Source organism: Cnephaeus nilssonii, assembly GCF_951640355.1.
Source record: "Cnephaeus nilssonii genome assembly, chromosome: 20".
Classification (NCBI taxonomy): Eukaryota; Metazoa; Chordata; class Mammalia; order Chiroptera; family Vespertilionidae; genus Cnephaeus; species Cnephaeus nilssonii.
The window spans coordinates 2,649,726-2,710,094 of record NC_137091.1 but is presented as its reverse complement, the minus strand read 5'-3'; the positions used below and the strand labels follow the sequence as shown (position 1 = coordinate 2,710,094).

Genomic DNA, 60,369 nt, shown 5'->3' with positions numbered 1-60,369 from the left:
ACAACAACCTAAAGAGACATGGCCAGTTTTTATTGATGCAGAAACTGAGGCCCAGAGAAAAGTGATTTGCCCAGGGTCCCATAGCTATTGGGTGACAACCCAAGTCAAGGCCAAAGATGACCTAGAGGAGGAGTAATAGCCCTCAGCCCAGAGCCTACAGCAGCAGCATTACCCTCTCCCTTTCCTCAAAAGCCACCCTAAGTACACAGCCAGGGAAGAAATGCCGCTTGCCTTCTACACACAGCTTCTCTTACTGGGTCAGCTCCTGGGGGCTCCTCCAGGGAGGGTGTGATGGCACTGGGGCTCCTGTCCTGACAGGTGTAGCTCTTCAAGCCTCATAAGAACTCTGAGGTGATTCTGAATTTTCTGAGGAGACAAGCCTGCAGAGGGGCACCATCTGCCCAGGGTCCCAGAGCCACTTAGTTGGGGCTCAAGGTCTGGGCCACTTTCCTAGTTCCCTGGCCCAGGCCTCCATGTGGGTGGTTCTGCCACAGGTGGCCAGACTCAGAGGGACCCTTGGGACCTGTGAGCCCCCATAACATCCCTGGAGGGGAGGGCTCTTCAGTTGGGCAGTATGCTGAGACTAGGGGTCGGCCCTTTGGGAGTTTCATGGGGGGCAGTCTGTACCACAGTGGTCCCGGGGGGGCGGCCTGGAGGAGGCCTTGGGACAAAACTCCTCAGTGATACCACTACCCCAGCAATACACTCTTCTCAGCCCCTGCTCTCGGGGTGGGCTCAGTGTGGTTTTTCTCCTCAGTGAAACTGACATGACCTGGAACCCCTTCATGGTCTTGGGCTGGGGTCACGCTGGGCCACCTTCGGATTTCATCACCTCAGCCCACATGTACCGAATGCCTGGGATGCGGAGAGCTCTGGGCTCAGCATGCGCTTGTAGCCCAGTCCCATACTTGACCTACTGCCTGATTTCTCTTAGGCCAAAGCTGTGGGCTGATTTCAACCCTGTGGGGTAGAACGTTATCTTTTCCATCCCTAGAGGAGAAGAGAAGCTCAGAGAGGTTAAGCGAGTAGCTGAAGGCCACCTTTCTCTCTATCTGGTGGGGTTGAACGATTCCGGGATCTCCAGGGAGTAGGGGAGCAGGAGCAGCTGCCCAGGGCGTGGACTCAGGCTCTCCTCATGCCTACAGTCAGCTGTGAGCCGTTGATCAGCAAGGATAAGTCATCCACCATCTTCATCTGACTCTCAGCCACTCGGGGCTTGACCAACTGGTCTCAGGTTTGGGTAAACCTTCTCTCCCTCTCCCCACAACTGAACATTTCGGTCCAGACAGGCCCTTGAACTTCCGCAGGGTGAAATGGAGCCACAGGCCAAGTCATTTCCCTTTTGGGGACCAGGTTCCTCATTTAGTGTGGAGGGCCATAGTTTTTTTGTTTTGTTTTGTTTTTACTTTCCTCTAATAATAGTAGCTCACAATTTCCCACCATCAGTCCCTGTTTTCAGTGGAACAGATTCCATTCCTGGTATCAATTTCTATTAGTCAAGACTCTGTTCTAACTGGGAAACATCCAGCGCCAACAGGTTTAAACAAAAGCAAAACGCACAGCAGAAGTCCAGCCCATAAAACCCACCCTGGATGTAGTCACTCACTTTACGGAAGCAACCCAGGCTCACCCTCCAATGGCTGGAAGCAGGGTCTGTGGATCCAAGTCCTGTTGATCCCCATTTACAGAGGGGGCAGCAGGTCACGGAGACAGGGGTTTGGCCAACATCACAGAGCCAGTAAAGCGATGGGAAGTCCAGGTCTGCCGACCCTACAGCAGAGAACTCAGGGGGTGCGTTGTTCCTAAGGGGACGCACACACTCGCAGGGGGCAGAGGCATCAGCCAGGAGGAACGTCCCCAGCCACATACCTAAGCGGGTGGGCGGGGCCCGTGACGGGGCGGGGCCAGGGCCCCGGGGGCGGGGCGACACCGGCCGCGTTAGGTAACTGGCGCCTGCGCAGATGCCGCAGCTGGGAGCCGGGCTGGACTCCAGTGCGGCTCTGGTCCTCCGTGCCGGCGACGCGGGCTCCCGCGCTCCGCTCCGCGCGAGTCTCTTCCGTCGGGTCCGAGGCCCCGCTCCGCCATGAGCCGGTGCGCCGAGGCGGCGGCCGTGGCGGCCACGGTGCCGGGCGCGGGCGTGGGGAACGCGGGGATGCGGCCGCAGATGGTGCCCCGCCAGGCGTCCTTCTTCCCACCGCCCGTGCCCAACCCCTTCGTGCAGCACACGCGCATGGGCGCGGCGAGGCGCATCCAGGTGAGTGTGTGCGTCGGAGAGGGGAGGCGGCCGGGCGGGGGGCGTGGGCCAGAGAGAAGGTGCATCAGGGGAGGGGCGTGGGCCAGAGAGAAGGTGCATCAGGGGAGGGGCGTGGGTCAATGGGCCAGAGAGAAGGTGCATCAGGGGAGGGGCGTGGGCCAGAGAGAAGGTGCATCAGGCGAGGGGCGTGGGTCAATGGGCCAGAGAGAAGGTGCATCAGGGGAGGGGCGTGGGCCAGAGAGAAGGTGCATCAGGGGAGGGGCATGGGTCAATGGGTCAGAGAGAAGGTGCATCAGGGGAGGGGCGTGGGTCAATGGGTCAGAGAGGGGAGGCAGGCCAGGTGAGGGGCGAGGATCTGAGATGAGAGGGTCTGAGGGTGCCATAGGTGTGACAGGGGAGGCATCTGAGGGGGCGTGAGTGTGGGAAGCAAAGGCTCCGAGGGAGAAAGAGCCGTAGATCTGAGAGGAGAGGCTGGTCCAGGGGCCGTGAGTCTGCAAGGGGCGCAGATGTGGGTCCGAGGATGGAGGGACCTGGGGGATGGTCTGGGGGCGGGAGGGGGTGTGAGAAGAGAAGGTGCAGAGCACCTGTGGGTCTGAGAGGAGGTCCTGGCCAGGAGGAGGCAGAGCAGGCCAGTGGCCGAGGACACATTCGTTCATGCTGAGAAGGGGGAATGGATCCTGAGAACTTCCATTGGAGTTGGTGAGAATGTAGCTGGAGGCCAGCCCACACAGCAGAGGGTTTGGGGAAGTTGTTTGTTTGTTTGTTTGTTTGTTTGTTTGTTTGTTTAGGGAAGGAGCGGAGTGAGTCTGGGATGGGAAGAGTGAGTGAGAACGCGGAGAGCCCAGGTCTGGAGTCGGAACAATAAGTAAGACTGAGAAGGTGCAGAGGCATCAAGGGTAGGAAATGGGAATCTAGGAAAAGGGATGATGAGGGTCAGCTTAGGGTGTTTCTTTTTGGTCCCGGATCAGTCTTCTCCCAAACACTTCTCCTGGGTTCGAGGGTGAGGGGTAGCTGGACGTTCTTCCCCTGTCAAAAATGGCCGCCCGCAGAAAGGAAGGGCCTTTCCTGTCCTTTTCTTGTAAAGCGCTGCCTTTCCCACGAACAGTAGCCCTCACTCTGTGGACTTCCTCTTTGGTGAAGTTAGCGATCAGAGAACAAGACAGACTGTGCAAGCTACGTTTGTCCTGTGTGGTCTGTATGGGGGGCGGGGGGGGCGTGAAATGTCTTTGATGTTTTCTTGTCCACATCACATTTCTTTCCTTTGGGTTTGAAGTAGTGTGATTAATGCACGAAGACCATCGTCCTGGGCAGGGGAGGCAGGTTGAGAGCTGGGCTGAGCAGCGTGGGTGGTGGTGAAAGCGATGATAGATGGGTGTCTGGTGAAAGAAGGGTGTGAGAGAGGAAGAGGAAGACCATGTAGTAACACCCTTTGTAAAGAAACGAGACGTTTAACACTTTGATCTTCATGTCTGTCAGTGGGTAGAGGTTCCCACTGTGCCTTAAACATTTAGAAACACTTCTGAGGACAGTGACTGTCACACAAGATTAATTGTAGTCAAATCGGTCCTACTTGAATGAAAGTCTGTCCATCTATTTGGCATCATATTTTTGAAAGAGGATCAGAGTGGCAGACTATAAGGATTTATATTGCACCTGGAGTAAATTATTGTTTTTTTGATAGTGTGGCCTGTTACGGTTGAGGGACTTCCAAATACTAACTACAAGAGCTGAAGTACAATGGACAGATCACTGGTCTTGGTCAGAGAACATCTCAGGCCCTGCCCTCTGTTCGCTCTATGACTCCGGCCAAGTCACTTAACTGCTCTGAACGGCACTTGCCTCATCTATTAAATTGGAATAAAATACATCAGAAGAGGAATAAAATTAAGTGAAGTAATGTGTGAAGAAATCTGGTATTGTTTGCTGATCTTAATATGGATAATTTTGCCATTGGTTGTCTACATTTTTAACGTAGTACTTAAAATGTGCTATTTGTATGGAAAGGAATTGAATATAGTCTGGGTATTTATTTTGAAAACTAAAAGTCCATGTAGATCAGAGATACAAAATAAGTGTCAATGGCTTGAATGGTATGGGTAAAGGTAGATATAATTGAAAAACAATGTTGGCTATATTACCCAGTTTAAAAGATGGATATACTTTCGTTTAAGTATGACTTGATATGACTAATTCAGGCTAAATTTCACTTGAATTCAACTTTAATCTTGAATGAGGATCAGTGTCTTGCTCAAGGACTGTTATCACTTTTGCATCTCATGTCAGGGCTTAGCTTGGCCCCTGGCCTTCTCTTTTTTTACTATTTAAGGATCTGCTACTTAGTGGCATGGAAAAAAGAAGCCTGGCTGTCATTTCTTCCATAGAATATGGGGTGGAAATGAGCATTTAGTAGTAACTGTGGTCATTTACCATATAAAAATATTTGTTAAATGCCGACTATGTGCCAGGCACAATACAATTCTCTGGAGATACAGCAGTGGAAAGAGAAATAAGGACCCTGCCTATCTAACGCTTATATTTCACAGAAAAAAGACTAAACAAGTACAAAAGCATATAACTTCATGTTTTTGTAAGCACAGAGAAGAAGATAACCCTGATAGAGTGTTGAAAGAATGTCTCCCTACAGAGATGAGATATTACCAAATAGAAATATGATGGAGAATCCTCCTAATTTTTTTCAGAATTACTCAAAATTGCTTTACTGTTAAGTACTATTATTTGTTGCAAACATGGAAGAGGCACAGAAAAAAAAAAAGGTTGCTCACTATTTGACAACGTACTCAATTAAAATCCATGTTACCTGCTCATTTTGAATGTTGGTGAATCTTCTAGGAATATTCTGAAACCTCATTACAACTTTTCCTTCAGGGTCTGTGCTATGGGCCTTTCTCCCATTCAGGATTATGTCTTGGTCATTTGCCAGGCTGTCTTTATTTGACCTGCCTTGGAGCCAACCCACTGCTGTCTTTTCTCATCAGAATTACAGTTCTCATTAAAAGGTGCCCTTAAGAGATTGAAAAGGCAAACCATGGGATGGCAGAAAAGATTTTCAATACATATGTCGATCAACAAAAGACTATTCTAAAGAATATATAAAGAACGCCTACAAATGGATATGAATAAGACTAACCACCCAATAAAAATGGCCCAAAGACTTGAACAGGCACTTATTTTAAGAAGTTAAAGGAATGACCAACCAACACCTGAAAAACAGGCTCAGTCTATCAAGGAAGTGTGAGTTAAAACCTCAGTGAGAGCGCATTCTCCACCTGCCAGCATGGCTGCAAGGACTGACAACACCAAGTATTGGTGAGGATGTGAGGCAACAGGAACTTGCATACTTGTTAGTAGACATGCAGAATGGTACAACCACTTGGGAAACCAGTTTGGCAGTTTCTTATAGAGTGAAGCATGCCCTGACCCAGCAGTTTCACTCCCTATGATATGAACATATATGTTCACACAGGGACGTGAACATCAATCCTCATAGTTAAAAACTTATAATACGGCCAAGTGTCCTTGAACAGATGAGTGGATAAATGAACTGTGATCTGTTCACACAATGGAATCATACTCTGCAATTAAAAAGACCGTACTACTTACGCATAGGGATGCATGGTGGATTCTCAAAAATACGAAGTGAATGAAACCAGACATAAAAGTCCATACTGTGTGGACTTGATATCATTTTGATACCATTTATGTGAAAATCTAGGACAGGCAAGACTATACTGAAAGAAAGTCTCAGTAGTTGCCAAGGGCTGGGGAGAGCGTATTAACTGCAACGAGGCACAAGGGACCTTTTTGGGTGACCGGAATGTTCTATATCTTGATCGTGGTGGTGTTTGCATAGCAATATACATTTGAAAAACGCATAATCTATACACTTCAACTAGGTGCATTTTATTTTATGTAAATGATGTCTTAATAAAGTTGATGTTTTAAAGACACTAACAACACCAGATGTTGGCCAGTATGTACAGTGGCTGAAAGGGACATTTTAAAAAGGATACAGCCACTTATTTTTTTTTATCAACTTTGACTTTCAGACTTTCTTCCTTGGAATTGTCCTGCTTCCGGTTCGTGCCTTACTGCTTGGCTTAGTTATATTACTGGCATGGCCATTTGCTGCGATTTCAACAGTGTGCTGTCCTGATAAGCTGACCCATCCAATAACTGGTTGGAGGAGGTAAGAAATAGTTACGTCTAAATATTAAGTAAGTCACCATACAGATGTTCAGTTAGTGATCAATAGTTTTATCTAACTGCTACCTACTCAATTTTCATTACTCGTTTTTGTTCCTCAGATGAGACTGTTCTTAATTGATCATATGCAGGAATTACTGCCCAAGAACAGATGATCTTTTGTTGAAGTTGTTACTTCCTAATATTAAAATATTTTGTTTTCTGAATTATTGCCAAAGAGTGATAGATGCCTGGTTCTCAAAGACCCGGTTAGTGTACCTGACACCATTCGGTGGAAAAATACCCGGCTTCTTTTGTTGTTGTTCTTCCTGAGTTTCCACATGTGCTTTTGTCTCTCTATAATAACTACATACTTCAGCAAGTGATGTAATTAAGTGGGTAAATTATAGTATATTAACTCATTACTTTAGTGATCATTATTATTATTTTAATCCTCACCCGAGGATATTTTCCCTTTGATTTTTAGGGAGAGTGGAAGAGAGAGGGAAAGACAGAGAGAAATATCAATGTGAGAGAGACACACCTCGATGGGTTGCCTCCTGCCCTGGCCAGGGCCTAGGCCGGGGAGGAGCCTGCATCTGAGGTATGTGCCCTTGACTGAAATTGAACCTGGGACCCTTTGGTCTGCAGGCTGATGCTCTATCCACTGAGCCAAACCAGCTAAGGCTTTAGTGATTATTATTAACAACAATTTAATTATTAATCAGTATAGCCAAGTTTTATTAAACATTAGCATTGAGGCCACTGGAACTGCTTTTCAAGCAGTATGTAATTAGCCTGGTGCTAGAGAATAGACTAATGATAAACTGAAGTTACTAGGAAAAGTCCATTCCCATGGGGCAGAACCCACTTGTTGCCATACGTACGTATGTTCTGAAAGCGAAGGCCCTTCACGTGAACTCCTGGGATTTCATAGAAATCCATAGGTGAGCTTTAGGGCACTCTTCAACTTTCTGAAATTGTGCACATTTTTTTGTACACAAAGGTCCATTCCTTTTATCTCAACCTCAAATGAGAATATGTACCCCCAAATTTTGAGAAACACTGTTTTAGAAGCTTTTTAGGAAATATGCAATTTGCTGTTCAATTCATGTCCGAGTGAACAAATGTCAACATGAAACACATGGAAGCTGGTTTGAACTGGAACTAAATCCACGGCCCGCAATGCCCCGGGGAGAAATTATACCACCTCCATCCTTGCCAATCAGACTCCTTTGTTTTATAACTCAAGGTTGTCTGTCCCTAAAAACATACTGTAAGTGACATTTTTCATCACCCACTGATTCCTTTCACTTATTTCCTTGGTTGCTATGATTAGTGGCTTGTAGAAACCTATGATAAGGAAAAGAACAGTCTAAAAGGTCAGGAAACAGATAAAATAATGGTTGGAAAAGGAAGTCCTATTTTCTTCAATGAAACCTCCTGTCAAACAGGTAACATTGGAATTATTATGCAACACTAGACTTTTAGCCATTAAAAAAATATCTTACCTAGAAGTCTTTCGTGACTTTGAATATGGGGTACTTTGGAATGTGGTTGTCAGAAGCTGTATCACTATAAATCGGAAATAGGACTTGTGGGAACCCCGTGAAAGAGGGCGCTTTTTATCACTACATCAATAGAGATCTTAACTCGCAACGAAAGGGCAAGCAGGAGAGAGACGGTCATTTCTCCGTGCCTCTGGGAAAGTACTCTGGCTTTCTGTGTCTCACTTCTCCTTGCTGTGAAGTCAAAGTCAGACCAACTTCCGCAGTAGCTAGTTGCTTCAGAGTTCCTCTCTATCACATTAAGATTGTTGAGAAAATTAGGTAGGAAGCCCACTTTCTAAAACGCTCATCCGTTGTCTTATGGGAGGATATACGTAGTATTGTATTTTCGTGCAAAGCTCTATGTGTGTTTACAGACCGAGATGTCCGTCCGTGTTTCCATTTCTAGGGGTTTATGTTTTGGTTTCTCGACTCATTTGAGTCTATCAAGGACAGGGGCTGGGCCTTCCTTGTCTTGTGTGTCCAGCACAGTTCCTGGCACAATTGGATGATTTGTTAATCTTGAATGACCCATCCTTTGGAAAACGTTAGCAATTAGAATTCCAGAATTGTCTAAGTGAGTGACAATGAGGTGGTGAATTTTCTTAAGATTCTTGATGATGTCTTAGAAGGCTGACTTTTTAAAAAGTATTCCTAAAATAACGCTGAGGACAGTTTCAGCATGAGAATTCTAAAAGTGTTTGGGGAGATAGTGGCGTCTTTGTTACTCACGTGGAGATTCCCAGGGTGCTTGCCTGGAAGGGCAATACTGATTTGAATTTCTCAGAGGGATGTGTGTTGAAAACTCACTCTATTCACTTTAGAGTCACAATAAAGAATAGAGCCACTTACTAGCCATATGTCCTTGGGGAAAAATTACTTCTCTGCACCTCAGTTTTCCCATCTGTAAAATGGGGATAATAATAAGTGACATCGGGCCCTAACCGGTTTGGCTCAGTGGATAGAGCGTCAGCCTGCGGACTGAAGGGTCCCGGATTCGATTCCAGTCAAGGGCATGTACCCTGGTTGCGGGCACATCCCCAGTAGGGAGTGTGCAGGAGGCAGATGTTTCTCTCTCATCGATGTTTCTGGCTCTCTATCCCTCTCCCTTCCTCTCTGTAAAAAATCAATAAAATATATTTTAAAAAAATAATAAGTGACACCGGTTGTATAAAATCGGGCCGAGGATTAAAGGAATTAATATAGGTAGAGGATTTCGAATAGTTCCTGGCAGAAAGCCTTGTTCCAGGGAAGTGTTAGTTATTCTTCTTAACTTGTATTTTAAAATGAAGTGTTCCGATCTGTTTGGGGTTCCACGTGGTGTTTTGGAGTAAAAGCCCAGCGTTAGCTGCAGTGAGCAAAGCTAATCCTGTCTTTTCCGTGTGTGTTTTCACAGGAAGGTTACTCAGCCAGTGCTGAGGTTTCTGGGCCGGGCCATGTTCTTTTCCATGGGCTTCTCAGTGACCGTGAAAGGGAAGATCGCAAGCCCCGTGGACGCCCCGATTTTTGTGGTGGCCCCTCACTCCACGTTCTTCGATGGGATTGCCTGCGTCGCCGCTGGCTTACCTTCCATGGTTTCTCGAAATGAGAATGTGCAGGTGCCTCTGATTGGCAGTAAGTACTTGTAAGGTAACATGGATCAAATGTTTTCACGTTCGTGCATTGTAAAAATCGTATTTAGTTTACTGGCAGGTTTTTAAGACACTTGAAAACGATGAAATATCTCAAACATATTTCCTTCCTTTTAATGAGGTGCTATATCGAAAGAATGACTTTATGAAAAAAGATTAGACTTCCCTATATACGAACCCTTATAATTCTTTTAAAATCTTACTTTTAGCACTATGCCATCATCTCTTTCTGTTCTTATATATCAGAAGCCAGTTTTTCAAATACCAAACATGCTTGATTCTTTTTGAGAGAGAATTTAACCACAGAATTTGTGGAAACACCTGATGGATGCATGCTACTTCATGAATTTCTCTTCAGGAATCAGGCTGATGAACACACTAAAAGTTTTGTCCTAACTCTGCTTTTTTCATTTCCCCCAAATCTCCATGAGGGACCAATGTGTAAATCTCTGAAAATTATGATGTGGAACAATAAGTACTTCCTTCCATAAAAAGACAATGAAGCAAGTGGAATGTTTTTCCTACCAGATGCTTGGGTTCCTCCCTAGGGTAATAGTCTCCAAGTAACTGCTCCCTGTGGTCCCAAGGTCATTGCAAGCATCAAATGATGAGAGAGCGAGTGTGAAAGTTGCCCGATGTTGCCTTGGTACTGTGCAGAAATAATAGTTACCCATTCAGCTAAGAACGACACTCTTTTTCAGAGTAACTCCTTGCTTTGCGTACCGGGTATTTTCCTGAAAAATTGCATGGCAATGGATTTTTGGTAAATTGAGATTTATGTTGCATGTGGTAGGAAGGGATGCATTTAAAAGATTGTTGTGCTAAAAAAAAAAAAAAGAAAAAAGAAAAGAAAAAAAATAATATGTTGTGCTGACAATTTTAGTAAAATGAATAGTAATTGCTTTGGATTCCTGTGTACTATGAATTCACATGCTCAGTTTTCAGGATGTCCCTAAAATAAAATCAGATAATCTTGACATTTCAAAAGTTTAATGTCAACTGAGGAAGAAGACCTATAGGGAACAGATTGCATTTACTGTTTTTCATATTCCTACTGCTGATGTCTGTGAAGTCAATGAAATATTTTTAGCTAGAAATATCCACCTCTCCTTTTAGATCCGGAAGCTAAGTTCTAATAAACGTTGAATTAGAGGGTGTGTATTTGCTTTCATTTTAATTTCCATACAGTTTGTTTAATGATTTACCCAGTGTTATCACGTTGGTGGCGTTAGCCAAAAAAAAAAAGGCTTGGTTGTAAATTTTGTTTGTTTTAAAGGACTGTTACGGGCTCTGCAGCCAGTGTTGGTATCCCGCGTAGACCCAGATTCCCGAAAAAACACAATAAATGAAATCATAAGGCGAGCGACGTCAGGAGGGGAATGGCCCCAGGTAAAACACAGGAGGTGTTGACGTGAATGCATTGAGAATTGAGTGTAAGAAGTCCTCTTTCCTATGGGCTATTCATGGAATTAAATGTATCATCCTTCTTTTATTCTCCGAACTCTTTGAATCAAGTTTTACTTGGTGTTATAAAAAGTAACTCCCTACCTCTGAATTTATTTTCCTTTGCAAAGATGAGGTGCTAATGCTCTGTTGTACTCAACAGTGTGGAGGGTTTATACTAAAAATGTAATTAAGATCTTGAATCTTATCTGAAGTATTTTGGGATAGAGCTTTTCAGTTCAGGGGGGCATGTCAGAATCTCCTGTAGAAGCTTTTCACACTTGACCATCTCATCACCCCCTTCCACTGGAATGAATGCTTTTGAAGGTGAGGGAGGGGCAGCACTGATGGGATAAAGAGAGCCCCATGGGTGATGCCGGTAAGTATTTCTCTACCTTTGCCCAGGTGAAAGCAGGTGATCGTTAGCAGAACTAATGGCTCTGCAGTGATCTGGCCATCCCTTATGATGTGTAGATGTTAGAGTACCCAGAAGAGTGTGGCCCACTGGGAGGCTGTAGAAACCAAGGCATGTGAGGAATCTATATATATAAAAGCCTAAACGACTGTTATGACCGAACGACCGGTTGACTAGTCGCTATGATGCACACTGACCACCAGAGGGTAGACGCTCAGCGCAGGAGCTGCCCCCTGGTGGCCAGTGCTCTCCCACAGCCAACCTCCTGCGGCAGACCAACCTCCCATGGTCCCTCCACCCTGATCGGCTGGCCTCGCTCTCCCCAATAGGGACTGGGCAAGACGGCCCCGATTGGCCCCGATTGCTGGCCAGGCTGTGGGACCCCACCGGTGCACGAATTCATGCACTGAGCCTCTAGTGGTTTAATAAAAGTGAATGGGGAGAAGTGGCATTTGGAATAAGGGTTCCATTTTTCCTCTTTGGATCCAAAGAATAGATCTAGGACTGGTAGGTGCAAGTTAACACATAGGTAGATTTCCACTCATTTTGCTCAACTCGAGGAACTTACTGTCCAGAGGTAGAATCATCTGAAACCACGTGCGGGGGATATTATAGAAAGAGTTCAAGCATTGGAAATGCTAGTTGACTTTTAATGCCCCCTCCAGCTCTGAGACTTCGTGATTCATTGTTAACAGGGTAGCTAGAGAATGTCCGCTGAACGAATCACGGTTGCTATTGGGTCCCACTGTTATAGGAAACCAGTTTCTTTTTAAATTGGAGGATGGAATGGCACCTACTCATAATTTTAATTTTACAAATCACCTTTTATAGTGGCGATGTAGCCTAATGATGTTTCTCTCTCTAATTACTATAAAATACTCATTACTAGCTGCTGGGGGAGCAGGAATTTTCTGTGTTGTTTTATGTACTTGGCGATTTATTCCTTGCTCAATTCTAAACGCTTCAGAAAATCAGTGAATGGGAAACTGACTCTACTGTGTGTCTTTCACACGGAAAACATAAGGAAGTATGCTCACAGCTAAAATCACTTCCTCAGAAAGATACGAAGTTGTGTCAACAAATTCAAGTAAGGACAAAGCATATTGTAAACAGCTCGCTCCTCCTTTTCCCTCTGGGCCTTTTGCTGCCAGTGATATCATTTAATGGGAGAACTGAAACAAAGAAGTAGGAAGTGAGGTGGTTGAGGATGTAGAGCAGCTGCAGAAAGAATGTAATATTGCCTACATGTGCCTTTGACCACGACTTCGTCTACGTCATCTTCTAAATCTGTTCGGATCCTACGTATCATCAAGAAACATTTGCTAAGTGTATAGTCTATTCAAAGCTTTATCTATTTTCTAATTACCTTACTGGTCAGACTACCCTTCTTGTAGAGGAAAACCAAATGCCTGTCATCTGATTCTGCCTTTCATTAGAATCAAGGGTTAGCCTTGGATTTCGTCTATGTTTTGTAAGAATTGGCAGCTATCTGTGAAGTAATGAGAAAGTGAATAATGAGCTAATCGATTAATTAGACTGAAATATTAAATCTATTCCTTTTCTTCCAAGATACTAGTTTTCCCAGAAGGTACTTGTACTAATCGCTCCTGTTTGATTACTTTTAAACCAGGTGAGATCAATTAAATTATGTATTGTGACAAAGTAGTATGGACGATTTCTCAAATGATTTGATAGTAATGCACAACATAACTCGTTGGTTTGCTCTGAGCGTTGCTTCTTTTCTGACAAAAATTTCTTAATGTTATGAAGCCACAGAATGCACTTCTTTACTTTCTCTTTTGGTATCATAACCACTTCTTCCTTGGAGAGAAAGAGAGAGAGAATGTGTGCGTGTGTGTGTGTGTGTGTGTGTGTGTGTGTGTGTGTGTGTGTGTGTGTTTGAGCAGAACCTACTGGCGGATTTTCCTTTTTCTCCAAGGACTCGGTCACAGGCACCCAGGGTCCTGTGTCATCAAGTGGAAACCTATTTCGATGATCATTATCACGCCTTCTAAGTCTTGTTTAATTTTTTAATACTATCAAGCCATGAGTTTCATAGCAATGTGTAATTTTACAGCACTTGGTAATACTTTAAAATGTTTCTGTATTGGCTGCCAGAATGCTCACAGCCCAAGTTAAAACCCACTTTTGTCAACTGTGGTGGTTCTGGCTTCAAGCATTTGGTTTCATCTAGATTTTCTTATTTCCTCTTTGTCTTGATTTTTGCCATGACTTTGAAAAAGAAAATCCTGCCGAGTAATAGGTATTTGGAAAATGAAAGCCAATGGGGATGTAAGTAAGTGAATATTTTAAGTGACGGACCCAACATTTAATATTTTGCTTACATAATTCTGCATTTTCAATATCTCGCGTTCTGGTAAACACGAGGGATTTACCAGCATTTAGCAAATAGTTTCTTACGTGTGCTCTTAAAGCAGTCAGTTTCTGTGTGTCATTTCTTACTAATCCTTTTCTCTGTTGTGAAACCTGTATCACACAAAGCCCATATAATGAGATTCCATCCTGCTCATAGGCGCCTTCATCCCAGGAGTGCCCGTGCAGCCCATCCTCCTCCGATACCCCAACAAGCTGGTAAGCATCCTGTTTCCCTGTGCGGAGACTTTCAGACATCCCCAACAGCACAGATGCCCCGGGGCCCTCATCATTTGAATGAAGGTCTGGAGAGAGGAGTGGTGGGAGCAGAGGGGGAGTCTCATTCCCCCCCCCCCTTTTTTTAATGTATTTTATTGATTTTAGAGAGGAAGGGAGAGGGAGAGAGAGATAGAAACATCAATGATGAGAATCATTGATTGGCTGCCTCCTGCATACCCCCTACTGAGGATCGAGCCCACAACCCAGGCATGTGCCCTTGACCGGAATCGAACCTGGGACCCTTCAGTCCGCAGGCTGACGCTCTATCCACTGAGCCAAACCGGCTAGATCTCCCCTTGGTTTTTAAACGTTGGCCAGACAGGCCTGTATCTGCTGATGCCCGTACTGCATTCTGTTTTTGCTACGACTGAGCCACAGGAGGACACCTCCTTGGCTTCTGCTCTGTTGTCACCGTGATGGTACAGTGAGCCCGCAGGTGCAGGGTCTCCTTAGGAAACTCGCCCCCATTTGTGCTTTCCATGAAGCCGAGAAGGAAATTCTCCAGAGTCACTGGCCGTTGCTGGTGGACTGCTGGTGGACGAGGATTGAAGAGGCAGGGTAAGGGTGGGAAAGGCTTGGCGTTCAGTTACTGGCTCAGTGCTTATTGTCGGTGTGACTCCTGGCAAGTAGCTTCAATCAGAAGATATTTTAAAAGGACCTAAAATCCTCCAGAAATTCCCAGTTGGCTCAGGAAAGGGACCAGGCTTGCAAGGGAGGGCAGTTGGAGGTGATCAACCCTGCAGGAGAGGGCAGTTAGGGGTGACCAGGCCGGCAGAGGAGGGAAGTTGGGGGCAAATAGGCTGGCAGGGGAGCAGTTAAGCATCAACCAGGCTGGCAGCGGAGTGGTTAGGGGGTGATCAGGCTGGCAGGCAGAAGCGGTTAGGGGCAATCGGGCTGGCAGGCAGGCAAGCAGTTGGGAGCCAGTAGTCCTGGATTGTGAGAGGGATGTCCGACTGCCCGTTTAGGTCCGATCCCTGTGGGATCGGGCCTAAACGGGCAGTCGGACATCCCTCCAGGGGTCCCAGATTGGAGAGGGTACAGGCTGGGCTGAGGGACAACCCCCCTCCGTGCACGAATTTCATGCACCAGGCTTCTAGTATACGTACGTACGTGTGTGTATATATATATATATATATATATATATATATATATATATATATATGATTTTAGAGAGGAAGGCAGAGGGAAAGAGAGAGAGAAACATCAGTGATGACCAAGAATCATTGATTGGCTGCCTCCTGCACGCCCCCTACTGGGGATCGAGCCCACAGCCCGGGCATATGCCCTTGACCGGAATCGGACCCGGGACCCTTCAGTCCACAGGCCGACGCTCTATCCACTGAGCCACACCGGCTAGAGCACTTTGCATTTCTTTAAACTTTTCTCCCAGATTACCCTCTCGCTCTCTTTAGGAAAACTGATGTTTTTTTGGGGTTTTGTAAGCAAATTCATTGCCCAGATATGTTCCTATTCAGGAAAATAGCTAAGCATGCACGGTAGATTTTTTTAAAAGTCAGAGCAACTTCATTCCATAAAAAGGTGGTTACATAAGGGAGACGGATCTTGGCTATGTAGATATATAATCCAAGAACACATCACTCAGTCCACTGTTGTTTAACAGTAATAACGTGCTGGTTCTATTTTTCCAACTTGATGCTTTTCATTTAGAAAGCCCATGCCTACCAGTATGGAAATGAGGTTTCTGTTTCCTTTAGTATTCTCTGAACTAACAGCTTCAATACTCTTGTTATTGTAGGACACGGTGACGTGGACATGGCAAGGATATACGTTGTAAGTCGCTCATCTCTATTATTTACATACATTTCATTCTAGTGAAGAAAAAGGAAGATCTTTTTTTTTTTTAAAAAAAAAAGACTTGTTGTTGTGAAAGTAAAGATTTCTCATCAGATCCTTAAATCTTGTAGCTGACACGTCTCCGTAGAGAGCACCCCTCTCTTGCCCATTAACCCCGTGGTGGCCCGCATGTACAGAATCCCTGCCTTGTCATGTTCTAATGGGCCTTCAGGGCTTACCCACCACCTCTTGGCAACATCCCAGCGACCTAGTGTGCACCCTATGTAGCTTTAATTCTGCGGTTTCCTTTCCATTGCCGATTCAGCGCTATCTAACGTCTTTATTGTTATTTTACTATATATATTTTGGCGTAAGCAGTCCAGAGTAATGCCATCCTGTGGCCTAAAGTGTGAGTTGAGAAAAGAGCTAGCCAAGCTTGCAGTTCCGTTCTGGATGTGAGAAGCGTAGGGCTCAGCAGTTTCTAAAAACCCTTCAGAGAGGAGAGGAATGCAGTTTCACTCTTAAGCCGAAGTGAAACAGGCCTTTAAATAGGGCGGAACCTGTAGAGGCTCCATCCTCGGCCTGTTGATGTTTCGGTGAGAAACGTGTAAAACCCCTGGGTTGGAGGGCTTTGCCGGGGGTTTTCCCGGTCATGCCTCTGATACTGTTATGCACAGAATTCAAGTACCATTGTTGGTGGACAGGTGGCAACCCCTTGGAAATACTGAAAAGGAAATCATTTGCTTCCCAAGTATCCTGTGGGCTCCCCCTGTGACTGACCTTTTAGACAGTCCCAACGAATTCTCAACGTCAGATATTGCTACACCTTCTTTCTCCAATTTGTGCGTGTGAACTGCTTTGAAATAATACATTTAAGTCAGAAATTGTAACTGATGAACCAGTTGCACCTGTTCCTGTTGATCAACGTGTCAGATGGGTGTGTTCCTCTTACACTGCCGTCCTTGAAGCAAGGTCAAGGACACCCAAAATAAAGAGCGTAAATCACAAAGGGCATCTAGACATTATGTTACCGCCCGCTCTTCAGGAAATCGGTGTACTCCTTTGGCTAGAATAAAACATTCACGGCGCTGCTGGTTGTGAGTAACTGGTGTTCAGCTTTTTAACGAGGGAAACTTAGGAGGGACAATTAGTACGAGAGCATTTTAGAAAAAGACGTGCCTAAAAATTGGGTGGAGAGTGTATTTCTATTTCCCAACGTGGGTCATCCTTGGAGCCTTCACACGTTGAGTCCCTCAAGGAGCTGGTGAGTTTGGGTTCACTGTTCCGTCCATATGATTTTTTTGTGTGTGTGTCCAGGTAGATGTGAAGATCAGACAAGGGACAGCTTTTCTGGAAGGGGGACCGGGGTTAGAAAAGAGGATTTTTGGTTCATCTAGCCTTCTAACCTGGGAAGTGTATGGTACAGGGAAAACGGAAATATAGGAGAGAGAATTCAGAAAAGGAAGAGGGAAAACAGGTGGTCCGAATGAAAGATGTCTTAGGACTTAGCAGCCAACACAGAGCCTTCCAAAGGCACCCCCTGGTTCTGTCCACGTGCCACAGGGCCCTCACCAGTGGGAACGGCCATGCCCACCTCTGTCCTCTGACCTGGTTCCTGGTGTAGTCAGCTCTATGTCTGTTCCTGCTAAATCAGCTTTCTCAATCGCCCTTGCTCCATGAGTTCCTCGGGTCTCGGGTTCTAAGAAATTCTACCGCAAAGCAGATACCCGGGAGAGGACTCAGGAATTTGGGGAATAAACCGAGAGAAAGAGCAGCCGTGGGAAAGCAGATCTGTGTCCGACCAAGAAGTGTTGTTTGGTTTGTGTGTAATCAGAATCGTAGGTGTGGCTCTATTTATTTATTGTTTTACAGCATTTAGAATTATCTCTTCAAATCACTGACTTCCAAAGCTCAATTAAATGATTAAAGAATAATTATGGCAGACAATATGGGTTGACAGTGAAATATTTTCTTCCCCTTGTAGATGGAAGATTTGAGAACGGATACTTACGTTAACTATTTACAATTAGTCATGAAATTGGTCGATCTATTTTCTAAATCCTCCCTTTAAATTCCTTGTTTAAATGCCTACAATTTTTGTCTTAAGTTCTCTTCAAGTAATTTTTTTTTTTTACAATTAAATCATATGTTAGCTGCTTCACAGTAAAACAAAAAGGTTGGTTGGTTATTTTTACAAACACATAGTCTAATCCACTCAGCCAGATTAAAATCCCACAGAACTCTTATCTGGAGAGTCTGTATATATACCAGAAAGCTTCAAGTTGGAACAACCATTTCAAAAGTTATTTTGAGAGGGTTGATTGTAACCGCCTCATGAAAGCCTTTGTCTAGCTTTACCATGAAATTTGAGACTTTTCAGAAAATTCCCCCACAGTGAAAACGTTTATTAGTACCTGAGACAATTATGATTAAGTTTCTGCTTTTAAGAAAGGCCAACTGATTTTGTTTTTTGAATATCAGAAAAGAGTTTATTAATGTTCTACTTGGGAGTTATCCTGTAAACACATTTATGAATCTTAAAACTTGGCCTTGACTAGTTTCTCTAGGGACTTAGGCTTTTGAATCTGAGTTGTCAAGGAGATTTCAAAGTTGGGGTTCAGTCTGCTGAGCTGCAGCTCTGACTCACAAATACATACATGGTATTGCATGTAGTGATTGAACTTGTGCTTTGTTTTTTAATATTTTTCATTGATTTCAGAGAGGAAGGGAAAGGGAGAGAGAGATAGAAACATCCACGATGAGAGATAATCATAGATCAGCTGCCTCCTGCATGACCCACACTGGGGATGGAGCCTGCAACCCGGGCATGTGCCCTGACCAGGAATCAAACCGTGACCTCCTGGTTCATAGGTAGATACTCAACCACTGAGCCACACCAGCTGGGCAGTGATTAAACTTTTGAATGTCCAGAATAATCTGAGTCCAAGAAGTGTTACGACTGCCATGCAGCATTAATAAACCCAAACTATGTATGTTTGGCCTGAGTGCTCTGTGTGCAGAAGGGGGTTGTTGGGTAATATTAGGCGATCCTTGTCTCACCATGTAAAGGGAACTTCTTTTCTTCCTCTTCAGCTTCCAGCTGTGTGTGCTCACCTTCTGCCAGCCCTTCACAAGGGTGGAAGTTGAGGTAAGTCATTCAAAACGTGGCCATGGAACTTGAGATTTGGCCTTTCCTTTTATTTTGAACTAGAGGCCCGGTGCACAAAATTCGTGCACAGGTAGGGTCCCTAGGCCTGGCTGGCGATCAGGGCCAATCTGTGGAGCGGCCAGCAGGGCGATCTGGGGGCCCCTGCTGGCACCCGCCTTGGCTGATGTGGGGCCTGTGGACTCGGGCCAGCTCCTGCATTGAGCATCTGCCCCTGGTGGTCAGTGTGCATCATAGTGACCGGTCGTTCTGCTGTTCGGTCTATTTGCATATTAGGTTTTTATTATATAGGACTAGTGGTCCGGTGCACAAAATTTGTGCATTGGGGGTGGGGGGTGTCCCTCAGCCCAGCCTGCACCCTCTCCAATCTGGGACCCCTTGGGGGATGTCCGACTGCCAGTTTAGGCCCAATCCCCCTTGACAGCCTGATCGCCCTCAACTGCCCGGCCCCCCGCTGGCCTACTTGCCCCCAACTGCCGACCTGATTGCCCCCAACTGCCCCCCCCTGCCAACCTGCTTGCCCCCAACTGCCCCGCCCCCTGCTGGCCTGATTGCCCCCAACTGCCCCCCTGCCAGCCTGCTTGCCCCCAATTGCCCCCCTACCGGCCTGCTTGCCCCCACTAGCCCCCCGCCCCCGCTGGCCTGATCACCCCCAGGTGCCTTCCCCTCCTGGCCTGATCGCCCTTAACCACCTCTGCCTCTGCCCTGCCACCATGGCTTTGTCTGGAAGGATGTCCGGAAGGTCTCCCGGAAGGTCTCCCAGTCTAATTAGCATATTACCCTTTTATTAGTATGGACTCCTTGTCTGCAGAGACTGGATATGCAAAGGCCGGAAGTTAAACCCACCTTCTTTCAAATAAGCCCTGTGTACAAATTGTGTATCTAAACCCAGGCGATCAGGTCTAGCCCTTAGAGTTGGATCAGGAAACACCTCTAACTTCTGGGAACCTCCAAGGTGTAAACAGCCTGGCTGGCCAGATTCGCATCACTCATTTCTACGTCTGTATTCCTTTCAACGCCAACCTCTGCCAAGTTGAATGCTAACCCTTCACGTCCCAACCGAAGGAGCCACAGAGGCCGAGAGCCCCACAGCTCCTTGAGGAGTAGTGGGCTCCGGGAGCCTGAGAGGTGCTGCTTGGGTCATGGGAGAGGCACGGCGGTCAGGAGCCCACGGAGAGCCCGAGGCCATCGTATCCGGGAGGCAGCCCGTATCATCAGTCACGGGACAGTCTTTGGGCTGGAGTTGCTGTGGCAGACGGGAGTGGGGGAGTAATTAGATCATTCTGAAAATCTGACCACATTTTTTAGACTCCGGGTTGTTCCCAGAAGAATTCTTAGTCTCTAGGAGTGATATGGCATGGACTCCTGAATTCAGAATCTGCTTGGTTTTATGGATGCTTTCAGGTAGCCTGTGGAGAGAGGGTCAGATATATACCTACATATCTATACTATACCTCCAGCAGACCTAGCAACAGACGTGGAAATGCATATAGAACTGCTTTTTTTTATAGAGCACATGTGTCAGTGGTCAAATTGTGTTACAACGGAGGTATGCAAATTTCTCATTCTATTGCCCTGACCACTGTTACACATTTCCTTTCTGTGTCATGTCTGGCTTTCTCTCTCTCTTTGCCTCTCTCTCTCTCTCTCTCTCTCTCTCTCTCTCTCTCTCTCTCTCTCTCTCTCTCCCTTTCTCTCTTTCTTTCTTTTTTCCTTTCTCCCTTTTTTCTTTCTGCTCCTTCCTTTCCTCTCTCCTTCCTCCCTTTCCTTGCTCCCTCCCTCCTCTCTTTCTGTCCCTCCCTCCTCTCTCTCTTTGAGTTACAATATTTGCATTCTCCAGCCGGTTCTCAGACCTGTTTGACCTGTTTGGACAATATTTTCTAGCAAAAGAAAGGAAGAAAGAGAAGAAAGAGAGAGAGAAAGAAAGAAAGAAAGAAAGAAAGAAAGAAAGAAAGAAAAGAAAAGAAAAGAAAAGAAAAGAAAAGAAAAGAAAAGAAAAGAAAAGAAAAGAAAAGAAAAGAAAAGAAAAGAAAAGAAAAGAAAAGAAAAGAAAAAGGAAGGGAGGGAGGGAGGGAGGGAGGGAGGGAGGGAGGGAGGGAGGGAAAGAAAAGAGAAAAGAAAAGATTCTTTGTCCAACAACTTCACAAATAAGATGGCTTTTGACCATTAGAAATGCCTGAGTCAGCAGGGATTTGGTGTATGAGGATTGTGGTGCAAGGCACAAAGACGGGAACCTGTGGACTTCCGACTTAGGATTCTCGTTTTAATGATATGTGTTTTATGTTTGCGATGTTACCTTTCACCCAGGGGACCCCTAACAACTATGTGACTGGGTATTTTTATTCCCCAGCGTTTAGCTGTAACTGAACACCCCCACACCCTGGCTCAGCGCTCTCCGGGCTGGGCCGGGTCTCGGAGGTGCCAGCTGGCGCCGCCCCACACATAGCTTCGTTAGAAGTCTCGGCTCATTCAGCTGTGCCAGTTCCAGTTGTCTTGGCTGTGCAGAGGCACGCTCCTCTCTCCTTTTCCTTTAAAATTGTTGGGGATCCTACGTATTATTTTTGACATGCGTTTTTAGAACTCCTTAACTAGCAATCGGGTAAACCTAATTCAGGACATTAGCCGAGCCTGTGTGGCTCAGTGGTTGCGCATCAACCCAGGAGCCAAGAGGTCACCGGATTTCATTTTATCGCCACTACGAGCCACAGAATGTGCCCAAGCAAATGACTTAAACCTCTCTCCGGCTGTGTTCTCACCGGTGAAACGGGAGTAACACGTATTTTATAGGGCCCTTAGGATTTAATAAGGTTACCTGTGCTGGCACATGGCTGGGGTTCGGTGAGCAGTCACCTTCATTTCCCTGAGCACGTAGAGTGCTCTGTTCTTCCTAAAGGGAAGCAGCAGGTGCTGTTCACAAGCACCTTCCTCGTGTTGCCTTTTCTCTTTTGGAAACCTTGAGAGACGAATCGTGGACGAACCAGCACTGCCCATCTGTGAAGACGGACCCGTTAAGGGTCTTTTCTGCTCCTTGGGAAAGGATGCGTTTGTGTGAAATCATCACTCATCCATCTCTCTCCTCCTTGTAATCATTGACTTAGGAGAGAGGAATGTGCCGGGTGTGGCCAGGAAGCAGTGAGTGAACCGGTTCTGCGAGGACCGCGTGTTCATAGAAGGACTGGCTCTGGAGAGCAGGTGGCCTTGAATTACAGGCCGAGGAGTGGACGTCATCTGGGGTGCAGCCTAAGGCCCAGGCGGAGGTGGGAGGCCCCGGGACCAAAGACGCAAACGAGAGGTGTTGGTGTGGAAAAAACGCCCCCAGCCTCCTTACCGGGACAGGCGGTGCGTCAGCAGGGTGGCCTCGGAGGGAGGGAGCTGTGGAGTCAGGCCCCGGTGAATGGGAAGGGAATTTGAGTTCCTAGGGCTGCCATGGGGCTGGAGAGACCCCTCTCACGCCTGGGTGCCCTCACGGGGTCTATGAAATAGCCTGGCGTCGGTAGGTGACCGGGGGAAAGGGTGCACATTTATTCATTTTCTAATACGTGCACAAGGGCGTCACAGGGAATAAAAAACGGAATACCTGAGAACGGGTGGGCTTTTTGAGAGCTCATCTTCCATCTGAGTAGACGAAGGTGAGGGAGGATGCAGGCCACCAGGGGAGAGCAGGTGACTTTTAGCAAAGGCAGATGGGTCCTCGGAGGCATAGATGAGAGATAAGAGTGATGGAGTCGGCCTGGGGGTGACGCCCGCCTCAAGTCTCCTCTCCTCTGGTGGGGCCAGGCGCCCTGTCGGATGAGTCTTTGCAGGAGGGGGTTTATGACAGTTGGCTTCTTATTGGGGGACCTGTCTTCAGGCAGATGAGGGGGTGCAGAGGAAGCCTCGCCCCTGTATGTATTGCTTCTCCAGTGGCCTCAGCTCCAGAGAATCAACACACCCGAGTGGCGTATTTTGGGGTGGCCTTCACGGTCGTCCCTCGGAAGTGGACAGTGAAATGCCTTCGCGATGAAACGTGGACTTGTAACCCGAGAAGCAGAGCCAGTGTTGAAACAGATCTGAGGGCAGCAGATGAGAGCGGCCGGAAGGGGCTTCGGGCAGCAGCAGGGACATGCCGTCCAAGCTACGGAACCCGATCCTCGCCCGTCACGTAGACACGAAGAAAATAGACTCGGGCCTGGGACCACGTGCTTTGGCCCACCTCCAGAGACAAAGGGAGATCTTCAGCAGGAGGAAAACGGACCGGGAATTCTTTTTCTACTCTGAGGAGTATGGCCACCTTGGGAAATAACAGAGTTTTCAAGCAGCTCTGGGGACCGACCCCGTGGAAGTTGACATGGATTTGTCGTAGCCTCACCCCATAAGGTTTTTCTGGTTTTTAAGAATATGTTTTTAGTGATTTCAGAGAGGAAGGGAGAGGGAAAGTGGGATAGAAACATCAATGATGAGAGAGCAACATGGATCGGCTGCCCCCTGCGCGCCCCCTACTTGGGATCGAGCCAGCAACCCTGGCTTGTGCCCTGATGGGGAATCGAACCGTGACCTCCTGGTTCATGGGTTGACACTCAACCACTGAGCCACACCTGCCAGGCATAAGGTTTTTCTTTAGCCTCCCTCAGGGGTCTCTACAGGAGTGAGACGGAGGGATCAGGAGACAGGTGACCAAGGATTTGTGACTGGCACCAGGGGTGTGGCAATGGGAGAGCCTCAGTGAGAGAAAGGCCACGTGGACGTGTCTGACTCCCCAAGACCAGGGTCGACAGGCAGACGTGCTGCTGGAGGGGCAGAGAAAGAGGGGTGAGCAGGTCCTGAGAGTGACCGGGAGGCTCTCGTGGTCTAGGCAGGACCCGGTTGGGGGGAAGCAAACACTCCTAGGCCACGAGGGAAAACTCTGGCTGGAGAGCTTGTGCGAGGAGGAGATGGGAGTCACAGGCGCATGTCCACGGCAGAAATAGAGGGAGAAGAATCTCTGCGGCCAGGCCAAGAGGCGGTGAAGTCATGTTACTGATGAGGCCATCAGTGTGGCCACGGGGAGGTGACGAGAGAAGGTGAAGGTGAAAGGGAGACTGGGGATCAGGAAGCCGCGGGGGGACTTAGACGTGTCTCAGGGGACAGCGGTGGCTAATAGCCTTTTTGGTGCATCGTCCTTCCCGGGGGAGGGGGATGTTCACGCTGTGAGCCTCGCACAAAATGGAAATGTGAGCTAGAGGGAAGGTCTAACCCGGGGAGAGGTGACTTTTTACTAGAATTTCCATTGAATTGCTTCTCAGGAGGCCTGGGGCCCATGAGGGTCACACCTACACTTTTAATTATTTTTTGCTCTCAATGGATTTTTTTCCTCCTCAAAAATAGAATGCCACATCCATATGCGAGTTACTAAAACTCATTTTATGGAAAATACTATCAGAGAACCAAAGCCATAGCTCACTGTATTGTGTGTGGTTAACAACGAAGCTGCAATTAATTTTTCTTGGGTTTCAGTGTGTACTACAAATCAAGGGTATGTTATGCAAATGATCCTTTGACTTAAAAGAAACAACACAAAACGAAGAATTATAGGGCAATATAAAACTAAATTATTATACTATTTTGTTAGAGGTTTTATGAACGTTGATTTTGAAGCACTGTTTTCTTCCTTGGATTGCATTCCAAGCAAATATTAGCGATTTTTACTGGAACAGGCTGAAGGGAATTTTTAGAAAAACTAATTTGCAGACGTTGGTGCTCTGGATATATAAGTGATGTGGGGACCTCTGGTGGCTTAGTTTATTTTTCCATCGGCAGGAATGACGATACGAAACAGGAAGCTAGACTCAGGAGTCCGGTTGGAAAGGATGTTGGAGATCATGTAGTCAGAACTTTCACTCAACAGGGGAGGGGACGGAAGCCCGTTTAAGATTCTCTGCTGGGGAATCTTAAACCATAAGATTCCCCAGCAGAGCCAAGGCCACGGGGCTATTTCTGCAGCACGCCACCGTCCCCTCGGAGAAGGTGTTAATAGAATGAAGGAGCAAAGTAAAATGACCTGTAGCAGATTATCCTATCATTCCTACCCACTTATCTGAGAAATTTCCCTTGCACCCAAGCGGTCCTCAGCATCCCACTCCCTCTGTTCATGGTCTCACATCTCTTGCAGGTTGATGCATGGGGCTCCCCCTGCTCTTAGCTTCTTCCTCTGTGGCTTACCCACTCCCTTCCACCCAAGGCCCTGCTCATGTCACTCCCTTGCTCAGACTCCATCTCCGAGTCCCCATGGCCCACAGGCTTCTTATCATGACTCACAAGATGTGCCGACCGCCTGCGTGAGTCCAGAAGAGGTGTTCATTACATGAATCTTTCTTTTTATTCCCAACGGTGGCCCTGCCACAAGTGTGTGGCTTTAGCTCTATTGTTTAACCTCTTCTAGCCACATCCTTCTATCCGATGGAAATGGTAGAGCGTGCCTCAAGGAATTAAGAGAGTTCATGGCATAAAGACGCCAATAGAAAGTTCTCAGCACATAGTAGGTGCTTAATGGATGGGCTTAGCTCATTGTCATACGTTTCTACCCCGGGACATGGAACTGTTCACTGCATGGAAGTGAGCCATGGAATCTTGGGCCCGTCATTTGGTCTTTGTGGATCCCAGTTCCTTATGACTAAAATTGGGAGGCTCGGTGAAATGAAATACTGCATTTAAAGCACCTAGCATGGTACCCGGTTCATCAGTATAATTCTGTTGGTGAAATCATGTGATACATGAAATACTGCATTTAAAGCACCTAGCACGGTACCCGGTTCATAGGAATAATTCTGTTGGGGACGGAATCATGTTTATCCTTTAAAAGCCAAGGTCAACCCTCAGTCAGCTCTCTGTGAATCCTGTTTGGCTGCTTTCCCTGCCCACTCCCGGCCAAATTCATCGTTTCCTCTCTCTCACCCTCCTACTCTAGGAAAGATGGTTTCGTGGGGAAAACAGGGTCTTAGAATCTGACCGACCTTGGGCTGAATCCTGGCCATGCGACCTGTTTTACTTTCAATAAGTTAATGAAGCTTTTCAGCACTATCTGTAATTGGGGGTCAGGGTCGTGATACTGAGCATATGCTGTGTCGACCTAGCCTATAAAAATTTCTGTTTTCTTTAGAACTCAAATAGGGTCCTATTGATCTTGCCTGATGTATAGTAGGTGCTCAGAATATATGTTGTGACTTAAATACGGCACCAAAACCTTGCTAACATTAGAAGGCTATTAATAAAAACAAGGACGGTACCAATGAGGCATTACAGAATGTCAGGTATAGAAAAAGGTACATTTAAATGGCCATAAAGCAAAACAGTGTGTAAAGGAAATGCTAGAAAGCCAATACTAAGGATTTTAAAAAAAGCAGATGGGATGACAAAACATGAAGTTCCATCAGTTGATGAAAATATGGCCCATAGAGGAATGGATGGAGAAGATAAACCATAAAAGACAAAATCATCATCATCATAACCTTCTCACACAAGGGGAGGGACTGGTAGAAAATGCGGGTCTGAGAAGAAGATCTTAGTAGCTATAGCTCTCCATCTCCCAGAATTCCAGGCACGGGCTCATTTCATCCTCACCACGGCCAGGGAAGTAGGTGATCGGAGCCATCCTTATAGAATCGAGGAGACCGTTCAGAAAAGGTAAAGGAAGTGCTGGTTAATACACAGGGAGACTCAGAGCTCCTGATCCAAGCTCTGGGTTCCTGCCACCATGTCATGTTACTGATACACTTGAAAGGCAGGGCTCATAGGATGATAGGTAACATATACATGAACTAGAGGCCCAGTGCATGAAATTCATGCATGGGTGGGATCCCTAGGCCTGGCTGGTGATCAGGGGCCAGTGTGTGGGGCAACCGGTGGTACCCGCCTTGGCTGGCCTGGGGCCTGCGGGCTGAGGGTAGCTCCTGCATTGAGCGTCTGCCCCCTGGTGGTCAGTGCGCATCATAGCGACCAGTCGTTCCGCCGTTTGGTAAACTTGCATATTAGGCTTTTATCATATAGGATATCTTTGGCATTTGATGTCAGAGCCCTGCCAGTTGTTATAAAAAGGTGTGTTTATCTTTCAGTTTATGCCTGTTCAAACACCGAATGACGAAGAAAAAAGAGATCCTGTCCTTTATGCTGGTAGAGTCCGGAATTTGATGGCAGAGTGAGTGTCTCTATGTGATTATAAACAGTAGATAGTTTCAACAGAATTGGTAAATGACATTTAACATAGTTTTAAGGATTTGGGTGTTTTCTTCCTAACATACTCATCCCCCCAATTTATTTTGGTAAGTCAAATCATGTGCTTTCCATAAAATAACCACTTTCCATGAGATGGAAATCAACTATTACATTGTTATCGTACTTAAAACACAAAGCAAGCGTGGTCAGCTGGCAGACTCATGCAGACGTAAGATTACCGAGGACCTTGACCTTGGGGCTATAGTAAATCTGAACAAGTAGAGAAACATGCCTCTTTGGCAATAAAAAGCCAAAGCTACTGTTTAAAAAGCAGGGATTACTTCTTCACTCACTGCTGTTGGTTGACCCATTCAGGCCTAATGGAACGTCATTACCTGTTTGAAAACTCTGCCTTTGAATGCTTTCAGAGCTCTGGGAATCCCCGTGACCGATCACACCTATGAAGACTGCAGACTGATGATCTCGGCCGGGCAGCTCACCCTGCCAATGGAAGCCGGGCTGGTGGAATTTACCAAAATCAGCCGGAAATTGAAGTAAGCGTATTTTAAAATTACGACGTTTTCATAACAGTGTCCAAAAGAGATCTGAATTCCTGTGTGTTTATTTTCTCTGGTTTTATGAATGCTCAGCTCTGGTGCTTGTCTTTTTTTTTGTTTTTATTGATTTGAAAGAGAAAGAGAGAGGGAGAGAAACATCGATCAGCTGCTTCCTGCAGGCCCCCCACTCCGGATCGAGCCCGCAACCTGGGTATGTGCCCTGACCGGGAATCGAACTGGAGGGCTTTGGTGCACGGGACGACACTCAACCATCCAACCAGCCAGGACTCAACTCTGGTGTTTATTAGGGAAGCCAAGCTTATGCATGTATCTCCCGTTTTGTTTTGTTTTTTAATAATATTTTTTTATTGGTTTCAGAAAGAGGAAGGCAGAGTGAGAAAGAGATAGAAACATCAATGATGAGAGAGAATCATTGAGCAGCTGCCTGCTGCACGCCCCCCCACTGGCGATCGAGCCCACAACCTGGCATGTGTCCTGACTGGGAATCAAACCGTGACCTCCTGGCTCATAGGTCGATGCTCATCCATTGAACCACGCCGCCGGGCTCCCATTTAGTTCATCCAGTTTGTGTTTTTCAAGAACAGTTAACTCAAGACTGTATGTGCTGGTCACAGGAGACCAGGCGATAGTGTGGGTGTGGATAGTGATGCCTCCTGACTCAGAAAAGGCTGAGTGGTTGAGTGTTCAGTCCGTCCTGATGCCTTTGTACCAAGAGGACAGCATAAGGAGATGATACGGGCCTGGGGTGGCAGAATTTCCCTTTCAAAATAAGAATTGACTCGTAGAGTAGCAATTCTGACCATCATTAACATATTTAAATACCCCTAAGACCTATCTTTTTCTTCTGGGTACATCATTTTTTTCTAAAAAGGTAAAAACGCCCCTTGGTGCTTTCATGATCCAGTTTGAACCATTTAGAAACATTCCTTCTGAATGATGTGGTAGGAAAGGTGTACCCCCTGCCCCCAAGTCCTCAGTTCATTCTGCTTTCAGCCCCGCTGGGGACTCACAGAATGTATGGATGTCATGGAGCTTGGCACCCTCCCTGGGAGGGAGCTGCAGAGCCTGTTACTGTATTGAAAATACAGTATTTTCAATATTAAAAAATTATATTTTGATAACTGATAGAGCAAATACTATCTATGTTTTTTAGCTAACAAAATGTTTTAATGTTATGTTCACAATTGGATAAGTTTAGATAGTCACTAAAATCGGGTACAGACGAAGCATGTGTTCAGTCAACTGTTTATAAGATAAAGAAAGGATGTGATGGGGTCCAATATATGGATCCAGTATATAAGAGACTAAACTTTGGGTGGTGGGCACACAATGCTATATATATATGTGTGTGTGTGTGTGTGTGTGTGTGTATGTACTAGTATATATGATATATTATAGAAATGTACACTTGAACCTTATATAACCTTATTAACCAAGGTCACCCAAATAAATGTAATAAAAGAAGAAAGAACATGATGTAAGTTACAGTCCATGTTCCAGTGTCTATCACCCTAGTTACGATTTTTCATAACTAGGATTGGAGGAAGTGGGTATGGTCTAATGAATCTCCGTATCCCAACATTTTGTGAAATGTGATTTTTTTTTTTTAGCCAGAAAGCTCCTTGAAAGAAAAAGCTGTATTTTTTTTTTTTAACCAGTCAGTACTGTTGACTTGCCGAGTAATGTGTAGATTTAAATGTGATTTCTTATTTTCTTCTCTTGCGTCGTTTATTATTCTGCCACATTACTCTTCTTCGCTTATTTTTCTTCCCCTTAGATATTTGGGGGAAATTACAGTCACACTAATATCCTTTAAGAGAATTAGAAGCCTGGACACATGTCCAGTTTGTACTTTAAAACACACATTTTATTCTCCTGACAGTGTTTCCCTCCGACAAGTGACTCGCCAGTGTTCATGAAAATCTCATGGGGGTTGGGAAGGGCTGATACCATGTTTGTTTTGTTTGTTTTTTTCATTGTGGATTATCTCACTAGCTTCTTTTTTTTTAATTTTAATTTAAATTCTTTATTGTTTAAAGTATTACATATATCTCCTTCTCCCCCCATTGACCTCTCCCGGCCGTTCCCACCCCCCAGCACACGCCCTCCCCCCCTACTGTCCATGTCCGTGGGCTGTGCTGACACGCATCCCTGTATTTCTGATTCTCCCTCTAGACTGGACTGGGACGGCATCCGGAAGCACTTGGATGAATATGCGTCTATTGCGAGCGCCTCCAAAGGAGGGAGGATTGGAATCGAGGAGTTTGCCGAGTATTTGAAGCTGCCCGTGTCTGATGTGCTGCGACAGCTGTTCGCACTCTTCGACAGGGTATGTTAAACGCAGTCTCCCACACACAGGCGTGCCCTGCTCCCCGAGAGCGTGCATCAGTAGCACCGGCAAGAAAAACGTGTTAGGTCAGGGTTCGCCCCAGCAGGGCTGAGCCCGAGGTTTAATTGCATGGTTTTGTTTTCTCGCCTAAATCCTAATCATAAGAATACCCGTGTATGTGTTTTGTAGCAGTGATGATGGTGTCTGTGTATTTGAAGCACCAGGCCAGGTATCAATATCGTGATCCTATAATCATGTTTGTCGTATAGAATTGGGAAGGTTTATGTAACTGGCAAGAATTTTAAAATCTCTATCAAAACTCATACATCCATGACCTGGTGGTGCTATTGTATTCTGAAGGTTTCTGGATTTTTCCCCCCAAATGTGTGAAAATCAAATCGATTGTATTTTCTAAATAACATTTTATAACAAAGGTTTCAATGAATGCTTGGCCATTTGCCATAATATTGGGGACACGGTTTTCTGCTTATGAATATGTAAGTACATGAAGTTAGATAACTGAATTGTCAAAAAGTTTCCTTAGAAAAGTGTATCAAGTTCTCTATTTTTTAATTTATTTTTAGTACATAAAATTCACTCTTTGGGTTAAGGTTGTATGAATCCTAACCAATGCATAGAAGCATGTAATACCAGCATGTTCAAGATACACAACAGTTACAAAAATATTACCTTGTAGCTATTCTTTTGTAGCCAAGCCCTGTCCTGACCTTTAACCCCAACAACAGAATCTACCCTTTCGAGTCTGGCTTCTTTCACTTAGCCTAATGCATTTGAGATTCAGCCAGGTAGTTGCATGTATCAACAATCTGTTTCCTCTTATTGCTGAGCAGTATTCCATTGTATGGACTATGGACGTACCACGCTTGGTTTACCCATTTCTCAGTTGAGGAACATTTGATTTGTTTCCAGTTTGGGGCAATGACGAATGCCATTGCTCTAAGCATTCAGGCATAAGTTTTTGTGCAAATGTAGGTTTTCATTTCATTTGGGTAAATACTAAGGATTGTGATCTCTTTATTTTCTCTTGTCTGAGAAGGACTTTATTTTGCATTCATCCCTGAAGAATATTTTTGTTGCATAAAGAATCCTGAGCCGATAGTTCTTTTCTTTCAACAGCTCATTAGCGATGTCCATGATTTCAGTGCCTTCCTGATTGTTCATCACGTTTTGACTTTCCTCACCAAGCCTCCTGCTGTGGCACTGTGCCCAGAGGTAGTTGCCTTTTGCATTTTGATCAGTTTCTAGTTGTAATCAGAAGGCAAGATAGACTTAACTGGCTCATTCCATCTTGACTGGCTTATTCCAGTTCCATAGTAACCACTGGGGGAAAGGTATTTTGCGAAGAAATTATAGCTGGATGACAGAAACCAGGACAGGGCTTTTCGTCTTTTTTCCCGGGGCCCCCTAAGCTTCCTAATGACTGCACTCTGTGATGTCATAGATGAACTATTCTTTAACATCATGAGGTTAGGCTACCTTCTTCTATAGGTCCTGCCCGGGCCTCTCTTCTGGGCTTGCTTGTATCACACAAGTAATCTTTCCTTGTCCGGGAAATGTCCAATCTTCATTACATTTTATAATAGTACTAGTCTGCCACTGCTCTATGGTGCGGTGAAGATTTAGGGGAAAGGACCAGGCGGCGTGGCTCAGTGGTTGAGCGTCGACCTATGAACCAGGAGGTCACGGTTCCATTCCCAGTCAGGGCACATGCCCGGGTTGTGGGCTCGATCCCCAGTAGGATCTCTTTTCCTCTTCCTTCCTCTCTGAAATCAAGAAAAAATGTGTATTAAAAAAAAGAAAAGATTTAGGGGCAAGGAGAAGAAAACAGTTGGCTCTCACTGTGCAGGCTGGGGAAACAGGAACTTGACACTCCCGCTATGACTAGTCCTGAGAGGTTTCTATGGATGGCTCTAGACACCAGGCAAGCACTTTTAAGTAAAGTTTCTGTAAATAGGACAGGAAGGAAGATGGCAGGGACATGCCAATAAGGACAGGAGCTGGGGGAGTGGGAAGTGACATGAAATAGGAACCGAAAGGGAAGTGTAGACTTGGTGCTCACCAGGACTTTTTCATCAAAATTAAAAATCATGTCTACAGAGGTCGCCCTCTCTTCCGGGTGTCAAACTGTCATCACTGGCAGTGAGGGGGTTGCTGGGACAGCAGTTCTGTCTTGGATGACGGATGACACCTGCCACCAGCCCCATTGTTGCTGTAGCGCTGCCACGTATGGGAAGATTTGGGAGACGGAAGGGAGGGTGAGCTGAGGATTAAAGTAATCCCTAGTTGGCCAGGTTGACTCCCTCTGACCTCGAGAATCCAGCCGGCTCTGGGAGTTAGGAGACGGTGAGCCTTGGGAGCTAATGTGGTCGATCACATTTCTATGTCAATTGGCTCCCATATCAATTATGACTGTGACTTTTTTCTTCACTTCTTTGTATGGTGGGACTTGACTTTAGATTCAGACCTGGTCTGTGTAGCACTTGTCCTTTGATCTCCGACACACTGGAAGGTAGAGAAAATAATCCAGAGAATGACTAGCTAATGCGTCTGACCGTCTTTTCTTTCCTTTGTCTCCTCAGTCTCTGTCTGTCCTTCTCTCTCCTTTTTTTTGTTCGTGACATGCCTGCATGTCTGAGCCTGTGCAGAGTCGCTTTGTGTTGAGAAGCTGAGCCCTGTCATGCCGCCCCGCCCTGTCCCCGTGTCCACTTCCACGCCAGGCTTGTTTTCTCAGTCTCTGCAAGTGATTTCGCCAGGGAACGTTCCATGGGAACGACGAGGAAGTTCAGTGGCTTCATAGTTTGTTCCTCTCCCAGTGGCTTATCTTGCTAAATTCCATGCTTAGTGAGGGGTGGGGAGAGGGGGAGGAAGGGCGGGAAGGAGAAAGGGTGGGGTGTTCCTCTTGCTCTCCTGATAGCTATAACTGTGCAGCGCTCCCATAAGCCCCTCCGTGTTCTTTCCCACTGTATCCTCCATTTCCCCTTCTTATTTTCCTCCCTTAATTAATCTTTTTTAAAAAAATTATTATTATTATTATTTTAATCCTCACCCAAAGAGTGAGAAGATTTTTTCCATTGATTTTCAGTGAGTGTGGAAAGGATGGGGGAGGGGGAGAGAGGGAGAAACATCGATGTGTTAGAGACATATCGATCAGTTGCCTCTCCACTCACATCCCAACTTGGGGTGGGGGTTTGAACCTGCAGTCAAAGTACGTGCCCTTGACCAGGAATCGAACCCGAGACCCTTTGACCCACAGGCCGATGCTCTAACCATGGAGCCAGGGCTCCTCTCTTAATCTTTTCCCCAGTCTCGTGTAGTGTGGTTGGTGTTTTGGGGATGGAGGACAGACCTGAATATCCCTCCATATCCCCTTATGTTCTTGGCTAGCCTACAGAAACATCATACAGCTTTTGTCTCCGTTTGTCCAAAAAAAACATGCTGTGTATTGAGCTCCTTTTGTCATATCCTGACCTGTTCTTCTGGACGCTCAGGTATTTGATGGCAGGTGGGGTCCCAGAGAAAGATGGCGTCCATGACCCCAGGCACGGCCTCGTCACTGCTTTGGGCTGCTCCCCTTTGGAGAGGTCCCATGTCTTTGAGAAAAGACCCTTTTCATCCTTAGGTCTAGTTTAGCTTTTTTATCTTTGTAAATGTATACTGAACTCTCTGGATTCAGAAGATGTTGTGGGATCCATCAAATGTCCAGGGGATTAGAGTTGAGGTCCGAAACAATCAGTTGACACGGTGTCTTTTCAACACGTCTTGTATTCAGAAGTCATTTTTATGGCGATAACAGTGTCCTGCAATGCCTATCACAGCGTCATCACCCACTTTGTCCTCCTGTCACAGTGTGGGCCTACGGACAGTGGCGTATTTACCTGCAAGACTGTCCTCAGGGTTTCTGTAGGTGTGGCCTCTCTGTTGCCAGCTTGACAGTCTGCCTCCAACGTCTTGCAAGTAACCTTACCCGCAAGCTTAACCCTGCCCCGTTCTGTCGCCTCTACGCTCCATCTCATGGTGCATCCTGCTCAGTGTCCCAGCCGATGCTCATCACCATCGCATGCATATCCTCTCTGGTGACAAAACTGTATTTCGGGGGCTGGCAACTTTTTCTGTAAAAGAGCCAGATAGTAAATACTTTTTAAAAAAAATACTTTTTATTGATTTCAGAGAGGAAGGGAAAGAGAGATAGAAACATCCATGATGAGAGAGAATCATGGATCAGCTGCCTTCTGCACGGCCCCTACTGGGGATGGAGCCCACAACCCAGGCAAGTGCCCTGACCGGGAATCGAACCTGGGACCCTTCAGTCTTCAAGCCGACGCTCTATCCACTGAGCCAAACCAGCCAGGGCAGTAAATACTTTTTGACGTTGTAGGATATATGGTCCCAAACTTTCAGAACAACTTGCACAGTTGAGTAGGCATTCAACTTGCCACTCAGAACGATTTCTCTGTTTACGTAAGCCCTGTAAGCCATGTCAATGCCTATCCCGACTCTCAGCATGAGCATCATATCTGCATATCACACAGCCCCTACCTTCTCTAACAGGAATGGACAAGCAAGGATGCTTGTCATCCATTGGCACCCATGACTTCACACTTGAACTAGGACCAAGAAGAGGGCAGACAGGAAGAGCTCGGGATAAAGGAAGGCATTCATTCCACATAATGTGAAGCCGTGATCAGAGGTCTACAGGAGTTTACAGTGGCCACAAATGCTGGATTGTCCAAGTGCTCGCGGGCACTCACACTCTCCTGCCTAATATTTAAACGGAGCACGTGGTAATGCCAGAAGAAACAAGTGCCAGGCCGAAGGCAGAAATGGGAGAAAGCATGACAGTTTTCAAATTCTGTGCAGAATGGGGAAAGGAGCCACCTACATGTATTCAGCGGTGGTCTGCGTGAGCATAATGGTACTGAGGGAAAGAGCGTGAGCTCCTGCCAGACTGTAGCTTAGGAATCAGAAACCAGTCTCCCTCCTCTGCAAAGATGGACCATATTCCACGAGTTAGACCTGCGGGAAGATATCAAACAAGAGGCCGACAGATTAGTCAAGAATAAAGGTTCAGAGCGAACCCCTTCCGATCAGATGGGGAGTATCCTACACATTAAGAATGGTTATTATAAGCACTGACTGCGACCCTCCAACCCAGTCTTTACACCTTACCTGCAAGCTTTGTTTTCACCAGCTTAACAGGGGCTGGCAAACGACAGCTGATGGAGCAAATACAGCCTGACTCCTGCTTTGTCAATAAAGTTTTATTGAGACACCACTATGCCCATTCATCCATGCATTCCCTATGTCGCTGCTTTATCGCTACAATGGCAGAGGTGAATTGTTGCAACCAACAGTGGCGTCTTCTCTCCTTTGCATTTCCAGTTCAGGTTTGATAGGACTGTCGTATTCTGTAGCTCCTGGGAAAAGACCTCATCTACCTTCCAACCTCAGCCCATCAGGGTTGGATCTATGAAATCTGCTCTATGGCGTATATGATCTAATGCACAGAGGAAGGCTGTGACGTTCGGAGTGGGACAGGTGACCTTTCTGTTCGGTCCTGCAAGTTGTCCTGAAAGTGTGGTGGTCCTGTGTGTCTGACCATTTCCCTCTTCAGTTCTCAGGTCAACTCAGCTCCCGCACGGAGTCCATCCTAGTATTTTCTCTCACTGGGCGTGTGACCCGAGCGATAACCCACATAAGCACGAGACTTACCTACTTTAGCTTTGGCTCCTTCGGGCAAGGACACCCAGGAGACGCGTGAAGGAAACGGAAAGGAGACCGCAGCACTAAAGCTTCACTTTTTAACGGGAGCAAGTGGGCAGCCGCTGGCCTCCTCCTGGAGCCCGGGGAAGTAGAGGGCGGGGCTCTGTAAAGAGCACACGTGTCAGACCAGTTTAATTTCCTCCTGTGACTGAGCAACAGCCTAAGACGGTAAAGAAAAAGGAATCGGGACTGTCTCTGTGGAGCTAGAAAGACTTTGGAGTTCATCCTTCATGACAGTCTCATCAGTCAACTAGGAGGGTCTGGCCCAGACCATGTTGAGTAAGGAGAGAACCCCACCTGAAAGAAAGGCTCCTCTGTGTCCTGTGTTATTCCAGACCCGGCTCACTGCCCCCGCCTTGGAATGCCGTGCCGAGGTGCAAATACTTGATAGGTTGCAATCAGAAATACTTTTGAAAACCAGACAGTATGTCAAAGAGGGGGTAAGGGTACGTAATCATGTCTTTAAATGTTGTGGAGCCAGCCCAGCCGGCGTGGCTCAGGGTTTGAGTGTCGACCTATGAACTAAGAGGTCACAATTCGATTCCCATTCGGGGCGTATGTCTGGGTTTGCAGGCTCGATCCCCAGTAGGGGACGTGCAGGAGGCAGCCGATGGACGATTCTTTCTCATCATTGATGTTTCTGTCTCTCTCTCCCTCTCTCTTCCTCTCTGAAATCAATAAGAAAAATATATTTTTAAAAATAATAAATGTTATGGAGCCAGGCCCACGATAAAGAAAGGCTGAAATAAATGAATACATAACATAGAGAGACTTGGGCACCAGAAGGAACTGACTGCCAGGTGAGAATGCTGCTGTCACGGTGTCATGGCACATGACAGTCTGGCTTCACAGGATTTTAGAGCTAACGGACCTTTGGTGTCAGATTGCCCGTCTTCCTCCTTTTGCGGAAGGCGGCCAGCCCTAGGCAGGACGTTACATGCTCAGGGCTGCCCAGCTCATTCATGGCCGAGAACTCCGAGTTCAGTCTTCTTTTTACTACACACTGTCCTGTTGACTTTTTGAAAAATAACTTTCTTGAGGCATATTTTACATATCATATAATTTACCCATTTTAAACATACATCTCAATCATTATTTTTTGGTAAATTTACCAAATTGTGCAACCATCACTATAAAACAGTTTTAGAATATTGCCATCACCCCAATATGATTTTTTTGTGCCTTTAACTTGTAATTCCTGTCACCTACCTACCCCCCACCTCCCCACCCCCAAAAAAAGAAGTTGTTCTTCCATGTTATTCTAGACCTGGTCTAGAATGGAAACCTTCTCCTTCTATGTTATCCTAGACCTGCTCTAGAATGGAGACCTGTCTCTGTAGATTTGCCTTTTCTAGACATTTCATATAAATGGAATCCTACACTATATGGTCTCGTGTCTGGCTGCTTTCACTTAGCATGTTTTTAAGGCTCATCCATGTCAGGGAAGTAATCCATTCCTTTGTACGGCCAAATAGTGCTCCGCTCTGTGGACAGACCACGTTCTGTTTATCCACTCATGGGCTGGGTCAGTTCACTTAGGGATGGTTCTGGAGAATGCTGCTGATGGCATTCACGTGTCACTGTTTACTTTTTACGTTCAGTAACCCTTTCCCCTCAAATTGAGGTTGTTTTGCATCAGACGTGGTCTCCTCCCCTACTCCCTTTTCCCCAGATTTAGGCAGTAGAGAGGCCCAGACAGCGACCAGAGTTGCTGTTTATGTTCTAATCAACAGCCTCAGGGCATGAAAGAGTCCAGGAAAGAGAAGGCTTGATGCTCTAATAACAGTCGTTCACCCTGGATGGCTTATGAAGATGGTAGCCAAATGCCCTCCATCTTCACAGTAAACAAGCAAGAGGAACTGGATTGAAACCGGGTGGAAAACGCTTCAGATGGGCGCAAGGAGGCGCATTTTATGTGGCGGTGTGTGCCGTCAGGTTAATTTCCAACACTATAAAGACAGCGCCATCCAGTTTCCTCGGAGAGAAGCAAATACAAATGGGTTTCAATCTGTCTGAGGCCAAGTAATCCCTTGGGGTCCCCCGAAAGGAAGGCAGTCCCTTTACGGTGCCGCTGCTTCGTGGTTAAGGAAGACGTTTGGCCTTTATCGTTCCCATGAGGGCAGTTATTGGAGTCATTATGCCATAAAACTAGTGTCGGGAAACTTTACACAAACCACTGGGTGTGGCAGACGGAAGCATCGCTTTCACGTCCTCAACAGAGCATGCTCCTTAGCCATCAGGGTTATCTATAGGATTATCAGGGAGAGCCCTGATAATCCTACCTAATAATAGACAAATATGCAAATTGACTGTACCTTCGCTGTGCCCATGATTGGCCAGGAGGCGAGGGGGGGAGGTACTCGGGGTAGCCGGGGTGGCCGATTGGGCTGGCGGAATGCTGAGCTCGCGTTGCCAGCTGTGGCGCGAGCTCAGCATCTGCGCCATGGCTGTGCTGCGGCACAGAAGGGGCCTCTGGGGCAGCGAGCTCATGTCCTGCCGCGGACCATCAAAAGCCGGGGAGTTGGGTACCTGTCCGCTCAGGCACCAGGCCTTTCAGAAGCCTCCGCCGCACCGGAGGCTTCTGAAAGGCCTGGTGCACCAGCGGACAGGCACCCAGCTCCCCCGCGATTGAAAGCAAAAGCGTGTAGGGGACCCTACACGTGCATGATTTAATCATGCACTGGGCCTCTAGTCCTATAGAATAAGCAGAATGACTGGAATGACCGCTCGACCAGTAGCCATGAGGTGCATTGACCACCTCTTGGTCCCTCCCCATCTCCCCGCCCACCGCTGGCAGGGCATGGAGTGGCTTGCCACAGGGGGCGGGGCGATGAGCAGTGGGCGGGGGCAGCAAGCTACAAGCGGTGGCAGGTGGGGCGGTGAGCGGCCAGTGACCAGCGGCGGTGGGCACAGCGGCGAGCGATGAGCGGCAGGCGGGGCGGTGAGCTACTCGCACACGATTTTGTGCGCTGGGCCTCTAGTATTAGAATAGCCATCAGTCAATACTAGGACCATACAGTTTACAATTCATTTCATAGCTAGTCTTTCTTTCTTTCTTTTTTTTTTTTTTAACTTCATATTTGAGCTGTCAGAGGTTCCCACAGTAACCTATGAGATGGACTGACACATGGCATTCAAACCCCTTCCCAGTCCAATTCTTACTGTACTGTCCCTTCTCATCCCATGTCTGTTTGGAGAACTCTGACTCAACTGATGGGGAGGCCTGCATATTCTCCTCTCCCGCAGGTAAATGCCACCCTTTCCTTTCCTCAGCGGAATTCACTGCTCCCCTTTGGGTACCCATAATGGTTTCTCTCTCTCTCCATCTCCCTTCCCCCATCTCTAAGATCAATAAAAGCAAATATATTTTTTAAAAACTTTAAACAAGATATCAAAAAAGTACATGCTGCATGATCCCATGGATTTCAGGTATAAAAAGGAATCTATGGTGTTAGGTGTCCGGGTAGTGGTTCCCCTTGAGGGAAGAGTATCAGTATTGGGGTGCTGCTGATATTTGTTCCTTGACATGGGGGTGTACCGTCTGTGAAGTGTTGACCTATACCTTAGTGATTTGTACATTTTTCTGTATGAATGTCACATTTCAAAAGAGATTCCAAAAATATAGCTCATGATCCCTGATTCTCCTCAGAATCAGAATCTTTGCATTTTTTTAAATTATTATTTTTTAAATATATTTTTATTGATTTCAGAGAGGAAGGGAGAAGGAGAGTGAGAGAAACGTCAATGATGAGAGAGAATCGTTGATCAGATGCCTCTTGCCCGCCCCCTACTGGGGACTGAGTCCATAACCTGGGCATGTGCCCTGAACGGGAATCAAACCCTGATCTCCTGGTTCATAGGTCATCACTCAACCACTGAGCCACGCCGGCCGGGCAGAATCTCTGCATTTTAAAAAGCCCCCTTACACATTTTTCTTAAGAACACTGGATTTTGGAAATCTTTGCCAGAGGAAGGGGATCAGGTAAATAGGCTCCATTGCCCAATAATTCTTCCATTCCACCCTGCATGTAAATATCCCTTAGAAAAGAGTCTCGCTTTCCTTGAGTCACTGACCTTCTGTCAGGAAAGCATGTGCTGAGAGCACCGAGATCGATGGCACACAGATCATTTGCACATGTTATTGCTTCCAGTGTGCCCTACACACGATCACTTGTGAGTATTTATTAGACATACTAGAGGCCCGATGCATAAAATTCGTGCAAGAGTAGGCCTGCCTGCCCCCAGCTGCCGGCACTGGCTTCCCTCTGGCACCTGGGACCCGGGCTTCCCTTGAAGCCCCGGCTTCATCCGGAAGGACATCCGGTCTAATTAGCATATTATACTTTTATTATTGTAGATCAGGAATATTTATCAGAAGAGCTCCCTAAAAATGGCAGGTGCTAGGACCTAGTGGAATTCAGGCAACTTCAGTGGGAGGTGAGCCATGGCATGTGGGCCGCATGTGGGCCGTGGGGCGTGGTGCAGGGGAGGCAGGGACAGAAAAGCCAGTTCTTCCACCCGGGATCTCCGCGGCTCCATTTCGGCTCTCCTCATCCCTCTCATTCAACGGAAAGCATGTTTCTCGCAAAGGCGTTTTTGGAAGGGGCAGATCGAGGCCTCGGGGAAGCCCTGGGAGGCCTTCTTGGAGGAGGAGGTCAGAGACGAGGAGGAGGAGGAGGAGGAGGACGGGGCAATGTTGGAGGGATCGTTGGCGGACTTGTGAATCTCATCAGCGAGGCCGCGGCAGCTCACTACACCCCAGAGCCACCTCCCACCCAGCAGCATTTCACCAACGTGGAGGCCAGCGAGAGCGAGGAGGTCAGGCGGTTTCGGCAACACTTTGCCCAGCTGGCGGGCCCGGACATGGAGGTGGGGGCCACCGACCTCATGCACATTCTCAACAAAGTCCTCTCTAAGCACAAGGATCTGAAGACCGAGGGCTTCAGCCTGGACACCTGCCGGAGCATCGTGTCCGTGATGGACAATGACACGAACGGGAAGCTGGGCTTTGAGGAGTTCAAGTACCTGTGGGGCAATCTGAAGAAGTGGCAGTGCGTGTACAAGCAGCACAACCAGGCCCGCGCCGGCGCCCTGCCGCGCTCCCAGCTGCGGGGCGCTCTGCAGGCCGCGGGCTTCCAGCTCAACGACCAGCTGTACCACATGATCGTCCGGCGGTACGCCGACGACGAGGACGGCAGCATGGACTTCAACAGCTTCATCAGCTGCCTGGTCCGCCTGGATGCCATGTTCCGGGCCTTCAAGTCCCTGGATAGAGATGCGGACGGCCGGATCCAGGTGTCCATCCAGGAGTGGCTGCAGCTGACCATGTATTCCTGAGGCGGGCTCTGAGGGGGCAGCCCCCCATCCCCAGAGGACGGGACTGCCTGCCGAAAGCACCCCCCGTGCTGTCCGCGTGGCTGCAGACGCCCCATCCCCCAGCTGTCATCTCCCGGCGACCTCTTCTGCAACCGGCATGTGCTGGACTCGCTGCTTTTACTGCTTAATTAAAACAGATTTGCCACGAGAAGGCTTGTGAGTGGTTTGTGTATCGGCTTTGTGAGATACTGGATTTGTACGGACTTACAGATGTGATGGGGGTACAGGGTGGGGTTGTAAGGCAATGGATTTAGATAGGTTATTGCTCATAGAGTGAATGCATTCCAAGGAGCAAGAAATTTGTTGTTGGTGAGAATTAAACTTTGAAAAAAATTTGGAATAAATAAAAAAAGCCCTGAGGAAATACTTTCTTTTTTTTTTTTTTTTTTTTTTTTTGCTCTAAAAAGGTGAGGAGGAGGGATGTTCAAAATCTGTGTTTCCTCTTAATTTTACATCTGGCATTTCCATGATGTAAATGAATTGGAAAATGCTTTCCTTGGAAACCTGTTTAACTATAGAAACAGGTTCGGGACTGGGGAAGAGGCCGTTTTATAGAAGGGTAGTAGTCTTTTTTTTTTTTTTTTTTATGGTGGAGCAACTGTCTCAAGTTCTAGAATTCTTTCGTGGTGGAAAAAGCATGTAGCAATTTGGTTGGGTTTCGTTACATTTGTAAAGCGGGTCTGGGGCGTGGGGGAGGGAAGGGCGTAACCGTAGCCAGAATGTCTCTGGCGACGGTAAGGACCAGCATGATCCCTCTGGCATGGACTTCATACGAGATCAGGCGTGCCCAGCTCCCAGCCAGCGCCTGTCATGTCTTGCCCTGCCCTGGAACAAGGAATATTATTGTTGTTGTTGTTCCTCTCTGGAAACCAGGCAGGGAAAAAAGCAAACAACAAAAGAAAAAAAAAAGAAAGGAAAACTTACATAAATCGTAATCAGTTCTATGATATATGCAGCAATATAGAAATGTGTATCTATACTAATAAAAGGGTAATATGCTAATTAGACCAGGAGGCCTTCCAGAGGTCCTTCTGGACAAAGCCATAGTGGTGGGGCCGAGGCATAGGTAGTTAGGGGCAATCAGGCAAAGAGGGGAGGGCAGTTAGGGGTGATCAGGCTGGTGGGGGTCAGTTGGGGTCGAGCATGCCGGTGGAAGGGCAGTTGGGGGCGAGAAGGCCAGTGGGGGGGGCGGGGAGGCAATTAGGGGTGAGCAGGCCAGCAGGCAGAGTGGTTAGGGGCAATCAGGCAGGCAGGCAGGTGAGCGGTTAGGAGCCAGCGGTCCCAGATTGTGAGATGATGTCCAACTGCCGGTTGGACATCCACAGGGATCGGGCCTAAACAGGCAGTTGGACATCCCCCGAGGGGTCCCAGATTGGAGAGGGTGCAGGCCAGGCTGAGGGACATCCCCCCTCCATGCACAAATTTCGTGCACCGGACCTCTAGTATTTACGTAAATCTGTATGTCAATATCGTGGCTCCTCCGTGCAGGTTCCCAGCCCTGGCTGTAATGGGCACTCCCGGGGCAGCTCCTGCGGAAGGCTGGTGCCTGAGTCCCACTCCAAACGGGTTCACTAAGAATCTGTAGCGGTGGGGCTCAGAGACGAGTATCTTTCCTGCTTCCTAGTGATTCTAACGAGCAGCCAGAGCTGACGGCCACAGCTCTGAAGGAAGGCTGTCACACACTGTATTTTGCAAATGTCTCAGCCGAAACCAAGGCCCAGCAGGAGGGTCGGCGTTGCCAGTATCCGGAGAAGGAAGGTGGGCATCCGAGACGTGGACACCCCCGTCGTGCCTTCCTCGGGGTGGCCCCTGGCTGGGCTTTATCATCCCGATGCAGGCGGTGACGGCGGCGAAGGCAGAATCCAGAGCCCATGCATGGAGACAGCCTGGGTTCACCGGCCTGCTGGGCAGTGGGTTCCCCCTCCTGCGCCTCGGGTTTCAGGGCATCTCCTCCCTCTCCCCGGCTCCTTCGGAGGGGCCCCCTGAGTTGGAAGATGAGTTCTTCCTTCCCTCTGGACTCCCTTAGAGGAAAGTTGTGACTGTGGAAATGATGTCACTGGCCCGTGACCAGCCCTCAGCGGCCTGTGGGGAACCCCCAGTGGAATTAGGAGAGGGTGGCCTCTGGCCTGTGCGCTCGCCATCAGCTCCGTCATGGAACATTTATGAAACCACACGCAGGTGATCCCGCCCAGGCCGAGCACACGCTCCCTTCCACGTTCCCCGGGGACCTGCAAGTTAAGGCCGGTCCGCTTGCTGCTCGGACCAGGTGGGGTGGGATAGGCGCGAGGCCGCTGCCCGCAGCCACGGGTGAGATCAGGGTCTCCATCTCAGGGCGAGCTGACGAAGGCATCAGGCACGGGGCAGGAACACGGCCTGGAGAGGGCCGCCGCCAGGTGCCTTGTCGGGCTCAGAGATGGCCGTGGAGAGGGCAGCGGAGCCGCGCGGTCCCCCTCAGTTCATTTTACTGAATGTTTTCTCACAGTTAAGGATCTCGCCCTGGGGGTGGTAGGAAGGATGGCGCTTGTTCCTCCAGGGAAAGGACCCCCTGCTCCTGTGGGTGCCTGCCCACACGCCCAGGCAGAGCATCTGAAGGTACCTGCGCTTTCCGCCTTTCTGTTCTCTTCAGGGAATAGAAACGTCTGTGTATTATACAAACTAATTTTATACGAACAAATGTTTAAAAGTTGTACAAATAACCTCAGTCTCTAGTGTGGATGCTAGAACATTCCGTCCAAACTCTGGATTTGTCCGAGGAACCAGATCTTTGGCATAGACCGTGGTCGGCAAACCGCGGCTCGCGAGCCACATGTGGCTCTTTGGCCCCTTGAGTGTGGCTCTTCCACAAAATACCACGGCCTGGGCGAGTCTATTTTGAAGAAGTGGCGTTAGAAGAAGTTTAAGTTTAGAAAATTTGGCTCTCAAAAGAAATTTCAATCGTTGTACTGTTGATCTTTGGCTCTGTTGACTAATGAGTTTGCCGACCGCTGGCATAGAATGAGTAATTGAATTTCTTAGTGTTGCCTGGCAGGTGTGGCTTTGTTGGTCAAGCATTGTCCCATGCACCAAAAGGTCAGGGCACATGCCCAGGTTGCACGCTCAATCCCCAGTAGGGAGTGTGCAGGAGGTGGCCAATGGATGTTTCTCTCCCTCTCCCTTCTTCTCTCTCTAAAATCAACAAAAAACATATTTTAAAAAATTAAACAGATTTCTTAGTTTTCATCCAACAGTTGATGTTTTAAAGGCACATTTTCAATGTAAGAGGGAGTATTTACCTGATACTTTTTTTTTTTTAATTTTGCCATTTCTACGTGGGAGAATACCTAGAGCCTAAGATGAAGGCCTTTGATTCCTGTCACTCCATCCCATTATTTTAACATGTTTAATATCAAGCAATGCAGTCAATATAGTAAGGTGAAAATAACATTCATTGATTTTAAAAAAATACGTGAAATTGCACCTCTACATTTTTTAAATTTCAAAATACCCCAGATGATTTTGAGAAACACCTTCATCTCCATTTAATCCACTGAATTCTGCGCCCTGTGGCAGAAGTACTGTGTGTTCTGTACCCATCACAGTCAATATTCATACATTAATTTAAAGAGCACTTTTTTTTGAGTAATAGTGCATCTACTTGTAAAAGTTGGTTTTATATAGCAGCCTCGGTCAGAAATCTCATCGGTGGGTTGCACAACTCAGCCATAGTGGGGCCTCAGAAATATTTTTGGATGTGCCCGTTGACCTTGAAATGCCCTTAGAATTACTTATTTCCAAGGTTTATCTGTGGTGCTAAGTGGATAAAACAATTGGCACCTAGAAAATTGGTCCTACCGTTTGGTACGTGAGTAGAAATGCACTCTTAAGGGGTATTCGGGTAAACAGAACACCTCCTCCCTGACCCCTGGGTAACTGAGCGTGGGCTGACTGAATACCGAGGCCCTTGTGTCTGTAGAGTATCTTCAGGACTCGAGCCTTTTTCTGTTGGCTGCTGCAGGGCCGGGTCTGTTTTATGTAAGGATCACACTCTTACTGGTGCCAAACATTGGTTAGTCCATCAAGTCCCGCCCTAGCCGTGTTGCTACCAGTTCATTGTTTATCTGGGAACTCATTGCTTGACGATTTTGCTGCCAAAATGACTCTTAACACCTGGGATGGTAGTCATAGTGCGTTTAAGGTTCTCTCACTTCCTCCCTCCCCGCTCCTTCCCGCTCTCCCATCTCATTTTTCCTTTTTCCTCCCTCCCTCCCTCCCGATCCTTCCTTCCTTCCTTCCTTCCTTCCTTCCTTCCTTCCTTCCTTCCTTCCTTCCTTCCTTCCTCTCTCCCATCTCCTCCTCCCGTCCTCCCTTTCTCTCTCCCCCTTTCTCTCTCTCTCTCCTCTTCTTTCTGCCCATTTCATCATTGCACAGTTCCTGTCCAGGTGAGTCCTTGATGTGCAGAGAAATGCTGCCTTCAGTCAGCCCGGGTGGAATGGCCAAGCCCTTCTCCAGCGTGGCCTCATGAAACACCTCGTGGGGTGTGTAGACCCTAGTGTCACGCTGGTTGGGTGTAGTGGCCGGAGGCTTAGCTACCGCATCTCCAGGGGCCTGGTACCACTGAGGGGCCCCGGATGGAGCTCAGGTTCGCCCCCCTACCTGCTGGTTGATTGCAGATTTGGGCTGGAAACAGGAAAGAATGTTGCTGTGATTATTGCCTCAATTCGCCCTTTTCCTCCCCCTTCCATTGTCTACAGGTGAAGGGTTGCTTAGTGACCCTTTAGTGACCCACTGGAGCTGGCCAGCGTGGCAGGGCCTCCCTCCATGGTGGAGGGTGCGCTTCAGCCCCACGTGGGACGGAAGTCCTGGATCCTGCCTCCAGAGGGGCTCCTGGCCAGGCTGAGCTCAAGAACCACGCTGAGTCCAGCCGGCATGGCTCAGTGGTTGAGCGTTGACCTATGAACCAGGAGGTCACAGTTCAGTTCCCGGTCAGGGCACAGGCCCAGGTTGCAGGCTTGATCCCCAGTGTGGGGCGTGCAGGAGACCGCCGATCCATGATTCTCTCTCATCCTTGATGTTTCTCTTTCTCTCCCTCTCCCTTCCTCTCTGAAATCAATACAAATACATTTTTTTTAAAAAAAAAAAAGAACCACGCTGGGTGCCATGGAGCCCCTCTAACGGAGCCTTGGTGATAAAATGTTTGTGTTTACTGCTAAACGGAAATACCGTTTTCTTCCTTATGATCTAGGAACGGGTGGGTCCCCTGCTTGCTGTTCCACCTCCGCACAAACTCTTTTCCCCGTCGGCTCAGCTCACGAGGGTGTTGAGCTGCTGGCAGACCCGACCTTCACCTTGAGGGCTGTGCCCAGCAGCAGGTCGGCAGGTGGCCCCGCTCACTGATGTCTCCCCTCCCTTCCCAGAACCACGACGGCAGCATCGACTTCCGGGAGTACGTGATCGGCCTGGCTGTGCTGTGCAACCCCGCCAACACGGAGGAGATCATCCAGGTGGCCTTTAAGGTACTGTCAGCCCCACTGAGCGCATCGCGCGCTGCCCCACAAACAGGTGCTGACTCTAAGTGCATTATTTGGAACCGGTGGATCTGTTACGCGGGGTTGATAGATCTGCAGTGACAGGTGCGCGGGGCTAATGCGATTAAGACCATGGCTCCTGAGCAGAGAGGAACGCAAACACACGTTTAAGCGCAAAGGTCTCTGCAAGCGGCCCAGGCCTGGGCGTCGGAGCCGAAGAGCAGGCGGTTTCACAAATTAGCTTAAAAAATTATCTCTTTTCTGCCTCCCTCTTTGCAAGCCCCAACGGAGGCTCATAAACAATCACCACCTGTCGCCAGTCACCCGGCGTCCTCCCTCGGGGCATCGGGACCTGTCCTTGCCTCTCATCTGTGTGTCCGAGTTCGTGTTAAAGGTGTTTTCCGGTGGGGCTTTGTTCTGTTGTGGTGGTCCCGGGTGAACCCATCCAAAATGTCCCAGCGTCCCCCCTCCGTGCTTTCCTGCAGTATCACATGTATTTTCACAGCAGTGCTGGGGGACAAATAAGACCATGGCCCCAGTCCCCCGGGGTTTCAATTCTGAGGACCCCGGCGTCATCTATCACTTCCGTGTGCAAAAAAGAGATGGGAGAGCCCTGGCTGGTGTGGCTCAGGTGGTGGGAGTGTCCTCCCGGACCCAGGTTGTGGGTTGATGCCCAGTCGGGGTGGGTACAGGAGGCACCTGATCAATGTTTCTCTCGTTGATGTTTCTCTCTTTCCCTCTCCCTTCTTCTCTCTAAACTCAATAAAAAACATTTAAAAATTTTAAAACAGAGAGAGATGGAAGAATACATTCCCAAAGTGTGTTTTCGGTTCTTCTGAGTTGAAAGGGGCTACATCTAGTTAGTGTTTCAATGGGGGGTGCCCCCACCCGAATTCTAATGTGTCCAGTCTGCTCTCAAGTAAAGCACAAACTCCCCCTCCCTCCTGCCTTGCCAAGCCGTGGCTGCTGACCTCATCACTCAGCCACGTGGTGGTCTCCTTGCTTCTGTCCACAGCGTCAGCTGGGGGACCTTCTCTATCCCTGTCTCCCCCTCTCATTCCTTCCTGGTTTTCTCTAAGAAGATGATTTCCCCAGGACCCCAACAAGCCCCCCCACCTCTATTATCTAGAAAGACTTCCTCCCCGAGCCCTCTCTCACATCTGAGCGACCCCCTGGGAGAGCCTCAGAAATGTTCGTGTCTTCCATCCTGGACCTAGGAGTCCCCAGGTCTAGGTTTCCTTTTTGTGTCCGAGCGGTGTGAACCGAGTTAACTGGGAGGCCTGCGAGGAACCGACGTGGTTGATGCTTAGCAGATGGTCAGAAGGCAAGGGCCAGAACTTCTTCCAAGTGGAAAGCTTTTGGCTTTTACAGACTTATTCATCATGAAACCTAAAATTATACCCGTAGCTCACTTATTCCGGTCCAGATATTTCTGGTTCTGTTTTGGGAACGTATGCGTAATTATAAGTGTAGCTGGGCAGATGTGCACTTGGGGTTCACCAATGAAAGACCTGATAGAAAATGTGGCCCTCATCACAGTAATTACTGTTTATAGAGAAGTCTTGAGATTTTTGTCTAGCCTAGACCTTGGTTTGGGGGGCAGGGTGAGAAAAGGGGGACCTAAAACTATAATTAGCTCTTCTTTTTTTCAGTAAGGCAAGGGTCATGCTTTGTATTGGTTACTTTTTAACCTTCTTGAATGTGTTTGAAAATATTTTGGCATACTACATATATATACACTGAGTGGCCAGATTATGATCTCTGAACACATAATAATCTGGCCACTCAGTGTGTGTGTGTGTGTGTGTGTGTGTGTGTGTGTGTGTGTGTAAAATAAAGAGGGAATATACTAATTGACCATCATTCCATCACAAAGATGGCTGAGGCCAAGTTCACATAAGGAACCTTAACGAGCAATCAGCAAGGACCTGAGGCTACGCCCTCCCCCGCCCCCGTGGGGCTTGACAGGGGACCTCAGGCTGTGCCCCCCGCCCTCGCGTCAGGCTGGGGGACCTTAGGCCGCACCCCCCGTCCCAGTGCCAGGCCAGGGGACCTGAGGCCATGCCCCCCGCCTGGCAGGGCTTGATGAGGGACCTCAAGGTGCGCTTCCCGTCTTGGTACTGGGCTAGGGGACCTCAGGCTGCTCCCCCTGCCCCAGAGCCAGGCCAGGGGACCTCAGGCTGCACCCCCCATCCAGCGGGGCTTGACGGGGGACCTCAAGGTGCACCCCCAGTGCTGGGTTGGGGGAACTCAGGCCGCGCCCCCTGCCTGGTGGGGCTTGATGGGAGACCTCAGGCTATGCTCCCCACCCAGCGGGGCTTGACAGGGGATCTCAGGCCGTGTCCCCCACCTGGCGGGGCTTGACGGAGGACCTCAAGGCACGCCCCCTGCCCCGGTCTGGGCTGGGGGACCTCAGGCCATGCCTCCCATGATGGCACCGGGCCAGGGGACCTGAGGCCACGCCCCCCGCCTGGCAGGGCTTGAGAAGGGTGGGACTGGCCGGGTCTGGATCTAGCCCAATGAGGGGGAGGGGGGCGGCCGGGTCTGGGTCTCACACGATTTTGAGGTGCATGTGGGTGGGCGGGCACTTGACTCTGGGTCCCGTGGTGCGCCCCAGACTCTGACAGGAGGAAGGTTTTCATATACATTTTACTAATTTTCTTTCATCTCTGACACTTCTATTATAGAGAAAGGGCAAATAGCAATATTAAATTATTTCCTCTAATTAATCCCCTCTTAATGTGCATGAATTTCGTGCACTGGGTCACTAGTATATATATATTAGAGTCCCAGTGCATGAATTTGTGCATGGGTGGGGTCCGGCCAGTCTGGCCAGGGGGAGGGGACATGGGCGGTTTGGTGGCCTGCCTCCTGGTCAAACTCCTGGTTGAGGGGACAATTTGCATATTAGCCTTTTATTATATAGGATATACACTGAGTGGCCAGATTATTATGCGCTCAGAGATCATAGTAATCTGGCCACTCAGCGTATATGTTTGTGTTTATGTATTATCCATTCACATTCTTTTATGTGGGCAGCACTTCACAGGTGGCGTCCCGTCTTTGATCTCATGTCACCATCACAGTGACCTGTAGGGTAGCATGTTGGCCAGAGCGCCTCAGCTGTAGCATTGGGCACGGACTCAGGAGGGAGCCGCGGTGACCACTCCGCCCCCGGGTGCTTCAGTGAGAGGAGCCACGTCCAGCTCTGCTCATCTCTCCCGTTCCAGGGAGGGTCCACGTGGTCGTGGGCCATGTCTTGGGAAAGACGGGATGTTTTGGTTAATTAAGTGTTCCACGGTCGTCTGTGCGACGGGGAGATATCACTCCCCCAGAGGAAACTTGGGTGTTAAACTTCCTGCGAGAGCCTGGGGTTTATGTTCATTAGATCGGGGCATTTTGTAGCAGGAAGACTTTTGGGAGGAATGGAGGGAAACCGAGTGTTTTAGTGAAGGGGGCGATCTCGGGTAGCGTGACCACTGACAGATGGAGAGGAAGTCCAAGTCCCCAGTATGGACCCGTGAAGGGGACTCAGTATGGAGGGAGAGCCACCAGAGACCACATGTGGCAACCACTGGGACTGTTCGACGAGGGGTGAGGATTGTTTAGGATGGAACCTTTGGAGAAAGCTTAGAGCTCGCAGGAGGGCAGGGGTCTGAATCCCGGCAATTGCTATTTGAGGTCTCGGGCCCTAAAGGGCCCTGAGGCTACAGTTTGGACAAACAAACGCTCACTCGCTTTTCACTTTCTGACTATCTTGGCCGCCAGGAGGAGCTCAGAGGTGGAAAATGGACTAGAAGTCAGCGCTTTCTCAGCAGGGGCAGCAAATTACAACTGCGAATTACATGGACAATGACAACACGATTCTGTATTTGCTTGTTGTTCACTTCATGATTATCACACCTTACCTCACGTCTAGGTGTCGTGTTTTTTCTTGTTTTTGATCTTGTAATTGGTCAGAAGTAGATACCTTAACAACAGGAACTCTAGGTATTACCTGCCTGGATGTGGCTCCCAGCTCTACTACTTAGGAGTTGTGTGATCTTGGGAAAGTTATCTGGGGCCTCAGTTTTCTCATCTGTAAGATGGGGCTAATAATGGCACGACCCACACCTAAGACTATTGTAAGGGTTAAATGAGTTAGTACATATAAAGGGATTTGAATACTTTTGAGCGCTGCCTGCACCAAGTCAGTACTTATATCATTAATTTTTTTAATGCCCACGAGAGGACTTTGAATATGGAATACTCATTACCCATCCGTTTTTCTGTTCTGCTACTTGACTTAAAAAATCCTTCCATTCTGTCACTACTGACCTCTAATCGATATGCAATCCCTGTCTTTGCTTCCTTATAATTTCTCCCCTTCCTGTCTCCTTCCTGTTTTTTCACCCCAGACTCTTAACTGGTTTTCCTGATTCTAGTTTTATTAACCTTCTGCCCCCCGATCCCACCTCCACACTCTGCCTCAAAGAGCTTTGTTGGTTCACATGTGCTCACACCACATTCCCAGCCAGCATGCTCCCACGGGGTTAGGTGAGCCATTCCATTCCCATTGTGGTCTGATTCCCGCTTGTCCTTCAGACTCCTGACTTGAGCCCCACGCAGTTCCCCGCCAGTCCTTGTATATTCCCGGAATGTCTCTTGAGGTTCTAAGACCCAACTCACATGTCACCTCCTCTGTCCAGCCTTCCCTGACCTCTCCGGAGAGGAGTCCCCCTTCTCTCCTCCATGGGACTCCCATGTCCTTCTGTCCTGTGCATGTGGTGGCCCCTATTGTAATTCTGTCTCTTCCCCCCACTCACCTAGACGTGTGGCGAGGGCCACAGACACCCTACTTTCTTCAGGAACGTGTCCTTGGCCCAGGCACGATGAATGTTTGCATTATTCAGGAGTTTATTTCCCGAGATTATTCCGTACCAGTCTTGCTCTGAGGGAGCTCATTCCTCCCTTTTCTTTTCGTTTCTTGCAGCTCTTTGATCTTGATGAGGACGGCTACATCTCAGAGGAAGAGTTTTCCACCATTCTGCAGGCTTCCCTTGGGGTGCCTGACCTCGACGGCTCTGGTCTCTTCAAGGAGATAGCCCAGGGGGACTCTGTGTCCTATGGTGAGTAGGCAACTGGGCGCCTGACTCAGTTTACAAGGAGGGCATCGGACTATGGACTGACTCTCAGACAAGAGTATTGTTGCTTTCCACTAATCATATTGTCAATAGAGATGATGATGATGATGATGATGATGGTAGTAGTACTAGTAGTTGTGGTGGTGTAGTGGTAGTAGCCAATTATTGAGGACTTACCATATGCTGCATGGTCTTCTAAACATTGTATACAGAGTAACTCATTTATTCTTTACAGCAAGCCTATTTCATCCGTACCTTTTATTATTATTCTTTTACTGAGGTGCAGAGAATTTAAGTAACTTACCTAAGGTCATCCGGCTAGAGAGTATCAGAGCCAGGGTTCCTAAAGCAAGACCACCTGGCTGTAGAACCCACCCCATTGCCCTCCACACCCAAGCACCTCTCCCTCTTTCTTTTTTTTAATAAAGTTTCTTTTTTCATATATTTTATTGATTTTTTACAGAGAGGAAGGTAGAGGGATAGAGAGTTAGAAACATCGATGAGAGAGAAACATCCTGCACACCTCCTGCCTCCTGCACACCTCCTACTGGGGATGTGCCCGCAACCAAGGTACATGCCCTTGACCGGAATCAAACCTGGGACCCTTCAGTCCGCAGGCCGACGCTCTATCCACCGAGCCACACCGGTTAGGGCTGCCCCTCCCTCTTTGAGGGGCTTGTCCCGTCTGCTGTCAGCGTGGCCAAGCAGCGCCGAGCACGTTAACCCAACCAGATGGTAACCACAGCAGAGATGTGGGCTGAGGTGCCATCCATAATAGCCGTAGCTAAACCACCTGGTGATGGTGACTGTTAGCGGCTTCAGTAAGCTTTCACATTCGCTACCTCATGTCCTGCCCCGGGACCCCCGTGAGGGAGGGACGATGGGGAGGAAGACCTTCTGGCCAAATGGTAGGTTCGTCCATCAGTGACTGGCCTTTCTGCCAAGGGCTCAAGACCACCCACCAGAACAAGTCCCACAGGCAGAGGGATGGTGCCTCAGTTTCCACCTGTTTCACAGTGCGGCCATCGAGAAACACCCACAGCAGAGAGACCACCTCAGCGTTGACGTGGTCAGTGGGGCGGGCTCACAGACGCCAGGCGGAAGGGCTCCCTTAGGCAGGCTGCTCCCTTAGGCTCTCTTCAGTGTGTCCAAAGACTTTCGGCTTCACTTGTATGGGATGAGGAAATAAGGTCACAAACTTCTCTTACTCTGGTTTTAATTACTGTCATTTTGGCGGCCCTTTATTCTATTTTAGTAATTAAGTGCCTACGGCACTTACTCTAGTGAATTCATTTAAGAAAAAAAAAAAGATGGGAGGGAGGGAGACAGGGAATGGTGAAGTATATACTACTGAGATAAAACTTATTAGTCAGAAACCCCATGCATACTCTCCTCTGACCATTTTTCTTTCATATATAAGACTCTATATTATTCTGAACTACCAACTTTTGAAAAACTATTTGGAATCGCTATTTCAGTGGAAGCTAATACTAAAAGTTCTTTGTCAGTGGTCATAATTTTGCCCTTTGGTTTTAATAATTTTATAGGAAAACCTGCATTGTTTTGGGAAGTTCAACTTTTTTCCTTTTCAGAATATCTCCCTTTTCCCAACAGTATACCAGTCCACATTTTTTTTTTTTTTCAGGAATGTCTGGGATATTTAAGTATTACTTTATGCAGGAATAGGTATTAAATATATCATAAACATGACCTTTTCAGTGGTTTCACTGTAGGTCATTTAACCTGTTTGCATTCTTGGTTTTCCATTAGCCACATTAATGCCCAATTTCAAAGTTAGTTCACAGCACTTCTTCTAGAAGTGAGTTTCTCTTTAATGCCACGGACATCCCCCAAGAGGACAGAGACCTTGATCTTTTGAACAGAGCCTGAGTCTTAAAATCAAAGTTCACTTATCTTAGAAGCCCCCTAAGTCCTCTGTGTCTCCGTCATTGACACAGACCGATGCAGGGGAACCTTTGTTCGGGATTTTCAGAAGGAACAATTCATAGCTTGTCTGATTTGGAATATACACTGAGTGGCCAGATTATTATGATCTCTGAACGCATAATAATTTGGCCACTCAGTGTCTGTGTGTGTGTGTGTGTGTGTGTGTGTGTGTGTGTGTGTGTATTAGAGGCCCGGTGCATGAATTCGTGCATGGGTGGGGTCTGGCCAGCCTGGCCAGGGGGAGGGGACATGGGCGGTTGGCCAGCCTGCCTGCTGGTCGAACTCCTGGTTGAGGGGACAATTTGCATATTAGCCTCTTATTATATAGGATATGCACTGAGTGGCCAGATTATTATGTGTTCAGAGATCATCGTCATCTGGGCACTCAGTGTAAAGTCGCCTATGAATGCAAATATGTTGTGGTTGCAAAGAATGACTCGGGCTCTGTCTGGCGACTTCCTCATCACCAAGACCTGCTCCATCTTCAAGCGTTCTTGGGTCGTCTCAAGTGCTGTGAAGCAGGCTCCTTTAATCACAGGATCAAAAAGTAAATCAATGGATAGAAAGAGGACATTGGGTTCAAATCCCTTTTTTATAGACCCACAGAGCAAGCTGATTCAAAGACCAGGTTCCCTTTGCTAAACAAGCTCCATCAACTTTCCTCCATTTCTGTTTTGCCTGAGTTTTTGGAATTTATAGGACAGACTCAGACAAATGGTGTTCGTTTGTATCTGGCTCGTTTCATTCAGCAGAGTGGCTTTAAGATGCATCTGCATGGTGGCACCACGGCAGTCCCTTCATTGTCATCGCCTTACAGCATCATGTTCCACGAACACATCAACATGTACTTAGCCATTTCCGCTGTTGACAAACACATGCGGTCTGTCCATTTTTTAGCTCCAACAAATAATGTTGCCCCGGAATTCTCATCTGTGTCTCCCAGGACACACTAGGCATCAATTTCTCTAGGTTCTATACACGTTGGGGATAGAATTAGTGGGTCACAGGACATGCATATCTTTCAACTTCACTTGGTCATGGAAACGCTGTCTTCCCAAGTAGCTGTCCAAATTTATGAGGGTTGAGTCATAGGAGTTGGAAGTAATTATCTTATTAAAGTCATGTGCCAAAAGACTCTTCACCTCCATTTATTGGGTTTGGTTTCCTCCCTTCTTCTAGAGGAATTTAAAAGCTTTGCCCTAAAGCACCCGGAATACGCGAGGATCTTTACGACGTACTTGGAACTGCAGGCCGGCCACGTGTTTTCCTTACCGGAGGCGGGCCCGGCAGCGCCCTCCACGGCCAGTAATAAAGTCAGTCCCGAAAGCCACGCCGAGAGCCCCTCAGACAAGAAAGATGACTGAGAGCACGCATTCCCGGCACGGAGGGCGGAGCGGCTTTTCCCTGAGATCGGGACGGCGTGGATCAGTCGTATCGTAAATATGATTTATTGAGTCATGGTGATGTATAAACTGGAAAACTTTGTCCTGGCTGGGTGGCTCCGTTGGTTGACCATCCTCCCATGCACCAAAGGACTTCAGGGCACATACCTAGGTTGTGGGTTCAATCCCGGGTTGGGGCGCGTACAGGGGTGGGCAACCGATCTGTTTCTCTCTCATATCAATCTCTCTCTCTCTCTCTCTCTCTCTCTCTCCCTCCCTTTCTCTCTCTCAAATCAATAAAAACATATCCTCGGGTGAGAATTAAATTTTTAAAATTTTTAAATGGAAAGGTTTTTTATAAAAATGATAGATTTTATTAAGATGCTTTCATTCACATGTGTAGGTCAAGTAACATATTTTTTCCTGCCATATTGTACTGTACTGATTGGTTTACTGGTGATAAGCATGTTTTTGCAGAATTTCCCATTGAGTTTGCACATCCAAATGAATGGAGTGCGCTGCCTTCCTGGAGTGTATTAATCAACACGGTAAAGAGTTTTCTAAGGAAAAAAGTACTATTTTGTCATCTCTAGTCCCTTTCCTCTCTGGAAATAAGAATGAAGAGTCTGAGGAACAGTGCAGAGGTTTTTACCTTTAATTTTACAGATTACTCCCCTCCCCCGCCCCCATTTCCAGTTTCTTGGATCAGTGACTGTGGTTGGATTAGCAAGGAGAACTCTCTTAATTAGATGAGGCTCTTAAAAATCCCTGTTCTCTTTCGCCTGCACCCCTAAACCACCTGCTGAGGGAAATCAGACCCTTTTGCACCATCTGCTGATGTAGAACTTTATTTCACAGGCAACAGCCATGGCCACGGGCTAAGTGGGAATTGCCTTATTGAAGGGAACATTGATTGCCTAATGAGAAAATGAATTGTGTGCCACAGAGTTTAGTTTAATTTGAGCTGGACAGTTTAGAATGTAGCTCTTGCCCCGTAAATGAATCCGATTTCTTCTACTGATATATTAGGATTCATAACGTTACCATCCAAGTGGGAGTTTTATTTTTTTATATATCCACTCGAGTTTTAGAACTTGTCTGAGGTGTCTACAGTACCGGGAAAACACCGGGTTCTAAAGCGTCGCCGAAAGCTAGGGACTCCAAAGACCTAGCAGGCCCACATTCAGCCCCCAGGCAGGAACCTAACAGTGACATGTATCCTTTAGGTTAACCCAGTGGTTGGTAAACTGCGGCTCGCGAGCCACATGCGGCTCTTTGGCCCCTTGAGGGTGGCTCTTCCACAAAATACCACGGCCTGGGCGAGTCTATTTTGAAGAAGTGGCGTTAGAAGAAGTTTAAAAAATTTGGCTCTCAAAAGAAATTTCAATTGTTGTACTGTTGATATTTGGCTCTGTGGACTAATGAGTTTGCCAACCACGGGGTTAACCAGTAACTTCCCTCTCGTGCCATTTTTATTGGATGTCATGCATGTACACATATTGGTTTATGTTGGAAATTTTGAACAGAGAACCAATTTTTTTAATATAATGCATCAAAATTAGTTGGTTCAGATTCTGAATTTAGTCTTTGCATTTAGACCCGTTGTTTTGCTGAATAGCATGGTGAGGCACCCCCTAGCCAGTGTGCTGCGAAGGCCATTTTGAAGTGGAAAGTCTCAGGAGAGAGGTGTTGGCATTTACATTTAATCAGGAGTCATGACTTTAAACTGGTTCTACATACTAAGCACTTGTGTGTTCTAATTTAATGAGTAAATGTGTATTTGAATAATTGCTTACTAGGAACTTTGTCAGAGTATATATGTAATTGTTTGCTTTTTATGTATCTTAAAGCTACTTAGACAAAAAGCATTGAATGAACTGGAAACAATTGCTGAAGGAATTATAAAAGTCTAGGTTTCCAATAGTGTTTGTCATCCGCAATTGAATGTATGTAATACTCAGGTACCGTGACTATTTTTTTTTATCATAGAAAAGGCACATGTTAATCCTACTGATCATGAAAAAAAGTATCATTGAAAATTAAAAGCTTTCTATGAGGCTCTTGGAAGTGACCCGTTGTCTGCCTGTTTTAAAATAACATTGTATGCTCTTTAATTCCCCTTCTGCCAATATAATATTCCTATTTTATTACGTTACTGAACAAACAGAACTGCTACCTAAAATCGTGGCCATTAAAAAATTCTGGCTTTGCTCTTTTTGTCTCAAACATAATAGGCCTTTTTAATATTGTGGTTTGAACCTGTTTGCATATTTATGAATATGATTAATCCTCTTGGTTTGCATTGAAGCTTTATGAAATGTCAGACATGATTTTACTCTAATGAAAAACTCACATTTTAGCCAAGGGTGCAAAAGTTGACTTTTGACTGGTGGGGGGTGTGCAGTGACCCACGCCGTGATCCTCAGTGTTACTCAGACGAGGCCTCTCCTTTTAGGGTATCTTAACCAAACCTTCTTTTAAAGAGGCCTTCCTCCTCGTGGGACGTATAGTAAGGAATTGCATTTCATGAAATCAGTTAAATGCACCGTAGTTTTCTGTAATAGTTTGAGAAAAACAGGGAACTCTCTGAAATGAGAAAGAGTAGGTCCTGAGACCCAGAAGCCAAATTTCAATCAGGAGAGTCTCCTTGAGGGACCATGGCATCCTACATACGTACAGACCATGTTGCTTGTGTTACACAATGTGTTTCATTCTCTGCCACGGCTGTCAGAGTTCTGGGCGGCCAAGTGTGAGAGCTGGCACAATGGATATGTAAAAGAGACCGCCTCAAAATTAAGGTGGGGGGAAGGGAACGGGAAATGCTACTTTAGGCCTTCATCCTGGTCTCAGAATATTCTCATTTAAAGGACAGAGTAGTTAGAAGTGGCTATATGCGGAGTGCTCCGCAGATGTTGACTTTAGTCCTGTTTGAGATGTTCAGTCATTGGGTGTCTTTGTTAACCTGTCAGTAACGGACTCATTTAGTTGTTGGCCTGTTTTTGTTTCAGAAGGTACTCCACGATCCAGAATCTTAAACAGGGTTAGCTTTGTTTTAGCATTGGGTGTATGAGTGAGGGCTCCATATTAGCAACTGTGCTCAAAGGAAGGTAATGTTGTATCTGCTAATGGTGTCCAGATTTTATTCTTGTCTACAATGACAGTGTCTAAAGAATATTTTACTTGGCAGCTAGGACAGTTGCTACCACCTCTGAATAAAACACACACACGGTAAATCATGTGAGTCTTTTGTATATAAAATCTATATCCTAAAAGGCCTGTGGTCGTGACGCCGTAACGGCCGAACGACCAAACAACTGGTCACCAAGAGGTGCCTGGAGCACCTCTTGCGGGCCAGGGTTCGTGCAGGGCTGGCAGGGCTCGCGCGGCGGAGGCGGGTCTGGGGTCCCGCAGCTCGCGCAGGGTGGGTCTGGGGTCCCACCGGCACGGCGGGTCTGGGTCTCACGCGATTTCACGCACTGGGTCTCTAGTATAAACATATTTATGATAGCAGTAGCAACTAACGCAAGTGCCAATATACATTTTTCTAGTTAAAAGAAAACATAAAATAAAATAGAAAAGAACCCACCTCCGTTTAGGAGATGCGTGGTCTGCTCTCTGCAGGAGGCACAGCAGTATAGACACCTGGTCCCCAGACACGGGACCTCTCCCCTTCCCAGTCATAGATGCAGCCAAGACCTCAACCATCTCAATCTCCTCCCCCATTAAACTCCCTCCACCCCATCTTCCTTTTCCTAAAACTGACTCCAGCCCTTCCAGCCTCAGGGTCTTCGTCCTGCTGTTCCCTCTGGAATATTCTTTCCCAAAGATTTTCACCTGTCTTTCTCTTCATTCAGACTTAAAATAAAAGCTTCGTTGAGATGCGATTCACACACCGTACAATTCAGTGCCTTTTTATAGCATATTCAGAGAATTGTGCAACCATCTAGTCTAATTTTTAAATGTTGGACTTCATTCCGATTTTAAATCTAATAGGAACCCCCCCATCACCTTATGTCAAAAGCCCACTCAGTCCCTACAGCCATTCTCAATCGTATGACCTTTTCTTGTGATTGCTTTTACACTTGTGTGAAATGATCTATTTATATGTGCGTTGTCTGTTATTCCTAGCACTGAGATGCTCCTGACACATAGGAAATGCTCAATATGTGATGAGTGGATGAGTAAGGACAATGTTATCTTTCCCTGACCGTGTCTGCCTTGCGTTGTACTAGAATAGAGATTGTCTTTACAACGAACTAGAAAACCGGGGATCATGTAGAAACCCATGTAGAAATTAACTCATGTAGAAATGAAGGCTCAGAAAGGTTTCCTCACTGCTCGGGGTTATGTAACTGGTGAGTCCCAGGGCTGGAATGCAAACCCAAGGTCATCTGGCTCTAAATGTGGGGACTTCTGATTCGGCCAAGGTAACTTGAACCCCTCAGTAACTAAAGAATTATATGGCCGGCTTCAGGTTCCCGAAGCTTGGAAACTAGAGCATCTGAGAGCCCTGTGGCCACAAAACCCCTCGCATGCCAAACAGAATATCACCAACATATTCGGAAAGCTTGGCTGAGTGTGAAAGGTACGAAGGGAAACCTGTGAAGGCCAAGAAATGAAAAGGGAGCCGAAAACCAGAACGGTGAGAAGGCGTCGTCTAGACCGGTGGACACGGGCCAGTCTCTGTAAGAACGGGAATCCGTATCTCGTGGCTACGGGAGACAAAAGACGAGGATTTTCTGTGAGGGGGCGGACTTGGAACTGGGACCTCGGGGGAGGAAACCAGCAGACACCTGAAGGACCATGCTCAGTACAAGAAGGAACTAGAAAATTCACCCTCTGGGAAAGGAAAACAATGAGGAAATGTGTCTGTCTTGGCCTGGGTTTTAGGTCGAGGCCGAAAACTTCCTATGGTCGTTTTTTAAATTTCAGTTCTTTAAAATGTTGTAAGACTCATTTTATGGCCCAGCCCAATGTGTATCGTGGTGAAAGTCCCATGTGTACTTGAAAAGAATGTGTATTCTGCAATTGCTGGGTGTAATGTTCTATAAATACCAGTTAGATCTAGTTTGTTGATA

The 60,369-nt window shown here is 47.2% G+C and overlaps 2 protein-coding genes across 4 annotated transcripts; both read left to right on the top strand.

The window, feature by feature from the left end:
- Positions 1–1,987: 1,987 nt before the first annotated feature.
- LPCAT2 (lysophosphatidylcholine acyltransferase 2) lies at positions 1,988–57,606 on the top strand. Of its 3 annotated transcripts, XM_079800033.1 has the most exons (14): positions 1,988–2,254; positions 6,322–6,461; positions 9,401–9,618; positions 10,912–11,024; positions 13,063–13,123; positions 14,027–14,085; positions 15,902–15,936; positions 19,033–19,087; positions 27,172–27,254; positions 27,700–27,825; positions 30,025–30,178; positions 46,729–46,827; positions 51,812–51,947; positions 55,089–57,605. In XM_079800033.1, exons 1-14 carry the CDS (start codon positions 2,084–2,086, stop codon positions 55,271–55,273), a joined length of 1,635 nt encoding a protein of 544 aa, XP_079656159.1. In that variant the 5' UTR covers positions 1,988–2,083; the 3' UTR covers positions 55,274–57,605. The 3 variants fall into 3 exon arrangements, with proteins under 3 accessions (XP_079656159.1, XP_079656160.1, XP_079656161.1); XM_079800034.1 differs by lacking the exons at positions 13,063–13,123; positions 14,027–14,085; positions 15,902–15,936; positions 19,033–19,087 and having other exon boundaries at positions 55,089–57,606; XM_079800035.1 differs by lacking the exons at positions 1,988–2,254; positions 6,322–6,461; positions 9,401–9,618; positions 13,063–13,123 and having other exon boundaries at positions 9,632–11,024; positions 55,089–57,606.
- On the top strand, positions 40,535–41,296 carry CAPNS2 (calpain small subunit 2; the record flags this gene model as incomplete). The annotated part of the gene is made up of 1 exon (XM_079800037.1): positions 40,535–41,296. The coding sequence occupies one exon, from the start codon at positions 40,535–40,537 to the stop codon at positions 41,294–41,296; it is 762 nt and encodes a 253-aa protein (XP_079656163.1).
- Positions 57,607–60,369: the final 2,763 nt, after the last annotated feature.

Bases quoted from the DNA above. Each gene is read 5' to 3' on its own strand.
- LPCAT2 (XM_079800033.1), top strand. From the start codon at position 2,084: ATGAGCCGGTGCGCCGAGGCGGCGGCCGTGGCGGCCACGGTGCCGGGC. The intron at 6,462-9,400 runs GTAAGAAATAGT...GTGTTTTCACAG, and splicing joins CCAATAACTGGTTGGAGGAG to GAAGGTTACTCAGCCAGTGC. The intron at 51,948-55,088 runs GTGAGTAGGCAA...CCCTTCTTCTAG, and splicing joins GGGGGACTCTGTGTCCTATG to AGGAATTTAAAAGCTTTGCC.